The sequence below is a fragment of the Fringilla coelebs genome (assembly GCF_963513975.1).
Source record: "Fringilla coelebs genome assembly, chromosome: 2".
NCBI lineage: Eukaryota > Metazoa > Chordata > Aves > Passeriformes > Fringillidae > Fringilla > Fringilla coelebs.
Genome location: NC_140029.1, coordinates 5,043,519 through 5,104,466, shown reverse-complemented (window position 1 = coordinate 5,104,466; position 60,948 = coordinate 5,043,519). Strand labels below are relative to the sequence as shown.

General features: G+C 43.9%; 1 protein-coding gene across 2 annotated transcripts; it reads right to left on the bottom strand.

Moving 5' to 3' along the window:
• Nucleotides 1-687: 687 nt before the first annotated feature.
• On the bottom strand, nucleotides 688-58,769 carry ABCG1 (ATP binding cassette subfamily G member 1). Of its 2 annotated transcripts, none has more exons than XM_084226837.1 (17): nucleotides 58,676-58,769; nucleotides 55,533-55,776; nucleotides 21,905-22,022; nucleotides 21,029-21,161; nucleotides 19,598-19,648; nucleotides 17,490-17,635; nucleotides 16,730-16,853; nucleotides 15,298-15,412; nucleotides 14,396-14,544; nucleotides 14,136-14,237; nucleotides 12,849-13,017; nucleotides 11,583-11,683; nucleotides 10,605-10,763; nucleotides 9,011-9,129; nucleotides 7,381-7,605; nucleotides 6,830-6,872; nucleotides 688-6,743 (listed from the first exon to the last, which is right to left on the bottom strand). In XM_084226837.1, the coding sequence occupies exons 1-17, from the start codon at nucleotides 58,715-58,717 to the stop codon at nucleotides 6,624-6,626; spliced, it is 2,160 nt and encodes a 719-aa protein (XP_084082963.1). In that variant the 5' UTR covers nucleotides 58,718-58,769; the 3' UTR covers nucleotides 688-6,623. The 2 variants fall into 2 exon arrangements, with proteins under 2 accessions (XP_084082963.1, XP_084082964.1); XM_084226838.1 differs by lacking the exon at nucleotides 58,676-58,769 and adding an exon at nucleotides 58,109-58,282.
• Nucleotides 58,770-60,948: the final 2,179 nt, after the last annotated feature.

Sequence of the window (60,948 nt, the reverse complement as noted above, 5' to 3'; positions counted from 1 at the left end):
AAGAAACGCAAATACTGACTTTCTAAACCAACTCAAGACTTTCCTGGTGCCAGAAATGCCCTGGGGGCTGCAGAACATCACACAGGTGCTGTGGCAGAATGAGGGAGAAGGGTGTTTGCTAAAAAGGGAAATGGACAGGTAAGACTGGCAGGATGAAACTGAGTTTTTGTTCACCTGGGAAGAAGGGAGGAAGAAACCCACCCATTCCAGAGTGCCAAGCAGAAGGCAAACAGGGAATGATCCCTTCCTGCTTCTTGTAATGAAGCAGCACAGGGAACATCTGTCTCTTGCAGGTAGCAAGGGCAAGATGAACAGATAAGGCTGTGGAAGAAAAATTCATCAAAATCAGATGAAAATACAAAGGTAATTAATTCCACTGGTTCAGGAAGTCCTTCAGTTGTGTAGGGTCTCTCAGAGAAGCACCCCCTGATTTGGGAGTGTCAAAACCCTTGTTTGGGTTGGAAGGGACCTTAAATATCATCTAATTTCAACCCCCGGTGTGACTGCAGTTCATGGATGTTTACTGGATATTTCTGTAACCCACCTGTACTGGGGGTTCCCTGAAACCACCACAACTGGAAACAGGCAATTCCATGTCCTTGATGGCTGCCAGGATCAAGGAGCAGGCAGTGAAAATGTGTCACTACCAACACATCTTCCCTCAGAGTGAGAACAGGAACAAAGGCATCTGTCTGAAAATAATAACACTTTATTTGATTTTTTTTTCTGTGTGTGTCTGTGTGTGTGTGTTACATTATCATAAATGTTCTCTAGTCTCAGAAAACAAAGCCCTAAGTCTGGAAAATAATGCACATACAAATCTCTTCTTACAGGTATTAAGTATACAGAAATATACAAAGATTTCTCTATTACTGTAATATATCATCAGAATGCCCCACATCCCACATTTTTACTCAGGTCCACTGTACCAGGAAGCATAAACTACAAAGGTAACAAGCAACCTGAAAAAGACATGGTTTGTATAATATAATTACAATATATGTATATATATATATCTACAACAGTGCAAATATATCACAGCGTGCAGGCAGCAATAGTCTCTAGAGAAGCAGAATAAAATTGATTCATAGTAATGCAAATGCATTACAGAAACAAGAGACAACAATGACATATTAGATATTCAGAATATGCACACTTTAGCACGCTGATTTAAAATCATACCTTGCATTGAATCTTGCTTTGAAAAACAAAAGAACCAAATGTTAAATAATTCAGTAACAGGTTCAAGGGCAGAATCTCACAATAAGGTCAACTGACTCAGAAAAGGTATTTGATAAATCTTTACTGACACAGGTGAAGGCTTGGCCCCACTGCAGGACTTGTTATCTTCTTCTTTTAGGATGTATCAGTGTAATAGTCTCAATTTTAATTTTCCTTTGCCATAATTTAAGAGAATTTTTTCCATATTTTAAAAAAAATGTTCAACCACTAATTCCCATTTGGAAAGGTTGGTATAATTATCCTTGAGGCCAGGAAAGCTTGTTTCTGGAAGTGACAGAAAGGAGTTTGTAAAATGATTACCCTAAATAAGCTACAACAGGGTCAGAAAAAGAGACATCACAGATGCAACTGAAGTAGAAAACCCCGTCAACCTTTAACAGTAGAAGCTTCCATGTTGCCTTGCAATCTGCTGAAAAAGACATTTTTGAATTTTTTTGAGTAAAGCACACCCAGAGATCCAGCACGCTGGGGTTTTGGGTAGCTCAGAGAAGCCTCAGAGTCATCCCTCCACCTGTACCCACCCTGCACTCTTCCCAGGCAGCTCATTTTCACACCCCACCCGGACAGCAGCCAGGAATATCCAGAAAAAAAGGGACACAAGCAATTGATAGGCATGGGCTGAGCTGCATGGAAGCACCCAGGGGGGGAAAAAAAAAAAGAACCAGGAAAAGCTGGATGCGTCCTGAAGGCACAACCAGTGCAGAGAATGCAGGCTGAGCCATGGCCACGTCTTGTGCCACAGGAGACACATCCTGGCTGGTCACCCTTTGTTTTACAGCTCCCAACAGAAACCTAAATCTCTTAAAGAAAGGTTCTACAGCTGCCAACTGCATGAAATGATCATTCTTCGTAAGATTTCGAAATAACAAAAAGACTGCAGCTAAATTTTGTGCTCTACAGTATAATTACTCCTTCAGAAACTCTACGTGAAATATGTACAGAAACAGAAATAAAGCATTAGACAGAATTAAAAAGAAACTTGCTATGTTTGCAGGCTCAAACCTGAAACTTTTAGACATGTAATGTGAAGAGTGCTATGTGGGCTGACAAAAATCACTCAGTGGGATACCCCACACCAACCCCTCTGTGTATGATGGCAACAGGAATGCAAGAGGAGGGCAGCAGGAGTCGACCCCTGAAAATGCCACTGCCCCTGTTCACAAATGGCAGAGCTCCTGATTAACTCCAGCACTTAATTACTGCGCTCACCAGTGCTGTGTGGCACTGCAGTGATCAGCCTGTCACAAGCTGTCACAGAGGACATGACACGGTGTCATTTTCTGCCTACTTCAAGTTCCCAACAGCTTTTCACATGATCATACATTATAAATGGATGTGCACACAGAAATTCCTGAGCAGTTGCACCCTATGGGGCTGTTCTGGTAGGAAATAAAGGATGGCATCCGAGGAAGGATGGAAACTCTCCTTAGTGCTGTATTTACAGAAATATTTTTTATTGTCCTTTGCTCCTTTGCAGCAGCAGCCAGATTAGGTTCTAGTTGGGTTTTGGCCCTTCTAATTTTTCCTTGAATAACCTCACAGTGTCCCTGTGGTCCTGCTGGGCTGCCTGCCCTTTCTTCCAAAGGTCATACACCCTGTTTTGTTCCCTGAGTTCTCTGCTCAGCCAGGCCAGTCCTCCTGCCCCTCTGGCGCATCCTTTGGCACATGGGCACGGATGGCCTGCTCCTGCTGTGCCTTTAGGATTTCCCTCTTCAGGATCCCCAGCCTTCCTGGGCTTCTCATCCCTCCAGGACTGCCTCCCAAGGGACTCTGCCAGCCCAGCTCTCGAGCACAGTCTGCCCTCCACAAGTTCTGCTGCCACCCCTCCCTCCATCTCCCCGAGAACCAAAACCTCTCACTCCACGTTCACTGTGCCCAAGGGGATCCCAAACAGCCCCATCACCCACCAGCCCTTCTCAGCTCACAAACAGGGCCCGTGGGGCATCCCCAGGGCCTGGCCCCCTCCCCAGCTGTGTCAGGAATTACCTCCCACACGCTCCAGCAACCTCCTGGACCGTTCCCTCTCCGCTGTGTTGTATTTCCAGCACGTCAAAGTCTCCCACAGGAAAAGGGGCACCGGTCACAAGACTTCCTATGGAACATTTCACCTGCCTGCTCACCCTGGCTGGGTGGTCTGTAACAGATTCCCACCAGGACATCTGCTTTGCTGGCCTTGCCCAGTTCCTAGAAGCCCAAAATCCACCCAGCGCTGTGTAAATAGGTCAGGCAGGATATCTCCTCTGTGAGGATCACTGGGGGGGCACAGCTCAGGATGTACCACACTTCCTCACAGAAACAAGTGTTTAATGAAACATTCCTTTCTGCTGAGAACACAGAGTTTGACACAGAAGTGTGGACAGAGCTGTCAATCACCTGAGACATCCAGTTCTTGGACTCAGGCTCATTATCTCCCACTTACATAACCAGCTCTCCCTGTTCCCTGTGCACATATTCCTCTCTCTCAATTAAAACAGGTACTTTGTGCTCCAAATTCTAAGAGCTGGAGAGGATTTCAGCACCAGCCTCTTTCCACTCCCTTTCACCAGGTAAAGTTTGGCATTTTCTACATCCAGTCCTTTCAGGATGGCCTCTGATTTTGACCTGTAACAATGGAACCTTCTCAACTTCTTAGGAGTAGAATCTGCTTTCCAAATCTTTTATTTAATTGTAAATAATAATGCTTCAAGTTATTTTTTAAAACCTTCAGGGTTTTTCAGATCATATGCAAGTTTCCACGAAGAAAAACAACAAAAGAAGTGTGAAGGACCTAAAGTCTTAACTAATGCACACAATAACCAAAGCAACAACTCAAAACAAGTCAAAATAGGACAAGGAGGCCAACAGGGCACTGAAGTCTTCCTGCAATCCCAACAAAAATCATACATTCAGTTTTCAAGTGAAACCTTTAGCCCCTTACATAACTTTTAGCCAGGCTGTGACTGGTTCAAATGGTAACTGGTAGTGGCATTGATTTCAGAGATTTTATGGCTCTTTATATATGGCTATAAAACTGAGGATTTGAAAATTGAGCATTTGAAGCCTTCAGAACCTTGCTGGCCTTATTATTCCTCCAAGTGAAGCCTCCAGAGCTTCACAAAGTGCTGCTCAACACAAGAGCACCTGCATGCTCAGCCCATTAACCTGGGAATGTGTTTTACACCATCCTGTTAGAATTCATTTCCAGGTAAAGAGAAAAACAGCCAACCTGAGACTACATTAAAAACCTTTGCAGTAGATGAAGATATAATTGGGATGGATTTTAAATGCTTCTGTCCCAAAGCAGTGACAAAATAGAGATCATCAGTTAATTTGTGAGCTAGGGAGAGAAAAAATTATTATCTCATCTATGTGTATCACTGAGTCTCCAGAGAATTACCTCTTTACTGGGATACTACAGTCTGAAAGCATTCCTAAGAATAGTAACTTACAGCTAAATGCTGCCAGCAAAAGGCTGGAAAAAGCATATCTAACAAAAAAATGAGTGACAAAAAATATTCCCAGAGCAGGAATTCTCTCAGGAACACCCGTGGAGGACCAGATTTTTGGCTACCATAACACAACACAAAGTTACAGTGCAGGAGGACATGCTGGAGGCTAAAACCATGAAATGAGACAGTCTGAAACCAGAGGAACAGACACAGACTACACCACAGTATCCAAGGAATTCATACAGCTAAACTGGTCTGGATGGGAGAGAACAGCATCCTGCAAGATGCCAGGGTGGGAATGGCAGCAAAGTCACCTCCTCTGGAGCACTGCAGGGCATTGCCAGGGTGTACTTGGTAAATACAAAACATCACCCCTGAAGGTCCTCAGTGCCAGGGATGTCACACTCTTTGCCCTCAGCTTGGACCACAAGTCTGCAACCCAAGAGGAATTTGGCAAATGCAGTCCCTTGTCTGCTTGCAGAAAGTGTTTGAACTGCCTGTAATAGTCACAATAAGTTGAGAGTCTTGAAATAATCAAGGCACGTTGTGCTAAAGGGATTTCAGCTTGTGCCTTGTTTAAAAACTGCTCACACCTAGGAGTATTTTTTGGAATAGATCAAATTCCTAATTTCTCAAATCTGACAGCCATATAGGTTTGTGCCTGCTCGTGATTATGCCTGGAAAAGCTGCAGAGCTGTACAAAAGCTTTTTGAGAAAGAACAGCAACAAAAATTATGCAAAGAGGCCGTGCAAGGAATTTGGTTTTTCTTCTACAGTCAAGATTGATTTTGCTTTCACAGGTAACCCTTATTTTCAGGGACAGTTCAGCCAGCCTTCCTAAAATATGTGATGTGATTTAAAGCCTTCCAGACCCCAGGCTTAGTTCAGATGTCCTGAGTTTAACAGATACATGCAGTCTGTGTCTGTATTGGTAAATCAAACAGAGCCTGGGCACGGGCCAGGAAAACTGGGAAACTATTTTCTTGCTAAATGGCAGAGCTGCAGCCCAGCAGAGCCAGAGCTTTTGGAGACAGTGTTTGGGCTGTGTAAAAGTCAGTCCTGCTAACCCCAGCTGTTTGAGGGCTAACAGAGCTGGGCCTGGCACTATTTATTTCACTAGGATGGACACAGCCACAGAGTGTTGGAAAAGTTTGTGAATTTTTGACTGCTGGGGGCCAGAAGATGCACCCTCTTATCCACCCTGCTGCCACGAGCTGCTGGGCTCCTCGAGGGTTTGCTGACATTGAGCTGCCTCCAACCTGCAAGAGTACAGCCTCCTGATGGGAATAATGCATTTACAGAACATTCAGGCCTCACTCAGGGGTCTGGGACACCCAAATAAATTCACAGTTGTGGCAGAAAGCCCTGCAATTTGCACCAAAGCTTGCCAAGGTGTCCAGCGTGAGGAGGGTGGGGTCATTTTGGGCTGAAAATCCAAAGCCATGAAAATTCACATCAGCTTGGAAGCAGAGTTCCCCCTGCCAGATTTACAGAGGTGAGATACCCAAAATAACAGTTCCATTGGTGCTCAGAGCAATTGATTCTCATGTTGTGCATGTAGACTAAGGGATGAGAACTAAACTGCCTGGCATCATTAGAGCTGCAGCGTTTCAAGGTCATTTGTGTGTTTTTGGGAGGGTCCCACACAGAGGGTGTTGCAGATACAATGAACACCTCTGGATCAGGCAGTCACAGGTGTTTTAACACAGCAGCCCAAGCTTTGATCTGTGGACAGCTCTTGCACTCCTTTAACAATCACTTTAGGGACAGATCCTGCTTGCACAAGTTAATTAAAAATAATGATTTTTTTCAGTGGCAGGAGGTAGATCAAACAGATAATGAATAGAGCTAGTATCCCAAAATATCACAAATACTAAGGATTTAAAGACACTGCAAAAGAATATTTTTTTTCATACCATTCAGTGACAGCTTGACCATGTCTAACTGCATGTGCTATCCAGTGCTGCTTCCAAATGGGACCACAGGTTTAGTGCAGATTGAGAATCTGCCTTTTCCTCCTGTCATTACAGTTTTCAGATATGAGACCAGCTCGACAAGTAAAGCACCAGAATTCTAAATTCAGACAGAAACAAAAATAATTACTTGAATCGCTTTAGGTTTCTTTTAAAAAAGTATCCATATTAAAAAGATATCTTTACCTTATTAATACATTTACAGACTTTTAGCCAGAAGGGGGTAATCCTGTGGAAAAGAATTGCAAAATAATACATAGAAAACTGCAAAGATGAAATCTAAAAATATGAGAGCATCCTGTTTTCTTTGCATTCCTCATTTTGCATCTCACTACTTTGTCAACTAGAGATGACATTACACTATTCTGGCCACCAAGACTGGGATCCTGGTGACCTTATCCCAAAATTGTTTTTCATAAGGAAAGCTCCTGCAGCCAGGTTTCTTGTTACAGTTACACTGCCTCGGTATTGATATCCTGTGGTGTGAAATTCCCTTCTACAGTTCTTCTTCCTAGTTAAAGCTAGAAAGTGTAATGAAAACATGACCCAACCCAACTGGACTGATTGGCTTAACACTGGGTGTCCACTATCCCATTGTGGCTCTCCGTGGGCTCGGTCAGGACAGCATCTGGCTGTCCCCACTGGGGACCAGCCTGCCACAGTGAGACAATGTCAAGTGCCCTCTATTTGATGTCTAAAGTTCTCCTACTGCCTTGGTTCAGCTGCTTCTCCTTTACCTCTCCGCTCGGATTTTGTATCTGAGGACAAAATAGGCAATCAGGCGCAGAGAGAAGAAGAAAATCCCAAGAACAATGAAGTCCAGGTAAAGTTTGGCATTTTCTACGTCCAGTTCTTTCAGGATGGCCTCTGATTTTTGGAAGTGGCAGGTGTCATCTTTGTCACAATGCAGATCTTCTCGATCCAGCCCGTAGATGGAGAGGATGACGCCTTCGAACCCGTATCTGGGAAGAGGAAGGAGGGATTACAAGGAAAATCCTGGTGATCTGGTTAGAGGTGCAGCACAATCCCTGAGAGAGCTCTGCTGAAACGCTGAGGGGTTCAATATTGCTCTGACACATCTGTCTTGGGGCAAGTTCTATCCCTGCTGCAGTCAGGCACATCACGTGTCACGGGCACTTTATGTAAGAGGGAGCAAGGGCAGGAGTTTTGCCTTTAATGCTTCCAGTCAGTGCACAGAGCAATTTCTCCAAAAGAAAAATGTTAAATCAGAAAGCAGCACGATTTCAGCTCATATTCAGAAATTCCCCATTTAAAAGTGGCATCATTATTTGCCCTTTTTTTTTTTTTTTTTAAACAAGCAACAGAGATACAATTATGGCTTGAAATCAGAAAAATGTTAAAACCAGCATCAATCTAGAATGTCCTTTCTCCTTCCCTCTGTACATTTGCAGTTCCACTGGTAGTGTTCCCAGTATTTGCTTTTGCAAGGAGATAAACCATCATGGATCTCATGTTTATGAAAGCTCCCTCTGGCTTCAGGAGACCCCACATCAGCCAGGCAATGATTTAAGGACTCACCTTGAATTCTAAGTATTAATTCAGGGGGTGCAGTCTCATTATCTTTGACAGGAATCTCTGTAGGACCTCACTTGGCAAAGAGGATTTTTTTTTTGCCTGGAATTTCTCAGTAATAGTGCAGGGTGGGGAAATGGAGAATGGGAAAATTCCCCTCTCCTAATTTCAGCTAAAACCATTTCAGTGTCTAGGCTAAACTACCCCTCCAGAGGTTTCCTGGTGGGAATTGCCCCATCCTAAGACAGCTGAGTCAGACACAGACAGCATATAAGGTGCCTAAGGACCTTAAAGCAGCAGTTTAAATTAGAGGTGACACAAATCCTATGCCTTTTGTGGCAGTGCTACCGCAAAACTTTATAACAGGACTTTATCCAACAAACCTATCTAGGATACTGTGAATTAGAGAACTATACATTTTCTACATTTAGAGAATTATATATTTTCTACATTTTACATAGTGATATACTGAATTATACATTTTCTTCCAAAATAAGGTGCTGGCATCAATTTCTCAGTTGGTGATGTCTCTGTTATTTCATACATCCACCACTGCAAAATCCAGGAAGATTTTCATGCTGTGCAATCCCACTGAATTCAAAGGGACTGACATGGACTTGTGGCCAGCAACCTCTTCCTATTTATTTCACAACATCAACAATTTAAAATGCAGAGAGACAAGGTGATTCACATCACAGGTATGAGTATGTTTATACTCTAAAAGAACATGCTGTGAACAGCCCCTTTGGCACCCAAAATAACCAACCCCCCAAGCAAGCACAGGCAAACACACAGCATGTCCAGATGGGAGGGTGAAGGCCTCCCCAGCAGTACCTGACATAGGAAATGTAGGACATCCACTGGAGGTATGTTGGGATGGTATCAAAGCTGACAAAAAACCCAGAGAACAGGAGGACTGGGATGGCAGTGACTGGGCCCACAAAAGTTGCCACCTGTGAAGAGAAGGAACAGAGTGTCTCTTGTCAGAGAAAAAGTGAAAATTAACTTGCTCTTCTATGACTCCTAGGAATAATTCTACTGCCCCAAATTATCACCGTTTGAAATACTAGAAAATTGATGATTTTTTTTTTTTTCCTGGTGAGGGGAAGAACAGAAGCACAGGGGTCATGCAGTAAGGCTATGCTGGTCTCCACAGGGTGGCACAGAGAAGGCATCAAGTGTTCTGCTGCAGAAATCTTGACAGCATCAATGCATATTGAGGTCAGAATAATCTGTTCTGCTGTGGAATGGTCACCTCAGCACAACTTCTGCCAAGAGTTACATGGCCAGCTTCCAGTCATGTCAACAGCTGCCACTCTTCCTTCCTTTCTGGAAATTTGGGTTTTGGGCAAGCATTTTCCTACCTTCCTTTCTACAGCTTTTCTGGGCACACATGGAAGAACCTTCTCCTGAGCTACTGTGGAAAATTTCCAGTTTGTGGGGATGCAGAAACACATCAGTCCTGCAGGACCTGCCCAGTCTGGGGTGAACAGCAAGTGACAATCCACCCAAGCAGGGCAGGCACAGCCCCTTCAGGTGGGGCAGGAACTTCAGAGCCTCACACCCAGGGCATGGCTGTGCTCTGGGGTGAGTGGGGAGCAGTAAGAACTCTGCTACTGCAAGAAACTTTCTGCCTGTCACCTCCACAAACATCCTGGGGACACAGCAGCAGCAGTGACAGGGAGCAGAGTTAGAGCAGAGCTGTGAGACACAAAACACCACCAATGCTGTCTTAGGTTGTAAGATGTGGCTGGGGGTGTGTGTTCTATTCCATCTGTCAGAGCTGGGGCAGTTCTCTCTGTTCACTGGGCAGTTTTTTCTTTCTCTCTCCCACAGCCCATCCTCCCTGCAGGAGATCTCTGCTGTCCATGGCCAGTGAGTGTCCCTGCAGGGCTGATCAAATTCCATCATCCCATGGGGAGATGCTGTGCCCAGGGCAGGAGCCAAGCATTCCTACCTGGATACAATCTGCCCTGGAACAGCACAGCAGCCTTTGCCCCCTGCATTCCCAGAGGAGCAGCTTTCTCCTGCCCTGCATTCCCAGAGGGAGAGCAGGCCCATCTCCAGCAGCCCTGGAGCTGCAGAGGAAAACTCCCCCCTTGTGCAGGATCCTGCTGCAGCAGAGCCACAGCTGGCACTGCAGGAGGGCTGAGCCCCCCTGGGATGGGGCTGTGCCCCCACCCTGACACACAGGGGACAGCAACTGCTCTCACTCTGGCAGGGTTGTTTTTGTTTTGTTTGTATTAGTGCATTTGTATTTTTAGTTTTCCCAGTAAAGAACTGTTATTCCTGCTCCCATATCTTTGCCTGAGAGCCCCTTAACTTCAAAATCATAATAATTCATAGGGAGGGGGTTTACATTCTCCATTTCAAGGGAGGCTCCTGCCTCCCTCAGCAGACACCTGCCTGCTCAACCCAAGACAAGTACCTGGAGGGATGTGGAGGCTGCCCCTATGAGCAGGCCCAGGGACTGAGCCACCAGGGATGTCATGGTGCCCAGGGCAGCGAAGAGGACGAAGCGCAGCGCGTCGGAGGGCTGGGAGGTCATCCAGTACACGATGCTGCAGTAGGCCACGGGGAACATGATCTGCAGGGACAAGCACTGGGAGTGAGCCCCTGGCAGCCAGGCACTCACTGCCACTCTGAGGGAGACAGAAACGTGGGGGGGTTCCCACCAATCCACAGCTCTCAGCCCTTCCATTCCGGGACAGGTGGAGGATACCTGTCTTCCTGATGGGCATTTAACAGAGGGCTCCACTCCCAACCCTGCACCCACCCTGCACCCTTCTGTGTCATGGACATATCTTATGAAAAATACTTTTCCATTCTTTTCTATTCTTTGCTAGCCTTCTGATGAAATCCTTTCTTCTATTCTTTTAGTATAATTTTAATATATCATTTTCTTTTACTACAATATATATCATAAAATAATAAATCAGCCTTCTGAAACACGGAGTCAAGATTCTCATTTCTTCCCTCATCCTGGGACCCCTGTGAGCACCACCACACTCCTGAAAATAAGCAAAGCCGGTCATGTGTTTATTAAAAGAATGTTGGGTCAGGTCTCAGCTTTTGTGAAGTCCTGCACTCTCAGGGTGCTTCTGGTCCCAGCACCCAGAAATGGGAGCTGAGATCCCCAGAGCCTGGCTGGGGAGTCAATCCCACACAATCCCAGCTCCACCACTTGCTGAGCTGGTGGGGCTGGGCTGGACTCGATGGTCTTGAAGGTCTCTTCCAACCCAGGGATTCTGTGAATTCTGATTCCTCCCTGAAGCTCCACCAGACACATATGGACATTTTCCCCACTATTCCAATGGATAAAATACCAGAACTAATCTTCTTGGCAAGGGGGCTTGTCATTCAGGAACTGAAATGGTTCTGTTTTATAGAAGAGTAGAGCATGTACCTGAAAAGGAACATCAGCCATGGTCTTGGCCAGGTAATAGGCTTTCAGGCTGTACCAGTAGTTCAGATGCTCTCTGAGAAACACTCCCATCTCAAGGGGAACTGCAGAGAACACAGATTATTCAGTCAGATTGGCAGGGCGCAATACGGCTCCACAAAAAACCAACGTGAATGTTGTTGTTAAACACATTAAATCAAGACTCATCCGTGTCTAATCCTGCACTGCTGCAGTCCCAGGGTGGGACTGGAACTCTCAGGTCTTTGACAGAAAAGTTTCAGTGATTTGTAATGGAATTTTGTAAAAGGTCAGCCCCTAGAGCTGCTCACTGTTGAGACTATGGACCAGTCTACTCAGATGACCTGAACCTCCCTTAAAGAGGATTTTTCAATGAAAAGTGGTGTCAAAACTTAAAGAACTTGGTTATTCTTTGTGGTCCAACAGGGAATCCAAAGTAACAGCACTCCCAGAGCAAGTATGAAGCTGTCCATTCTGCAGGAGTTTGCTTCTGACACCACAGGAATAAGCTGATTTTATGCAGGAATCATAACTTGGAAGCCCCAGAGAAATTATTCCATCCTCCCCAAGTCCAACCACGAGCTCAGGGCATGGCTGATTAATGTCTAATATTAATCAAAATTTAGAAAAAGATTTGGATTCAAAGAAACAACTCCTTGCACTACCTGTAAGATATGATGTAATATGTAAAGATATGAAGATATGATGTCATAATGATGTAAATCCACGATTTGAAACTCTTTCTCACCATGATATAAAAGAACTCTGCCAAGCTTTGAAAGAGAGTGGGTTCTCTTCTCCTTATTTTAATAATGTGTTGAAAAGTTTGTTTAATTCTTGTGTCTTAGTCCCTGCTGATTGTCGAAATGTGGCATCTGTGATTTTAACCAATTCACAATATCTTTTATCAGAATTACAATGGAAACAAAAATCTTAATAAATTGGTTGAAATACCTGAAAATACTCCTTATGAGAATATAGATATGGATCAATAGCAAGTGATCCACCTTTCCATAAGGAGAAATTCCAGTCCAGGACTGTGACACTGAACTGTCTGTGCAGGAAAACACTGGGAAAACTGGGCAGGGAGGAGTGCCACTGGCCAAGCCCGTTTCTGCTGGCACAGCAGCACTTCTGGGGGTGCAGGGTTGATCCCCACAGCTGCCCCAGAGGGAGAATCCCAGGTCAGCTGCTGTCTTACACCAAAGCAGACCCATCCCAGCACTCCAGCACCCCCTGCCCAGCACTCACAGGTGAGCACAGTCGGCATGAGAGCAGCAAACATCAGGAACAGCATGGAGAAAAAGAGGAACCCCGAGTTGCTGAGGACTTTCTTGGCCTCGTTGCCAATGCCCAAGTAGAGCAATCCGATGAGCAGCCCAATGCCAATGTGAGAGGTGATCCTCAGGTGTGTCAGGACCTGCGGGAAGCAAAGGGTGGAATTTATCGGGAATGCTCAAAAACAGTGACAGTGTGGCTGAAATTGGGTAGGTTGCAGGAAAGGAGCACTTATGTCCAGAAGATCTTATATGGAAACCACTGAGTGGTTTGGGTTGGAAGGGGCCCTAAAGATCACCAAGTTCAACGCCCTGCCATGAGAAATGTTAATTTCCCACTGGGTGACAAAAATTATCAGCTTCCCATGAAAATTTCTTCCTGGTAATACAGGCAGGAACTGCAAATGCTGCAAGCTGAAATCTCACTGTCTGACAATACCACGGAGCCCCTGGCTCTTATTCATCAGGGGAAAGAGACTTTCTGACTAAAAGACAAATTTCCCCAGAGCAGAAGAGAAGCAGAAAAGGCATTTCAGGCTTGTGTAGACCCAAGTAACTTCATCAGGAATAAATTAGCTTTCTGTGACTTCTCTGCAACACAGTATTCCCACAAGAGGCTTGGAAGAACAAAAGAAATAATAACATTGGGAACAACTGCAAGCCTTTAGAGTCGAGCAGGAAGAAAATATATTAAAAACAACACTGTCCTTCAATCTATGCATCAGCAAATCAGTTACAGTTTCTCCTGATCTTAATCCATTAACTTAATTAATCCTTGTTGACAAATGCACTTATAAAAATCAGGAAGGGAGAACAAATTACGGCAAAGAAGCAGAAACTTTTTATCTACCAATTTTCTATTTCCAAAAATGAAGCCTTTAAGTAGTAACTTTACATCACACTGAAGCTATTATCTCCTCCATCCTGAATTTTCTGGAAAACCTAATTTTGTGACACAGCACTACGACTTCCCACTCACTTTTCAGTAGGATTACTAACTGTATAAGGGACCTGCCAGCACAGAGGGGATTTAAACTTTGGGTTTTTAGGCCAGGTGCTTCTGAGTGCTGTGTAAAGCTGTCATCGACAATGAAGATGGTAGAGTTAACAGCAAGACTGGAGAGATCAGCCTCTTCCCTTTGGAATTCTGTGATAATTCATGGATGGGCTGCTGGACAGGACCTGTGAGGTGTACTGCAGTGCCTCACACCCAGCTGGACAGACCTTTTGGCCACAAAAGCTGTTCCCAAGCCATTCTTACCGAGTCCCTCATGATGGTGAGGAAAGTTCTCTTGAAGAGGATGCAGAACTGGGTTAGGCAGCTGGCAGAGAAGCTGTGGCAGCCTTCTGTGGAGGAGGAGTCCTGCAGAAACACACACAGAATAAACCCCTTCCCCTGCAGGATCTGCTCTGCTTTCCATTCACAAAAGCCCACTCGCATCAGCTGAGTGTGCCCAGAGACTCCTCCACCGAGGGAGGATTTAACTTCCCTCCCTCCCCCTGCAGAGATGCACAAAGTACCTCCTCAGAGGGCCGGTGCCAGAGGAAGGGGTTCAGCTCGTGCTCCCCAGGCACGTCTCTCTTGTAGTCTGAGTCACAAATCCTCTCCCTGACCGCCCTGACCAGGCGCCCGCTCTGGTCCCCGTACTCGCCCGAGGCCACCTCCATCACTGCAAAAACAGCATGGAGTTACTGCTCTGCAAAGGCTGAACTCACTGCTGACCAGGTGCAAGCCTCCTTGTTAAATCCCCTTGATGCTACAGCGCTGACAAAACCAGATTTTTTAAAATTTTTTCAATTTTTTTAAAATTTATTTTTTAGTACAGGCTTTCAAGCGCCGCGTGCAAATTCATATCTCCACAAAACCAACATTTAAATGCATCTTTCCATAAATGTTCAGAGAGGTCTCTTCATCCTGGAAGTTAAATGAACCAGTTCAGAGGAAAGGCAGGGAATACAGAAAATAGACAAAAGTCTATTTTTGCAGCACTTTCCTTTTTTTTTTTTTTTGTAATTTAAGAAACAGCACTGAAAAAATCCTCAATGCTCTAAGCTGCACAATACCACAGTGGCTGCTCAAGATAAAAAAATAGCAAGCAGAATACTGGAGCCACTTTAAAAAGTCACTAACACAAGTTACTGTGAAATACACTTTATCTTTCATTTCCTGAATCTGGACTTCCAACCGAGAGAAACATTCACTAAATTGCACCACTAGGTGGCATTCAAATTACTTTGGGGGAAAAAAAAAAATCTGATAACTTTTATTTTGAATTTTGGTTCATATATGGACAAAGCACATAAGAATATATGTACAGAAGTATAAATCACACCATGGTTCCCCTTGCCCTGATGGTGATAAAATTCTAAAATACAAAATGATAAAATAAAAAAAGAAATGAAACTATTCAAGCTGTCCTTACCAAAATCTGCTGGGTTGTGGTAGGTTGGACAATTCAGCCCCAGGTCTCTCAGGTAAGGGACAAGGTTTGTTACCTTCCCACGGTAAATGCACTGACCTTGACTTAGAACATAGAGCTGGAAAACAAGAAGGAAAAAAAAAAAGAAAATAGAAGAAAAAGAAATAAGAAAAAATGTGAAATAGTCTCAACCAAGAATAACCAAGTTCTTTAAGTTTTGACTCCACTTTTAATTGAAAAATCCTCTTTAAGGGAGGTTCAAATCATCAGAGTAGACCAGTTCAAAGTCTCAACAGTGAAAAGAAAAAAAGAAGAAAAAGAAAAGAAAATAGAAGAAAAAGAAATAAGAAACAATGTAAAATAGCATCAAAATATTTGAATCTGTTGCCTGATAACATCTCCTTGTCCCTGGGGTAAGAACACCTTGGGGAGATCTGTCACCACTCGAAATTAACTTTGCCTGGAATCACAGCTAATGGAAAATTTAATGTCTGGAATTGGAATTCTGCACACATTGCCTGCAGGACTTCAAACACATTAACACAGAAACACACTCATTCCAGCCTTTGGCACATGCTGAAAATAGGCAAGGAGCTGGAGAGCCAAGCCATCTAATTTCCACACATTATGGATATTTTGGGCTGGGATGGAAGGAGGGCTGGGACAGCACAGCAACAGCAAACAGCTCCATCACTCTCACTTTCAGCCACGACTTTGACTTTAAATAAACCTCCCTGCCAGACTGGCAATCTGCAAGGGTTTGTTCACCTGTGGTGGTGGAGGTTTTCTCTCAGCTCTCACAGGACTAATCTAAACCCTCTAACAGGATTAAAATACATTTTTTATCTAATCTAAACACACGTGGTCCACATGCCGTCGTTGGCTTGGAGAGAACTTCTCCGACGGACTTAATTTCAATTAATTTTCCACACTAAATTCAGTTATTATTATTTCATGTGAAGTAACTCTTCTCAATCTACACCTGTGTTATCTAGGATACACAGATATACTGCAGGCATTGACACTGCAGCTCTCCTGCTTTTAGATGGCTCTGATTTCCTTCAGGGACAGCCCTGTGCTCAGGAGCAGTGCTGGCTGAAGGCATGATAACCACCAGTGCAATAATCTTCATTTCACAAAATTAACAGCAAGATCCAAACATCACACACAAATAAAGGAAACAGGCAGAGAAGAAGGAAAAAACCATAATCAATAAGTGTGTTTTGCTGTTATTTATTTAATTTCTTCATATGATTTGTAGCCATCAACTAGAATTATTCATGTTTTTTGATTAAAGAGGTGGTTATGCCTTTTTGATGGTTTTTTTTTTTGTTTGTTTTTGATGGTTTTTGATGGTTTTTTGATTGGTTTTTTTATTTCCTTGAAAGCATAACTACCCTGAACTGCACATGAAGAGAAAGTCTGAGAGCAATACCTGGTCAAAGAGCTCAAACAGTTTTGCACTGGGCTGGTGAATGGTGCAGATGATGGATCTGCCACCCTGGGCCAAAGCCTTCATCAGAGAGACCACCTGGAAACACGATGCACTGTCCAAGCCACTGAAAAAAAAACCCAAACAAGTTTGTTATCCACAGGCACCACCCAAAACCAGCACAAGAGTTTGCTACCTGGTATCCCATTATTATCATTTTACACATTTTCTCTGCAGCAGTTTCATTTTATCATATGCCAACCTTATGCTTGTACTTCTCCATCAGGCTTTTAATTAAGTTGGAAGCATGCCTGAGAATGAAAAAGAGTATTCTGGAAGCTGCCTTAAGGGACTTCTACATTTTAGGGCTGCAGATTTAAATGCTCCCAGCTTTAATGAATAGATACATATTCATATCTTTGCCAGCCTCCTCCCAGACTGATCACATTCATTACCAAAAGTCACATTTTAAAATGTTTGTATTCAAGCAGTCCTTGCTGGAAAAAGAAAAGCCGTGCCACAATATTTTCCCCTCTCTTTTCCTCCCTCCTGCAGTTTGTGGATGCTTTAAACATTACTTACAGCCCCACAGCCCAGCAGTGACCCAAGGCACCAAGAACCCAAATCAAATTATTTCTTGCCCTAATTCAGTGCTTGCAGACAACACAAAATGAGCTTTTCCAAGGGTTTAGAGGCGAATAGCTTTTCTGTAGCTCTATGCAAAACCACCTTTGCCTGTGTTTGAGTTTTGGCCTGGAAGTACCTGGTGGGTTCATCAAAGAACATGACAGGGGGGTTGTTCACCAGCTCCAGGGCAATGGCCAGGCGTTTCCTCTGGCCCCCAGAGAGGCTCCCAGTCCTGGTGTTGGCACACGTCAGCAAACCCAGGGCTGTCAGGATTTCCTTCACCTGCAGGGAGCAGAACATTCCAGGCTGTTGGAACGTGAAAAACCTCCAGCCCCTCCACTGATTTTCATGGAGGCTGCAGACCAGCTCACAGCTTTGCCCCATCACCCACACACTTAAAGCCTTTTCCATCTAAGGTATTTATTAGCCATTTATTAGACTCAGTGTTAACAGCTTTTTTCTGCCATTTACCGTTTCTGACCCAAATTCTGCTTGTTTGTCCTGCATGACCTCACTGAGTGAAGAGGTGAAAAAGGAGTGGAAATCAGTTCTTCTGCAGCTGTGTGTTTGTGGGTATGGCACTGACATCAAGAGAGGGGCTCTTACAGAAGCTGCTTTCCACAGAACTCTGGGGCTGTCTCTACAAGGGCTCTGTAACAAAACCCAGTGGTTTCTGCAGAGCAGTGACCTGCTTTAGCTCATCTGCTCTCCACAGTCTCCTCTTTCAGGCTCAGCCATTGATTTCAAGTGTTTTCATTCCACTCAGAGTCAATGCACTCCTCACAGGTACTCTCAGATGTTTGGGATTTCCAGGAAGGGCACAGCTTGTCCCAGGGCTTTTGGAGCAAAAGGAGAACAATCCCAGGCACCAGGATTTTTCTGCCTCAGTGACTGTAGATCTGGGCTGGTATTCCTATATAAGGGAAATAACTCTTTGGCTTCAATAAAAGCACAAAAATGAGTGAATCCATGAGCTACACTGCTCATTCAATTGACAAACTCCACCACTTCAAAGGTAGAAAGCAGCCAGGACATATTTAATACTTCACTGAAGTTTGGGAAACAGAGCCCCCATTTTTCAAAGCATCAACTGCTTGGATGGAGAGAGTTTTCCAGAAAGAGTGCCTGACCTGATGAAAATTGGTGAGACCAAGCAGGGCCTGACCCTTTGCTTGTCCTGATTTTGATTTCCAGGAGTTCCCTCTCCCAGTAAAGGGGAGTAAAAACATAACAAAACCCACTAAGTCTTGTTTCTCAGAGAAAAAGCCCAACTCCCTCATTCCCTTTATCTCTGGGAAGGGCAAACAGGACTCAGGCAGCACAAGCAAGGACAACTAGAAACATAAACTGTGGTTCACCTGAGGATTTTCACTTGTCCCTGCTTTAAACAGGAGTCTGCAATCCTGCTAGCACAAGTGTATAAATTCATGACATTTATCTGTGATAAACATTTACACTCCAATTTACAACAATAAAATGAATTATCTTCTCCTGCACAGGCCAGTAACACGAACTAGAAAATTCTTCTAACGTGTTGTTGAATAAACACAGCACAGATTTTAACTCAAAGAGCTGCTTGCAATTACAGTGACAGTGTGAACAAGTGAATTAACTTGCTTGGCCTAACTTCACTAAAGTGTAAATGAACTAAGGCTTCCTAAGTACAATTAAGTTAACAGCTGTTTCTATGTAAATTTACTTTCCAATAAAAAAGCAACTTGTGTTTGTTTTCTTCACCACAATCTGATTCCTCTAAGTTTCCCTTTCTGATTGTCAAGGATTCTTCTGAGTCTGAAGAAATGCCCATTGCTCCAATTTGGAAATAAACACAGAGAAAGGACAGCCACAAAACCAGCTGATCTACCCAGGAAGTTGCCACAGTTGCCACATATTTCAGGAGAAGTTGTGCTTTTCCCCATGGCTGGGTTAGAGGAGCACAGGCTGGGTGATTTATCTCACCCCACATGAGATGCACATTGGAGAACCCAAGGTGCTAAGGAATCCTGCAGAACCTGTGGATTTGTTCCAGTAAACCTTTTACAATTTTCCAGTCTTGTACTGAAAGCAGCTTTCATGGAAGCTGCAGTGAACCTTCCCTCCTAATGACACATGTCAGCCCAGGGAATATGAATTATTCTGTCATTGCCAGTCCAGTGCAGTTCAGTGTTAGATAAAAAATGTCTGCTTTACAGAGCTCACTTCTTGGCATCCCCCAAATTCCAGTCTGATGGGCAGTGTACATACCATTTCTCTCCTCCCTTCATCTTTCTCCTGAAGTTTCAGATGAGCAGATACCTGGAATGCAAAAGAATGGAGTTTGATTTTGAGCTGGCCTGAAGCACAGCCACCACTCAGAGCAGATGTCTCAGGCACAGCACTCCAAGGCACCACTTAAACAACTCCTTTCAACCCAGCCAGAAAATCTGAACTTGAACTGCAGTGTTCCAGTCACAAGCACCACATTTTTCTGTGCAATAAATAACTGAGTTTAATTTGACTTAGGCAAAGCACCTGACAGAAACTGTATTAGAAAAAAAGGCCATTCTACAAGAAGTCAAAGAGCTTTACAGGAGGATGGGAAAGTGACATATTTTGCACACCCAAAACTTCCCAGGTAATGCCAGAAACACAGTTTATTTGTGCTTCATTCTCACTGTAAGGATAACTGAACTCTGCCATTCTCCAGCATGCAAACAAGCGAGCACAGAAATAAATAATCCTGTGAAAGATGTCATCTGCTGTCCTGAAAGGCAGCTCCATGATACATCATGATTAACCTTTATTAAAAGCAATTAAACTGTTAGGTAATTATTTTTTGTCAGAGCCTTGATTGATTAATTTCAGACAGCAACTATAATCTGGGCCAAATTCTGCAAAAGTTGTCCCGTGGGATTCTGATGAAAACACTCAAGTAAACAAAAGAGACAAAAAACTTCTCCACCAAAAAAGAGCCTTTGCAGAAAATCAGCCACATAAAAACTGGAGTGGCCTTAAAATTTGTGAATTGAGCTGGCACAGTGTGAGCAACCTGAGCCTTGTTTTGATAACAATTTCTGAGAAAAACTGGCTCATTTCTCAAGCTGAGCTACAGACACTTCCAGACTAACTGGCCAAGCTGGCAATTCACAAACTTGCTGAAGTGATGCAAAAGAATGAGAAGAATTAACGTTGCCTGTGCATCTTGGACTTATTCTGTTACTGGTTTTTTTCCCCATGAAGAAATGAAAGAGATTTTATAAAATGTCTTTGTTTTTAAAAAAGGCACAAAAGAGTAGAAGCAGCAGGGAGATCACACTGAAGTGTAAATACCAATTTTCAGTCAGGAGACGAAAGATGGGGAGAAAGAGAGAGATGAGGTTACTCATCCACCACCCAAGCAAACAGATGGTCCTACAAAGGCTCAGTTGTGAAGAATTTCAGGTTCTATTCTCTAGATCTAAGGAGCAGACACTCAGATCTCCTTCCAAATCAGAATGCTGGGCACAAACTGGAAATTATAAAAAGGATGAGCCTGAAATGGAACTGAAGGCATCACCAAATTCCAAGAACTCTCACTGAGCAGGACCGGACAGGGATAACATCTGGTGGCACTGCCGGGGTAGGAGCAAGGGCACAACACAAACCATTCTCCATTTCCCCCTGCCCAGATAAACTGGAGCAAGGAGCAGAGCTCACCATCATAGCTTCCTGGACAGTGAGGTGAGGAAGGAGCATGTCATCCTGCATGATGTAGCAGGAGACCTTGCGGAAGGAGCGCAGGTCGCGGGGCTGCCCGTTGATGAGGATTTCTCCTTTCATCCCCGTCTCTCTGAAACCAAACAGCAAAACAACCAGAGGTGAATCTCACCATCACTTGTGCTGCCAGATGGCTGAGCACCTGGAAGTCTTAGGCAGTTGTTGTCTCTGTGAAATAAATTTGGTACACTGGAGAGAAAGGAAATTATTTCCTGATTGCGCTTTCTTTCATATAGAGCTTCATGGCACGATGCTGAAAATTTTGCTCAAAATGTGTGCTGTTGTATATAAGTCTGAAAAACTATCAAGAAATTAAAGTTGGGGTTTTTTAGGTTTCTCTATCCTGTTCCTTATGCCCCAAATGACAAGACAGAGACACTGTGTATGGCCATATGAGAGGGGATTTGGAAAAATGAAGCACAGGCACTGCATTTTGGTGAGGAAGACATCAACATTATGAAGTTGTGACTAAAAAGAGTCGATTTTTCAAGTGTTTATGTGATTTTAAAAAACATCGCAAACATAAGACACTGAGTCAGATTTGTTACGCAGCCAAAAAAAGGAGGTTTTCTGTATATGTGTGTTTTTTGGATTTTAAATTGCTTTTTATTTTTGGATCAGACCTGCTAAGAGATAAATCCCAAGTGACCAAAACAGGACAGAGAGGAAAAAAGATAAGCAAAAGGAATCTAATTCAAAATCTTGGAAGTGCCTGTTTTTGACAAACTCTAGGCCAAAATTTCATCTTCTCTCGTCTCCAAGGAGCCCTCAGCCTCAGTGATCTTATCTTAACTTGGGATTTTCATTGGTACTGACCTGTACCCTGCAAGAATATTCATAAGTGTTGACTTCCCAGCTCCTGAAGGTCCCATAATTGCAACGAGTTCTCCACTGCTGAACTTCCCTGAAATTCCTTTCAAAAGGGTCTTATAACCTGGAAGAAGAAAGAAAAGTTCACTGAACCCTGAAAAACATCTAGGGAGCAATGAAAGCTCATTTCCACTGAATATTGATGACAAACAGGCATTAACAGCCACCTCCTGAGAGGCTGATGCCAACATCAGCATGCTGCAATATCAAAAATAACTATCAAAAACCAAATTGTGAGTGGGAGCAGCAGTTCCTGCCACGACACAAATGGGATTACAGGGTCTCACACTCTTGCCTCACTGCAGGACAGTTTTTAAACAGGGCTACGAAGCCTTGCTGCCATTCTCTAAGTGGCAGCAATACAAAATACTAAAATGCTATAATACTGTAAATACTCTGAGTCCCCTCAGAGTATTTTACCAGGATGCTGTTAAAATATTCAACACACCACAGCTAACAGTCTTGGAGCAGGCTGCCCTCCCATCACTGCAGTTTCAGTGCCAAAATTCTGCCCTCTCACCAAAACAGCAACTCCTTAGAGAGAGCAGCAGCTGAGATCTCAAAGACCTTTGCCTTTTTCCATAAAAGAAATGGAAAAAATGTCTTGTATGACAAGAAACTCAGCAGGATGAGACACACAAACTTCATTCTCTTGACACAAGAACTCTTACCAGAAGAACTCTAAAGGCTTTTCTAGACAGGGAGACTGACCACAGTAACTGTAAAAACATTTTCTGGGGAAAATTTATAGTTAAAAACATGCAGGATGTTTTTCTCATTTAGATTAATCCACTCCAAAACTTCATGCTACCATAATTACATCCTCAGGCAAGGATGTTCTAGAGTGACAACACCACCTCCTTCAAGCATTTCAACTTATTTCTGATTTAATTATCTTTGCCAGTAAAGCTTTATTAGAAGCCTTTACTCCATGTTATTCTAAGTATAAGCAAACTGTGCTCCAGTGAGAATTCCAGATTTGGACCAATTGCACCCACCTTGCCCTGCAGGATTTCCATGTAAAGGCATAAAAACTGTGTAAGGAAGGTGGAGAGAGCCCTGACCAGCATTTAAATTTTTCAGGATCTCTTTCCCTTTTGTCTTTCTTTTTTTTTTTTTTTTTGCTTGCTTACTTAATTTTAATTACCAGTGCTTCCAGCTAAAGCTTTAAATAATAAAAAAATGCTAAGTAAGGTGTCAAAAGCCAATCTCATATGTTGGCAATGTTTATGTGGTTTAATTAAAACTAAAACAGAAGGGTGGAAAATCCATTTAAATGCAGAGTCAGGGTTTGGCAATCCATTTTGCCACCCTGGTGGACAAGCAGGCAGAATGTAAATTCCACATGTAAACTATCCCAGAGTTCTGATGATCAGCACAGGCTGTAGCTGGAACATGGAAATGCTATAAAAAGCCCCACATTGTCTGCAAGCTCCTAGAAAAAAAGAATTGTGGGTTATCTTCTGATTTCTCTTTCTTCCTGACGTCATGATTTGCTTTCATCTCCACTTATTCTCTTTAAATTTTCTTCTTGTCACCATTCTCTATTCACACTCCTCCTATGCCACAAGAGAGCAAACTCTGCACCAAAAACATTGTCATGCTGCAGTGGAGGTCTCCCAAATCCACAGCAAATCCTCTTCCCTACACACCCCAGCGCAGGGGCAAGGCAGTACCCACCAAACCTCTCTAGAAATATCTGATCCTACAGTTTGCATGGCAGATGGCCTAGAAAATGTAACTGACTAAATGGATCAAAACAACCATTTCTTTGAGTGGTTTTTTTTTTAAACAGGCCAGTAATTTTTCACTATAAATCTCACCCTGGACCTAGAGGAAACAACTTGTTTGGGAGCCACGAGTGCCACAGGTACAAAAATAGCAGAGTATCCACACAGGCTGTTTGTGGCACCAGTCCTGAAAAGGAAAGCAAGGACAATCTGTCAAAAGGAACAGCAGCTCTGAAGAGAGAAACCCATGGCAGCCCCACAAGGTCAAGCAGCTCGTCCTTCACACCAGGGCCCCCATCCACAGCAGCATCCGAAGGCAAAGGAACAATCAGGCCTTTCAGGCATGGCAATATTTAATAAACTGGATCTGCAGGAACAAAGTCCTTCATTCTCCTCTTCAGTGTAATGAGAACCTGCTCCCTCCCTACCCTGTTAAACCTGTAAGAGACTTAAATATTAGAATGCATCGCCGATTATTTGCATTATGCACCAGGCAGGAAATCTTGCACAAACTTGTGAGGGAGGATAAAAAAGGTACACTGCCATCAGTGAGGGGCATGCAACCTAAAATGCAGGTTCAGCAATTGCAAACATGTGGTAACACAGATATCACTGCCTAAAACTGAAACCTCTCCTTGGAAAAGTGACTTTAATATGTGTAATGTTAAAACTCCTGCGAGATTTAACATTACACACATTAAAGTCACTTTTCCAGAGTTTCACAAGTGATGATTGGTATATCTTTAGCTGCAGTATCTTCCCCCTCATGACCTTCACGTGTTCCTGTCCCTCTGATAGAGTTTTCCATTTTAAGTATCCTGCACACGACGTTAAAGCAGAGCAGGACTCACCACAGAGACACAGAATCAGCTTGAAAAAGATCTCCAAGATCATCAGGTCCAAGCTTTGACTGATCATCACCCTGTCAACTAGCACAGAGCACTGAGAGCCACATCCAGCCATTCCCTGGACACCTCCAGGGGTGGGGGTTCCAGCCCCTTCCCATGCCTGACCACCCTTTCCATGGAGAAACCCTTCCTGAAATTCTCAGCAAGTCATTTGCAGTACAGTAGAGAAATATGCTTTAAGGAGAAATAAAAGCCCTAAAACTATGAATATTAGATTAGGATCCTAATCACTGGCATTTTAAGTTGCTACAAGCCCAAACTCTCCTCCTTTGGCTGGAAGTGCATAATAAGCTTTTCCATTACAAAGGTTAATTTAGCAAACCCACAAAAAGATTTGACACTGTGGCAGCAGCGTGGTGCCCCAGTATAATCCTTTGTGAGGAATTAAAGTCCCCTAAGCAACCACAGTCTCCCCTTTCAGAATATTGAGGCTAATCTTCAACTGAACCAGTTGACCTAAAACTTCTATACGGGGCCACATGTGTTTCACGAGAAACAGATTATGCATTTGAGGGGATTGTGTTCTCACTGGGAGGGCCTGTTCCACATCCATCTGCCATACATCAGGAATTTCTCACTGCCTTCAACCCCAGCCCTGTCACCCTCTTCTTCTAAAGTTCTTCTAAGCCTTCTGATGTGTACATTTTTGTAAGGGAGTTTCTCACGCACTTTTCATGTAAATAATGACTGTTTTGTATTCCTTTCTGGAGGAGGAGAGAACTGATGGACTGTTAGCTTGACCAGTGTGGGTGTAGAGGTGGCAATTTCATCCTCCAATCCATGGTCACTTTTGCAATTCTGTAAATATCGAGGTCCAGAAATAAGCGTGCCTTTTTTTGCCTCGAACATCTCAGCGTGTGAGTGTGGTTCATTTTGTGCCACATAGTGACACAGCCACCTCGTTTTCCTCAGTCCCTGCAGCAAGGAGCTTGGATATGGCAGAGTTTGGACATGGCAGAGCTTGGATATGGCAGAGTTTGGAAATGGCAGAGCTTGGATATGGCAGAGTTGGGATATGGCAGAGTTTGGAAATGGCAGAGATTGGATGTGGTGGAGTATGGATGTGGCAGAGCTTGGATGTGGCAGATTTTGGATATGGCAGAGCTTGGATAGGGCACAGTTTGGATATGGCAGAGTTTGGAAATGGCAGATTTTGGATGTGGCAGATTTTGGATATGGCAGAGTCTGGATGTGGCAGAGTTTGAATATGGCAGATTTTGTATATGGCAAATTTTGGATATGGCAGAGCTTGGATAGGGTAGAGTTTGGATATGGCAGAGTTTGGATATGGCAGAGTTTAGAAATGGCAGAGCCTGGATATAGTAGAGTTTGGATACGGCAGATTTTGGATGTGGCAGAGTTTGGACGTGGCAGAGATTGGATATGGCAGATTTTGGATATGGCAAAGTTTGGATAAGGCAGAGCTTGGATGTGGCAGAGCTTGGATATGGCAGATTTTAGATGCGGCAGAGTTTGGAAATAGCAGAGTTTGGATATGGCAGAGATTGGATATGGCAGATTTTGGAAATGGCAGAGTTTGGAAGTGGCAGATTTTGGAAATGGCAGATTTTGGAAATGGCAGAGTTTGGAAATGGCAGAGTTTGGAAAGGGCAGAGTTTGGAAGTGGCAGATTTTGGATGTGGCAGATTTTGGATACGGCAGATTTTGGATACGGCAGAGTTTGGATGTAGCAGATTTTGGATGTGGCAGAGTTTAATGGGAGGCTGTGCCTCAAAGCCAGCTCACTCCAGGGTGGATGCACAATTTGGGCTGTTCAGTTCCAGTTCTCTCCCTGTGAAAAGTGCATATTATATGGCTCTAGGCAGATATTTACTATATGTATTTTGTTGTATTGATTAGTAGTGCTGTATTAACATTTAAATGGTATGGTAAATGTAGTCTTGCAGATAAAAGGTAACTTTTGTAGTCAAAATAGGTACTATGTAAGTGGGATATTTTTTTAAGAAAGAACTGAATTACTTGCACCAGACAGCAGCCACAAGACATCTAAATCTTTCAGAGAAATTGAATTTATTGCTCTCTTAGCAGAAGAAATGAACTTCTTCCTGCCTCAGCCCTGAAGATGCCATCAGGATTAAGAGGAAGAAGCTGACACTGCCCAGACAGAATTCTGTGTTTGAATGGAATTTATGCATCATGGATGAGATATATGAATTTGCAGCAGGCTGTTGCTTTTAAGGGTTAATCCTCTGTTAACGTGGAGCCTTTTTCGGGCTTATGTTGCCCAGAAAGAGGTACCCAGACTGTCTTTGTTTTTATTGTCCCATACTGTCCTAATCCTAATTATCCAAATTATTATTACTCTAATTGTATTACTATTTTATAACCATTTTTATTACTATTAAACTTTTAAAATCTTAAAAAGAAGTGATTGGTGTTTTTCACACTCCCTTTGGACTCAACTTATACAATGAGCAAGTGCAGAATTGTGACTTTCTCCTTTTTCACTTCTCCTAAAATTGTTTCAATTTCCAATGGAAATCAGCCTGGATCTTTCCATTTTCCTGTGTCCCCTCCTGAAGTTACTGTGACACGACCTCACAGACTTCTACTGAGATTTACAGGATTATTACCAATATATATTTAAAAATACATATTTAGGGGCTGAAACCCATGGGGATTTTATTATGTTTTCAAGAACTACTTAAAATACAGATTTGACATTAACACACCATCACGAACCAGAACAACCCCTCAGCAACTTCTCAGCCCAGCCCCCTAAAAATAGAGCAGAGCAGAAACAAATCAAAGCTGAAACAGAAAATTCTGGTGACACAAAACTTTTTCCTCTTAATTTCACCTCACATTACATTCTGGAGCTCAAATGCCTCTCCAGAGAAGCAGAATGTGCTTTGTTTTCCCCTGTTAGGATTTCCCATGAAATCAAACGTGAGGCACTGTGAGATTTGAGCAGATTCACAGCTGAACCACCTGCCTGGCCTGAGCAGACCTCCCTTCCAGAGGTGGGATTCCCTCCCTGCCTGGCAGCAGCACAGAGCCCACAAAAGTCCCTTTTTCCAATGAAAGGACAGAGGTGACCTCCTGTCTCTGACCAAGACACCAAGGGAGCTCTCCTTGCTCAAGCCAACAAAATTTTTTTTACGCCTGGAATCATCAAGGGAGAAACGTGTTGATAGCTTTATCTGCTTCCTCGTGGATTTTACAGAGATTTATGGGGAGATCTGGTTTTACCATTCCCATAGAAATTATGATTAATCTGGAAAGAAGCAAGCCATCCCCTCCTCATCCTCAGGGCAGGAATAATGCTTCAGGATGTGTCTGAGTCAGCACCAATTAAAACATAACCAAAACCCACTCCCACCTCACAGTGAATTTCCTCAGGTAAACACCACCTCTAGGTTTTTGACTGAAACGCTTCATTCATTTGCATTTCATTGTCAGTAATCCTCATTTGTTACTCAGAGAAATGTCAAACAGACTCATGGAAGTTTCCAGGTGCTGTACCCTATTTCTGCCTCCATCAGTGGGCATCCAGCCCCCGTCTCAGGTCCCGGGTCAGCACAGCAGGCTTTCCCTGCCCGCTGCAATTAGAGCAGGATTCGCCCTTCCCAATGGATTTGGGCTGCTTCTCTTTCATCACCAGCTCTTCTGGAGGCAGGAAATCACTGCTGGTGCCCTGCAAGTGCCACTGGCCTGAAACTGCTCAAAGGTTTCTCAGAGCACTGACTGAAATAAAAGGCAACAGGGGAAATCTCAGCTCCAGCAGCACGAGCTGGGCAAAGCCACAAACGACTGGAAACTGAGCCACAAAGAAATCAGCATTTGGCACTTCAAAATCAAAACCAGAGATATCATAACCTGCCCTTTCCACACTCCCTGCCAGGCAGAAATGAAGCATTTCTTTATTAAAAATTAAATAATTGTACAAGGACTCTATTTCTGCATCTTGTTGTGGTGCTTTTTTTGGACAGGATGTATTCCTGCTGAGAAATATCCAGCTGGAAATACTGAAGACATCTCTGGAAACTACTGTATTACTTACCTGCCTTCCTTTAATGCTTTCCACAAGAAACATGCTTTTTAAACAGCAGTTTAAATTTCAATCCACAAATATCTTACTGTACTATCAGCCAAATTGTTTCTTAAATCATGACAAGATACCACAGCAATTTCTTGGCACTGTATATTGACCCATTAAAGAATCCCCATTGTATTTTCCTATTCTAAAGCTTGTCAGCTCAGCCCTCACTTCCTTTTACATCAATTAAAAAATCCCCAAACTTATGTAGAGGTCCAGGGAATTTCTTGGCACTGTATATTGACCCATTAAAGAATCCCCATTGTATTTTCCTATTCTAAAGTTTGTCAGCTCAGCCCTCGCTTCCTCTCACATCAATTAAAAAAATCCCCAAACTTGTGCAGAAGTCCAGGGAATTCTCCAGCACAAAACTGAAATAAGGGGACATGGGACCAAGCTGTCACTTGAGGCAGGAGCAAGGAATCCTCCCATTAAGGAAAAACATTCCTGGAAAATGCATGACTTCGCTGCTGCCCCTGAGATCCAGCAGAGCCCCACCTCGATGGCCAAAGGCCATTCCCTGGATTATGAACTGGACAGCAACTGCACAAGTGGGGGAAAAGCAGGATAACTGGGTCCCATGTCACACTGAAGGTGGAGTTAGTGACTCATGGCTGAGACAGGGACCTTGCAGAAGTCCACCCGGACTCTGGAAACATCCTCAGGTGACCTGGCAGGAATTTCATTTGTAGACTCTTCAGATTTCCATCAGAAAACTGAACAGCTGGGAAATACTGGCAGAAACTCTATGGAGAAGCACGAGATGAGAACCACACACAGAGACAACAGCTCAAAGCCAGATTTACCCTTGGAGATTTAATGAAACATTAGTTAGGAAACATTTTTTGCTCACCATTTTTACATCATCCTTTTCAAGGTGTGAATATGCCAGAAAGAAATTCCCTTGCCTGCTCCTTCTCAATCTATTACTCACATTCTGCATGTCAGCCCTTTCCTCGCTCCTGAGAAGCCACCCTCACAGAAAACATCTTTGTGTTTACTAGAAGGGACCACACCAATCTGCTTCATCCAGTGATTTTCCACCTAAACCAACACTAGATCAAAGGCAGGGTGTTTCCCTAAGCTGGAATATAGTTTTGCCATGTATTTCCAATTCTGTTTTAACCAGCCAGGGCACTGTGTTCCCCACCCACCCACTACTTGAGTACAGAGCACTTTCCTCTCCCTGCTATCAACAGGGTTTGTAGATGTTTCAGTTTGTAAATTCTCACTTGAAAGGGATTATCTGTATCAGTTGATGATTATTTAAATAATTTGGATTTTAAAAACCCTCTTGATGAGGATTATTTAAATGGAGGTTCCTTTCCCAAGCTCCACGCTGAGTTCAAACAAGCTTAAGTTAAAGTGAATTACAGCTACAAATACTTGGGAAGAAAAAAAGCATCTTTTAATTCCCAGAAAATCTGGGAGACAGAAACAGCTTCCTTGACAAACAGAGTGAAAAAATATATTGCTTTAATAAAAGGCACCTTCCTAATTTTATACTGCTTTGAACTGTACCTCTACAAAGCCTGGAGGGGCAAGCTCACACTAGAAATAATAAACATGTTTAATCCTACCAAATAAAGCCCATATGTCATTGGTTCATCATTTTTGTTCATCCAAAGTGAGCAAACCTTTTCCACTAATCATTTTCTCACTCTAAACCTTTAGAATCGACCAATCCACACATTTATTTCTGCTCTGTTCACACAGTCTCTCAGGACACTGAACAATAGGATTCTCCATTGTCTAAGCCCTGAGCCCTGCTTTAGGACAATTAGGGGAATTTGCAATTGTAATGTATTCCTGTACCTTGCCTCAGAGAAACGACCTTGGTTATGTAAATGTCTATAAAACAGCAAGCCAGGCACCAAAACACCAGGACAGAAAGGGCAGAGAAGCCAAATGAGTGCCTGAAGTAACCAAATCAAGTTCCTCTGCCTCACAGCTCCTCACAGCTCCTTCCAGCTCAGAAATGAGGAATCTGTTCCGCGCAACCTAAACGAAGAAGTCTTTCGAGCTTTAAAAAATAAAAAGAAAAGAAAAGAAATCCCCCTGTGGGCAGCAAAGCTCTTTCTCTGTAGTGGACTAAACTGCATTTCTTAATATAGCCCACAGCCAGGCCTTGTCAAACATATTGCTCTTGATCCGCAGCCGATCTCCCACTTAGTGGTCATGAGGAGGATTAGTCCTGACTCAGATGCAGGGCTTAGCCCCAGCTCACAGCCAGGCTTGGGGTGCTCAATCTGCCTGATCTGACACATCAAAATGTTTGGTGCTTGACTCAAATTCATTTCTAGGGCCCATAAATTATCAGTGCATAGGAACAGGCACACCAGACTGGCGATTAATTCTGCTTGTTTTGCATTCCTGCTCTGGGAAGGGATAAATAACCCTGTGGAAGTGCCCCTCTCTCCACTACAGTGGGAGTTTAGGACAATTAGCTCAGGTGAGCCTCTGGATGCTGTGAGAAATCCCATCCACTGCCAAGAAAATGATGGCTGACTTCAGCACCTTTTTTGTGGGTTGAAATGCCAGCTGGATTGTGGTCCCTCATTTGCTTGCACCATCACAGCAATTCAGCAATTGCACACCCCCAGACTCCAGGCTGGACTGGGGCACCCTCAGATGCTCCCTGGGCACTCATCAAGAAGAGCAGCCTGGCCATGTTCAGGATGCACAAAGGTACCAGATGCTGTTTTCACTCTGATAACTGGGGGCAGTTCACACATTTTTTTCTTCAAGCTATCCCCTAGCTCCAGCACACAGCCCTGTGCTGGTAGCACTGGGTTTAAACTTCACCAGAACACCTCAGAGCCTGAAAAACCCCAAATGAGCTTTGGAAGATGTCAATCAAAAGCTAAACATTTAAGGACAAACTAAAAAGCAGTTCATGGATTTGGTTTGTGTGAATGCCTAACGTTAGACACCACTTCCTCTGTGCTGAACAGTAACTCCCTTCTGAGGCAAGTCAGAGAAACACACAATAAACTGGAGCCTAAAAAGTGACTGTGAGCCCCCAAGCCAAGATTTGCAGCACAAAATCCCCAGTAACTGTAGGTCGTGTTGTATAATAAAAGAGAATGATGAGAAGAAGGCCAATCAGGCAAGAAACCAAGTTCCAGCAGAGGGAGAATCTTAAACCAAGCTGTAGATTATAAAGAATCTGCAAAGTCCTTTAATTTCATTGTTCTCTCAGATCCATGGACTAGATATTGAACTTATGCAAGACACTGGATGTGCCAGTTCACATTGTGCAGTCAAACAAAAAAAGCCTTGACTAAGTAAAGATTCCACTCCTTTGAAACTCTGAAATAGGAGTTATGAGCACCAGGCTCTTTCTCTGTTACCCTGGCTGCTCATCACATTATTTTAGAATCTGAATGCTGATAATTAGTTATGACACTCTGCTGGGCTTGCAAGCCCCCTAATTTGGAGTTTGAAGGATTAACAGACTCCACAACCCCTCTCCCCTTATTTGGAGAACCCACACCTCCAAGGGACAAAAACCAGAGCTGTTTGCAGGTGGACACAGAATTCTGGTTTTCTTAACAAATGTTCCAGGAACAGAAGAGAGGAACAGAGTGTCACCAATATTGTGGCAAACCTCCTTGCCCCTGCTACTACTGCTTACACCTCCCCACTGCGCTGGGAAATGGATGGGTTTGTGCCAGCCCCCTTTAATTCCATGTTTTTTATGGTTATGACCAGAGCAGAAGCATCTAAGCAACCTGTATCTCCTTGCATTCATCTTTTTTGCCTCCTTTTTATTTGGTTCTGCAGCCTTCTAGTGAGGTTTACAGGAGGATTACCATTACATGTGACTCCAGGGGTCATATTCTTATTTATTTTTATTTATTCTTATTCTTATTCTTATTCTTATTCTTATTTATTCTTATTCATTCTTATTCTTATTCTTATTTATTCTTATTCTTACTCTTATTCTTATTCATTCTTATTCTTATTCTTATTCTTATTCTTATTCTTATTACTCTTATTTATTCTTATTCTTATTCTTTTATTATTACTCATTCTTATTCTTACTCTTATTCTTATTTATTCTTATTCTTATTATTACTCATACTTTTATTCTTATTCTTCTTTTATTCTTATTCTTACTCTTATTCTTATTTATTCTTATTCTTATTCTTTTATTATTATTCATTCTTATTCTTACTCTTATTCTTATTCTTTTATACTTATTCATATATTGCTATTATTGTTACTATTGCTATTATTTTTATGATCGTTATTATTTTTATTATTACCATGTTACATCCATGTTAAGATTCAGTTCTTGGGTTTTTTTCCCTGTGGAATGTTTCTGCCTGAGAGAGTTAAAGCTGCTCCTCCTCCCTCCACAGGCACATGGAGCCATATGCCTGCAGCCAGGGATAGAGAATGACAATTAAATAGGTCAATGAACCAAAGTAACCCTCAAACATGAATGCAAATAAATCTCTACTTGCAGCAGGACCTGATGGCTCCAGCAGCAGTTATTTACATGTTGAAGCATTTTGGAGATCTGGGGCATAGCTTGTACTTTGCCTGTACAGAAAATAGCTACCCTAATTTATCTTCAACCCTTAGGAAATATGAAAGGAGAAAAAAATAAAGTATGAATGACGCACAGCTTCATCTTTCCTCTGAATCCCGTAGAATTGTCTTTCCCAAGCAATACCCACAGCCTAATCTTTGTCTGATAATTGCTTTTTGCTGCCTTTTCCTTTCTTTCTTTTTTAATTGCCTTTGTTTCTATTACTTCAGCACACAGGAAAGGTCTTTCCTGACAAAAGAAAAGCCAAGCCAGTTTGAAATGAAAGGCTGACACATTCCCTGGAATGACAAACTGGAGTCACGAGCCTGATGCACTGTGAGATGAAAGCTGTTTATGTGTGACAATCAGGCAGAAAGCAATTTCTCATAATTGCAGTACCTTCATACATCAAGGTGCAAACAGTGTTATTCACAGTCTTACAAACAAATAAAACCAGAATCCTTCACGACAGCCCCTTCCTTTTGGGGAAAAAAAATTAAAAATCTTCAAGTGGGATATATTGTGAAATATCCCAGCAGCTGTTCTGAACTGAGCTGCCCCATCTGCCTTCCCTGCCAAGTGTGGATGCAGCTGGGTCACCCTGCAGGCAGAAAGCCTTCCTCCCCCAGAGGACACCGCTCTGGCTCTCCTGTGCTGCTGCTCAGAGCCCCTTTCACTGGGAACCTCTCCCTTCCTCAGCAAGAAGGAGGGAAGGGGGAAAAGCAAAAGTAAAACTTTGGCTCTTTCCTCCTGTCCAGCTGTGTAAGGGTTGGAGGGGAGCCCTGGGACTTTCCAGAGTTACAGCAGAGGCAGCTGAAGGTATTGAGCATCTCCTTCCTCCACACTCAGCCCCATGGCAGTATCTGGTCCAAAGAGCTTGGAGCACAAAGGAAAAGCTTCTGTGATCTGCATCACACACTCTAGGTTAAACTGGGATGTCATGAGATGTCTCCTGTAAACTACAGAGGAGAAAAAAACATTTTCTCAGACTATTAGAAACAGAGTTTTGTCTAAAACAGACTTCTGCCATGGTTCACACCCTCACAAGACAACACTTTGTCCCCAGCCTTCAGACACGAGGAGAGTCATTTCTTGGATTTTGAAAAATGTTTGCAGCCCTAGTCACTGCAATTTAAAAGCTGACAGAGAGTCTGATATCAGGAAAAAAAATCACAGATCATTAGTCAGCTTTGGAAGAGCAAAATGTTACATTTGACTCAAAACAAATTCCATTTTTTCACATCAGTCTAGCTCAGCTGCACTAGTGATGACAGGAGCAGTCTCTGAAGTACAGGTGATCCCTGCCCTGCCTCTCCCACCCTCCCCAACCAATTCTGCACTGCCAACTGCAAGGTGCACTTCCATCCCCTCACATGCCCACTGCTCCTGCCCCATCCTCTCCCACAAGAAGGTGAGGAGCACTCAGAGCCAGCAGGACCCTCTGGAACACACTCAGAGCTGTTTTAAAAAGTAAATTTTAAGCTCATGCACCGAGTCTTTAACCCTACTGTGAAAAACGCGTGTTTTATGATTGGCTTTTCACAAATATTAAAATGAATATTATGTGTGTTATGTTAGAAAGTTATGCTGTATTAATTTTCTTAAGTAGTGTGCTAAATATAGTTTTAGGTTGTAAAAAAAATGTTAAAATAGAAACTATGCTATGTAGGATACTTTTTTTTAAAGAAAGGACTTGCAGGGAGACAGCAGCCACAGGACACCTAAATCTTTCAGAGAAAGAGAATTTATTGCCCCAATATCAGAAGAAATGAACTTCTTCCTGCCTCACTCAGCCCTGAAGACGCTGTCAGGATTCAGAGGAAGAAGCTGACACTGCCCAGACAGAATCCTGTGTTTGAATGGAATTTATGCATCATGGATGAGGTGTATGAATATGCAACAGGCTGTTGTTTTTAAGGGTTAATTCTCTGTTAATGTGGGGCCTTTTTCGAGCTTATTTTCCCCAGAAAGAGGTACCCAGACTGTCTGTAAGTCTTTGTTTTTATTGTCTCATATTGTCCTAAATCCAAATTGTCCAATTTTTTATTACTGTAATTATATTGCTATTTTTATAACCATTTTATAGCTGCTAAACTTTTAAAATTTTAAAAACAAGTGGCTGGCCTTTTTCACACTACAATCCACAGCCAGGAGCAGAGCCATGGACAGGAACCTCCTGATGGGCCTCCAGACCTGGGAAAGCTCTGTCAGAGGGAGCAGGAGTCGTGTTGGGAGAGCAGCCCCGATGGCAGCAGGACATCCCTGCTCCCTGCCATGGGGACAGCTGCAGCTCGTGTCCTGGGAGGCTTCTGCTTCCAGAAACACACTGGTTCTCATCACTGCTCCTCCAAACACTCAGGACTTTATTGAAACAGAAGCACGGGATGTATTTTTGTTTTATTGTTGTTTTATTATTTTTTATTGTTTTATTTTATTTTTTATTATGTTTATTTTATTTATTTTATTTTATTTATTTATAAAAATATTTTATTATTTTTTATTGTTTTGTTTTATTATTGTTTTATTTCCCCTCTAATCTAGTAAAAGATACAACCTATGATCCTGAATGCAAAAACAAAGGAAAACCTGAATGTGTGCAGAAATAAACCCTGGATGACTTCCACTTCTCACAGCTTACTTAGAACAACTGTGTTTTTACCTCTCTCTTCTAGAATATTTACACTCATGAAGTTGCCCAAATTAAAATACTTTTTGTTGTCAACAAAGTAAATATAATAACCTTTAAACACCTCAGAATTAATTATCATTATCATCTTCTGTAGCATGTCAGTGCTGAATATGTTACAAACAAAAGCCACTGCACGGGGCATTGCTGGTTCTGGAATGGAAATGAGGTAGAATGAGCACCTTTCAGCACTCTGATTTCTGCTCTTTTTTTTGCATTTGGAGAAGTTGGCAGCCTCACAGAGACATACATCCATTGCACTACCATAAACTCCTGAATTTCCATCTGTTTTTAAAAGCTCCAGCTGACCTACATTCTATGTTATGGATTAGTTGAAGCTTATAGAATAGCATGAGGAAAGCAGGAGTCTTGCTGCTAACTACATATCATAAGCAATTAAATGTTTCATCAATAAATGTAAATCAATAATATGTCCCATGGAAAAATCAAGAGTTTCTAAGAGAAAAACTCTTCACACACAAAACAGAAATGAAAAAACTATATATGCACCTTAATTGGTGTATAAATACCATTAATTTGATTAATTTTGATTTCACTGACTGGAAAAAAAAAACCAAATGTGCACATTAAAATTATTTGAAGTTTAAAAAAAAATGGATGAGCTTCTATTCACATTTTCAGGACATACTAAAATAAGGCATCAGAGTCATTCAGCACTTTGGGAATCCTGTCTTTTTGGAATCATCTACAGAATTATTATTGAGGCGAGGTGGGAAGCAGTAACTCATATCACAAAAGCAGGACTTTCCACCTGATTCTGAGGCAGAGAGAAAACTCAACCCTGAGTTTTGGAGGTGGATTTTTTTTATTTGGTTTTTTTGCCTGGTTATGTTCTTGGCAAACCAGCAAGAAGTCACTCCAGAGGCCAGTGGGACTCACTGAGGTGAGGATGATCCGAGCCCAAGTCCTTGAGTCGGATCAAGAGCTTCAACTTGGGTCTCACAGGGTTTCAATGCCCTGGTCACCACTCAGCTGGGCTTTCCCTCTTCCTGACGATAAAAGTCCTCCACCTAACAAATCTCCTGCATGAAAACGTAGCCAGAGGAAAATTCAGTGCACAAACAACAAGTTTCTACTCTGCTGCACTGTCATTTTCCAACAAAGAGAGGATATTGAGAATTTCCAGAGGGATTTTTCATTACAGGCTCATCAGGAGGCCCTCTGTGTTAACAGCCTTTTTCCCCTTGTATTTTTTACTCTGCACTGGTTCATTTCCCAGTAACAACTGTAACTTCTTTTGACATTTTCTGTCCTTCTTTACAATTAGGTTATTCAGCTCTTCAGTGAAGAGGCAAAGGGTAAGCTATGGGCTGATTTAAGCTGCCTGACTCAACTGGTCTAATTAGACAGGAGAAATTTGGTAGTAAAAGCAGCTGCTTCCTCCACAAACTGGAAGTCCATCAAAAGAAATGAGCTGTTTTAATGGCCTGAAGACTCATGTATATCATTAGTAAGAGACACTTTAAAAGTGCTGGTCTTCTCAAGTCCTTCTAATTAGATGTCTCTGTAAACCACATTCCAGTGCATGTCTTTCCTCCCAAAGTCAAGGCAACATGTTTCCATTTTTTCATGACCACCAACTAAAGTGACAAGGACATTTCAGAAAAGTGTTGGCTGGATGCATTACCTGAAAATTCAACTTGTCACTCGAGGTTTCTTTATTCCCTTATTATAACTTTGTATCACTGGCCCACCTATACTTTATTCCTTCTGTAAGTTGTTTATTTCTCCTACCTATTAACACACCACCACACACAGGAAATAAAGAGGAGATAAAGATTCCAGGGTGTTTACACAGTTTTCCCCACAAGTACTGTCATTTCAAATGAAACAATGAAGAGACACAGCCAGAAGAATATCCGTGTCACCTCAAAACATGCTTTGAACCTAAAAATCACAGGCACTCTCCACACCCAGCTCCTGCCAAACAACACAGCACCACTAAGATCAATACAGTGGCACAGAGTTGTGCTGGTTCAGAAGCTGCCACAGGCTCAGGGATCAAAAGCAGGGACTCATGACAGCCTAGAGAAAAGGCAGTACTGCCCCACTCCAAAGGGTGGAAGATGGAAACCTGCCATGTGGTAACACTGGTGTATCAGGAACTCAGAATATCAATGTGGGGTTTATTTCAACCAGCTGCAAAGAGCTTTGATGTAAACATTAAAAGTGAGCTGTTCTGCAGGGTCTGGCTGGGACAGAGTGAATTTCCTGCAGAGCAGCCCCCAGGGAGCAGTTCTGGAGCAGAACTGGTCACACACTGAGATTTGGCTGTGGCTGGGCAGGGCTTGCACCAAGGCAAGGCTTTCTTTTCTTACAGTGGCCTGGGGTGTGCCAGAAGCTGGGAGGGGACAGTGGCAGCTCAGCTTCACTCATTAAACTGCCCTGATGTTCACCTTCATCATTTTCAGCTTTTCCTCTCCCCTGTTCTTGGAGCTTGGAGGAGACACTGAGGGAGAGGCTGGGAGGATGCTCAGCCACGGGCCACCCCACCACAGCTATTTCCCCTAGGAAATGTGGAGACTCCCTTGCCTTTCATCTTTTGGATGAAATTCATGGTACCTCACAGCCTGCTGACCATCAATGAAACCTTTTGCCAATTAAAGGAGCCCAGGCTGTTGTTTAATTTGTCCCCCTGCTCTTACACAGCAGGAACCTGCATGGATTCAAAGGAGTGGCACCTCTGCTGTGAGGAAAGGTCTGGAGAACTGGGCTGATCCAGCCTGGAAAGGAGAAGCTTTTGGCCACCTGACTGTGGCCTTCCAGTGCCTGAAGGGAGCCAACAAGAAGGATGGAGAGGGTTTATTAAAAGGGATGGAGTGACAGGACAAGGAGGAAATTGGCTTCAAATTAAAACAGAGCAGATTGAGATGAGATATTGGAAAGAAATTCTGCCCTGGCACAGGGTGGCCAGAGAAGCTGTGGCTGTCTCATTCCTGGAAGTGTCCAAGGCCAGCTTGGACACTGGGGCTTGGAGCAGCCTGGGACAGTGGAAGGTGTCCCTGCCCATGGCAGGGGATTGGAACAAGATGATCTCTCAGCTTCCTTCCAACCCAATCCATTCTGTGATTCCAGGAGTGTGTCCAGCCCTGTTTCTCACTGCTGTGAGACACCTGAGGAAAAATTTGCTCTACTGCTTATAGATACAACAGCTCATGCAATCCATGTCTTTTTGAAATACCTTAAAAATAAATAAGACCTTAAAATAATTTCAAATCTCATTGCCACACGAATTACACACAGTGGTAAAGCAATCATGGTCTGCCAGGCTACAGACAGTTCTCAGGGCAGCATGCTCAGTGCCATATGGGCAATGCACAAGTTCAGAGTTTTGAAGCCATTTTTTCCTAAGTGTATGTGACAGAACAAGGCACAGCAATAACAGCTGCAGCCTGCGTGCAAATGGAAAAATAAGCAGCTCTAATATTGTTGGTTTTCATCTCAGTGCTGGCTAAATGCTTTTGATCATTGTGTGCAAGTGATGAATGCACCACCTGGGTCTTTTTTTGTCCTTGTGCCAACAGGTGAGATTACCTTATTCTGACAGGGGCTGCAGCAATCTGGGAAATGGCACAAGTACAGAACACTGCTCTGTTACCAGATCACAACATTTTCAAAATATTGCCACGTTTTTAAATTCCTGTGTGTATGTGTTAAAACTGAGTCACTGCTCCACTTCCAATGAAGACCAGAGTGGAACCCAACACTCTGCTTTTAAGCTCTGCTATCTGCCCCCAACAGATGAGCTTCTACCTCTGCACTTGTGATATCTGTAACAGTTCCTGTGCATTTCCAGCTGATATTGCTGTTAGCACAGCAGCCTCCACATGCCCTGGTCCCACATTCTTAGGCTACTGACACCAAATATTAAGCTCAAGATCTTGGAGCAGGGACAGGATATCTTACCTGCTCAATTCCTGTCTCCCACACTCTCCATTTATTTGTTGATGATAAATTGTCCTTATACAACTGAAGGGTTTGCTGCAGTTCCCACAGCGCTGCTCTTCAGTCCCTCACATGTCACCATGGCATTTTCTGAAAAATCCTCTTTGCTCAGGATTTTCTCCTGGGAAGCTGAGAAGCCTCAGAGAGGAATGAAAACAATAATTATCTGACTGCTGCTCCTGTGTTTGCTGCTTTGGAATGTGGCTTGGACATTGTTTACCAACAGGTGAAGGTTTGATTGGGTCCATGTGAATTGTTTTTAATTAATGACCAATCACCATCAGCTGTGTCGGACTCTGAGGAGTCAGTCACAGGTTTTTATTATCATTCTTGTTAAGCCTTCTGATGTATCCTTCTCTTTCTTTAGCATAATATAATATAATATAATATCATATCATATCGTATCATAATAAATCATCATTCTGAGAACATGGAGTCAAATTCTCATCTCTCACCTCATCCTGGGGACCCTCACAAACACCACACTCATATGTCAGCAAGGCAAAGGTTACATAGAGTGGTTTATTCTGCACAGAATAAGAATTAAAATTTGGCTCTGCCCACAAAAATCCCATCATCTGTTATGTTAAAATAATGCCTGGGGAAGCTGCACAAGGCATGCTTTGTGGAGGGGTGTTTGCTGAACTTAAACCAGAAAACACTTTCAGAACTGATGCAGAAGCAAGGGCAGAGAACAGGGTTTAGTCCCAAAGTACACAAACCCCAAGAGTGGGACCTGGTCTGGTGGAAACAGCATGGATGGCCCAAAACCAGACCTTGTCCCCATGAATTCCAACAGAGCTGTTCTGTTTCTGTCCCAGCAGAGCAGGGACAGCAGAGCCTGGGGTCACCCCTGGAGATCACCCACGGTGGTGCAGGGGGGGTAAAGGGTCTGGAGGCAATGCACATGAGGAGAACATGCCTTTGGGGAGGTTTACAGCTGTCACTTTTTCCATCTTGCAAAGCTGCAAAGAAAATGGTGTAGGAGGATGGCTCAGGATTGCTCTTCTCAAAGGCTCCCTCCTGAAATGGGTGCCTACGCTCTAATACTGACTAAGCTGCTGGGCTTTGCTCCTGATCTCATTAGATAATGATACTGCAATACAAAAGGAGAGGTTAATCTTGACTATATCCCCAATCTCCTTTCCTTGTGGACAGCTGTAAACACCCTGGGAGCATTTGGAGCCACCTCTTTCTCTGTGGTTTTAGGGTCAGCACTTGCGCAGAATGGCTGCTACTGTGGCAGCTGGAGGAGGGACAGGTGGGACCACCTTCCAAATGGGCAATTCCCACCAGTCCCCAGGTGTAGAAGTGCCAGTGTGGCCAGCAAAAATGCCCTTACAGCTCTGGTCATCCCTATCCTACCCTGCTCCTGCAGTGATGAAGTGACCCCACAGCACCCCTGCTCACAGCTCTGAGATGTGGCAGGGGCACAGAGGGTGGATCCGCTCCAGGCTGACCACAAACACACAATTCCCTCCCTAGCCCATTCCCCATTCCCTTTCCCACATCAGAGGTGCTCAGGGAAGGCAGAAGCAGCCACAGGGGAATGTGGACACCCACCCTGTGCACAGAGCTCTTCCTGGGAAGTGCCCTCCAGCTGGGAATCTGCAGGGCTGTTATTGGCCTTCCTGGTGCAGTTAAGGAATGCTTCTAGTCCCCAGAAAAATCAGCCAGAAGAACATCTCCACCATTTCCCTGCTCTCTGCACCACTCTCTTGGTGGCTCTTGCAAATCAAAACACATTATTCTACTTAAAACCTCAGTGTTTTCCTTCTGAAATCCAAGACACACAACTCCCCCCAGTTTTCACCAGCAAACCACTGTTGAAACAAACAGAAGTAGCAGCCATTTATCTGGCACATAAACATACTCTCCTTTACACCCAGCAGGAAAGCAAGCTCCAAAGATGCTCAGCTAATGAGGAAAATCAGACAATGATGCTGGCAGCTATAAGCAGGCAAAATAACCCCAAGAGGTCTGAATTGGACCCACCACTGCTGCACATGAGCGCTCCAACCAGTTCCTACAACTTCTAAAGGAAACAAGAACAAAGCACAAACAATCTGATTACCAGAGAAACAACTGGGAGCAGAAAATTACTCAACTTATGTAATGTAATAAGTCCCTATTGAAAAGCATCTGCAAAGTGCTGCCATTTCTTCATGCCATTCTTTTCACCACTGACACTCAGATAAAACAGCTTCCATTTTGCATTCATTTTTCCTGCTATTTTAGCCTGCTATGCTGTTAATCCAACAGACCTGAACCACTTCTAAGCAACTGCTACTCTCTTGTTTTTCATTAAAAAAAAAAAAAATCAGGTTGCTGCTGCTTTTCCATAATTACATCATCTTGTCACTACAAAGGAGGAGGAGGAATATACACCTCGATTAAAATGTTATCTTCAAAGTGTTTGTTGCAGTGATATGCAGCCAGTTTTAGTTCATAAATAAATATACCTGAGTGTATGTGCATACATACATTTAAATATGGAAGCAGAGATAATCTATAAATATCTATAGATAACCCATATATATACTCACTCATATTCACAGGTAAATGAAATGTACATATATTGAAGATATTTATACCTAGAAAGACAATGCACATACAATATACTTGTGATATATTACTTTTAGTGCTCTGAAAGGTGGTTTCAGACACATCTATATGGGATGGCTTCTGCTGACACATTCCACCACTACATAAACATGCCTTGAATGTTGGTGACATTCAACACTGACATTTAAAATGAATTTCATTGGCTTCTGTACTTTTTAGAATGTAGTTTTAGCAGTGAAACACAAATAAGCAAAAAAGTCCCTTCTGGGTATTAGGCCATATCCTTCCTTCATCCATTTTTATTAATTTCTGTTGATTTGGTCCAAAATGTTCTATCCTAAGACAACAGCCCTGGCAGAATGCTGATACCTGTTCCTTGGCTAAACTCTGCCCAATGTGTCATTGCAGTGATTCCAACATTCCTTTGGGCCTGTACTTTTAGAGCAGCACAGTTTGAGCATCCAAGAAGAATTGTAGGTTGGCTTTGAAGTTATTTTTATTTACTGTAAAGCATGTGCCTCCCTTTGTCCCAATTCATTTTGCTGGAGGAGCTTATTTTTACTGCCTGCCAATAAAAATCAAAAGATGAGTGCTAAAATGTCACAGCCATGCCCCATATGGGAAGGCCTGCTTTATTTTCATTTGTTTGCTTGATTTTATAACGCAAAAAGGATGCATGGGATTCAGGGGACTGATGCCCATATTTCTGCTAGGACACTAAAGAGTAAATCTGTTAAGTATTATCATGTACATCCAGAAATTTCATCTTTCTTTTGGTGTCCCCAGATGTCAGACCACTGCACAAGGCACAATCATCCTCCATGAACACCAAGTCTGACAGTGATCCCAGGGTTCAGGGACTGGTGAACACTTCAGGTTATGCATTTCTCCTTCAGGTTATGCATTTCTCCTTCAGGTTTAATGCATTTCTCCTTCAGGTTATGCATTTCTCCTTCAGGTTTAATGCATTTCTCCTTCAGGCTTACATCATCGTTCTCCCAGGCAAGAAATCAAGCATCAAATCCTCCTTCAGTGCTGTCTGTCAAGCTCCTCTGACTGTTTGTGATATAGCAGCTCACACATATTGTCATAACTCAGCCTGTAAGACAGCAGGACCTGATTTATTATAATCACAAGTGCAGCAGCTCCATTCCCTATTTGCAGTCCCTGACAACTTTCCTGAAACTTTCACATGAGAGGGTAAAAATGTGCCTGATGTGAGCTCCACTTCAGTGATGATTTACACCACAGGTAAACTTTCCATGGGCTTAAACAAACGACTGGCCAGCCATATGATTTCACTGCTTTTGAAATTCAAAGCTTTGAAAAATCCAATCAGCCCAGAAGGTCTAACCATGGTCTTTGCTCAGTTATGTGATAAAAGGCCAGGCAGGGTGAGCACAGAGGCTGAGTTGAGGCTCAGAGGACACAGCCCACTGAATCAGGCACTCTGAAGATGCTAAAATAGAAAGGACAGGAGTGCTGCTCCTGGAGGAAAGGCCACCAAGATGTGTCCCCAGGGAAAGTGTCTCAGTGGAATGCTGAACCTTACCATGCCATGCAGGGGGAACAGGAGTTTGGGATGGTGTAAAACCAGCCATGGGGTGGCCATGGGAATTACAGAGGGACAAACATCCATCACAGGTAAACTCAGGGGACTTGCCAAAGGCAGGGAAAGGGATGGAACAAGGACTGAGGAGGAACAGGCCTGAGAAAGCAGATGGAAATGGGGATGAAAGGGGCCAGAGGTATGTCAGGAGGCAGCTACCCCTGTCTGACAGAGCTCCTCATCCCTGCAGTCCAGCCTGCACTCCTGCTAAACACTGCTCCCAAATTTCTCATGTGGGAATGTGCAGCCACATTTCTCTTCACAGAGAAAAGCAAGGCACAATTCTTCACAAGAATATTTCTGAGATTCACATTCTCTGAACCTCAGAGAAAGGAAAAACAATTCTTATCCCATTTACTGCTCCTGTGTTGTTCACAAGTGGAATGCATCATGGAAGGTTGTTTACCTGAAGGGAACTGATAATTGGATTCTGTTGTGAGTGTTTTGATTCAGTGACCAATTGAATCCAGGTGTGTGTGTGTGTGTGTGTGGGGGGGGACTGTGGGCTGACAGCCACGAGATTCTGGGCAGTGGAGTGCTTGGTAGATTCAGCTTAGATGTAATGTAATATAGTGTAACATAATATAGAATAATATAGTATAATAAAGTCATTAATTAGCCTTCTGATAAGATGGAGTTCTCCTCATCATTCCTCCTCTTCATCAGGGGCAAAAATCCCTATGATAGGAATGCCCTCACCTCTGTGAGTTCTTGTGCAGGAGACACCACCGTGGACCCAGTGGTCAGTAGCAGAAATTTTTCCACACCAGCTGCTGGAGAATGAGGTTGCAAATCTGAGGGGTTACTGTAGGTCCAGGTGCCAATGACTGAAGCAGACCAAAGTCAGAGGGACTGATGGGATGGACAGCATGTCCAAAACCCATGGAGAGATCTTCTCTGTGTGTTTGTGTGTGCAACCCACAGCCAGCCAGAGAGGAGGGATGCCAGCGAGGCACAGGGGCTGCCCAGGTTTGCCCAGGTGTTATCTGTGCTCAGGAGGGTGCTGGAGCAGCCCTCTGTCCTCCTGCTGGCCCATACAGCTGCCTGGGTGCCCTCTCCCACCACCAGCTGGACTTGCAATTCCACAACCAAGGCTGCCACACACCAGGGCAGGAGGAATCTCCTCACGTCTCAAAGCCCCACCAGCTCCAGCTGCTCCTAACAATTTAATTTTTATTACTTTCTAATAGTTGCCATTATCATTGGACACTCCTTGTGAAGAATTCAGCAGTTCTGGTTACAAAATAGACTGACCCCACTCGCTGTTCAAAAGCTCTCCCATCAGTCATCTCTGTATTTATGTACTGTCAATTTGTTCCTCTGGGGAAAATTCTTCTTGAAGAAATTCTGCAAGACTCAGGGTCAAAATTAAAACCCAGGGGAGTGACTTTTCACGGCCAGCTGTGCACAGATGTGCCCCCCTGCACTGTCCTTGGCTTTCTGGCTCACATTTCTCTGGTGGCAGCATCAGAGCTTCACTTCTCCAAGTGGAGGAGGAAATGGAACTCCATCCCAGACAGCCACCCACAGGCTTCAGCTTTATGAGCCTCAAATGGCATTTCAGACATCAGCCCTGGATATTCATATGCAATAAGCTGGCTCCAGTTTGTGGCTTTTTGACCCAGAAAAAGAAAATGCTCTTCCCCTAATAGCAAATATTTAGCTCCAATCCCCTTTCTTTTAATTGGGTGCTCATTTACCCATTCCAGCCCTGCCATGCTGGTGTTATTAGAGTGCTTAATTTTCAAAGCACTTGAGGTAATAACTGCATCATGACTAAAAAAAAATTATACTGGCCAGGCTCTGCTGGTGCAGCCCCATCCACTTGAGTGCTTCAAAAGCACAAAACAGATGCAACAGGGCAGAATTTAGCTCCATTGCTTAACAAGAGTATTAAAAGCTTCAGTTTGTGGTGGGTTTTCTTCCTTTAAATTTCACATTAACCAGGTGCATGGCTTCATTTGAAACTTCTTTCCTCTGTCTGGCATAAAAGCCTACCCTCTAAAGCTCAGCAGGAGACAGAGCACAGGTCCACTCTCTTTCACCCAGGAACCTGACCACTACATATTCAATCTTCTCCTCTCTTTTGTAGCAGATGCTCTGCAATTATAAACAACATTTGTCATTACTCTAAACATGTGAAGCCGGAAGAAATATGATTCTTACACAAAAGATGCAGGCTGTACATACTAGATGAGAGGCAGATGGTAAATTAGCTTGTAAAGCCAAGGTCTCTGCCATTTACTTTTATTTGGAACAGATACATAACAAAAAAAATGAAACCTGAACAAACAAGCGATTATCTCTACGGCTATTATGTAATTCCATGTAGTTCTGCCTGGTAAGAATCTGGATGGATTTATCCCTGTACCTTCTGAAGAAAATTAAGTCTGCAGAGTGCATCTGTTTCCCCCACAAATCAGCAGAGCCTAAATGAGCTGTAAATGGGAACAGAAGCCCAGCAGTGGCAAGAGGGTCCAATGAGGACCTGCAGGGTGATTCCAGCCACATTGCAGCACACTTCTCCAGCCACATCATTTCCTAGACAGAACTTTGCTTTGTCCTCCTTTCAGAGACACTTACACTGCACTGGTCCTGCTGTATTTTATGCCACCACTCACATTCAGATCAAATATTCTCTCTGAAATCTTCTTTTCTAAGCGACAAAGTGTCCACAGGCCAAATTAAACTCAAACATCTGCACCAGAGCACAGAATTCACAAGGGAGCAGCTTTCAAAATAATCATTAATGGGATATTTCAGCAGGCCTCCTTGCAGTTACTTGTAGGAAGTTACTGAGCTTCAGAGTTACTGAAAACAACCAAAACTGTCTGGCCTCCTCTGTCTGTCCTGTTACCCTTCTCCATCATACCTGGGGATGAACAACTTAAAGAATTGGTTGAAAAGGGCAGTAATTCTTCCATACATAGTGTATTATGTATTCCTCTGGTGAAGCTGGTGAAAAAGTGAGTACATTTGGACAATCTGGGAACCCTCAGTTTTTTCATTTCCTAACAGACTTTGATATTAAGAAGAGGATGTGTGTTAAAGCTTGGTCCTGGGCTTGATAAAGAACAGTCTGCCAGCACTAGGGACTAAAGTTCTGAATGTAAACTACTTTCACAGAAGAAAACTAAATTTTCCACATGGTAAGTAAGAGCTTGTGGATTTGTTGCTCCTTCTGTAGCAGTGGTGCTAACCAAAAATTGCTGGGTTCAAAGTTGGCACAGTGGGCAGGCAATCTGAACCACCAACACCTCAGCTTCTTGCTGTCCCAAGGCTTTTTGATAAGAGATAAAAGGCCTCAGGCAGAAGTTTCTGATACAAGATTTAGCAATATTAATTGCATGTGATTTCCTTTAGAAGGAATACCTTAAAAAAGGGGGGGCATTTTGTCATCTGACATGGATGACATGTATCAAGAAGGTATTTTATTAAAGCTCTTAAATAAACTAATCCCACAAGAAGGTGGGTGGTCAGTTCTCTCAGATGCCTGCAGCAAAGGAAGGGACTCTGGGCATGATGACCCAAACTCCCAATTTATTTTTGACAAACCCTCAGTCTTATGTAAGATACATGTCCTTCTGCACCTCTCCAGATGCAAGTCACAGAGGTTATGGGGTTAAAGCATCACTGGCTGATTTAGGTTTTGCTTCAAGGACTTTCATTTTGAGAATGAACACCCACCTTTCACTTTGCAACACTTTAATTATAAATCCAAATCAGTTCATTCCCACGTGCCAATCATGTAAATTTTGCTGGGGATCTCCTTGCATGTTGCTTCTTGTAAGTCTTGACTTGTTATTTTAATAATAAGAGCAAACACTGCTTTTTAATGGAAGACAAAGTTATCCATCCAAAGTTTAAAGGGTGCAGGTGTGAATTATAAAGCAGCTGAGCTGAGTGAGGGCCTGCCACATTCTGAGTAGCATCATGTTCTGACTGTCCCCACAGTTTACCTACAAGAAAACTGCTACAGGGAAGTGAGAGAGGCAAATAATTTCTCAGAGGATACAGAGCTGAACTCTGAGAAATTAAATCCCCATAGAACAAAAATCTGCCCTAGAGAACTGGTAAGCTCAGACCCCAAGACTTCCAGAAGGCACTTTCCAAAATGGCATGAAAGTGCAGAACAAAAAATGAACTTTAACAGCATTTTTACTCAAGTTAGCTTCTGCTTTTGTCTGCTCTTGTGATTTCTCTTTTCTTTTAGCGAGGTTGTGGAAAACCCTGATCAACCATGTGATGTCTGAAGTCTCCAATTGCAAAATGCCTCTTGCTTCATCTTTCCTCAGCCTTCAGATGGATCTCCAGATGTCAGAAACCAAAGTCTACTGTGAAATGTGACAAAAGTACACCCAGATGCTGGTGCTTGTTGCCTCTACCTCCTCAGCACCTCGAGCAGGGCATGACCACCTATGGGCAGAGGATAAATCAGTTCATCAAATCCCACTCAGCATACAGCAATTTGTAGTGGAAGGGTGTCAGGGTGAGTTACAGCCAGCCCCCAACACTTTCTGTGAGAGATGGAAACAGCAAAGACCAGAGCTCAGACTCCCAACAACTCACTGTGACCACTTCCTGCCATATGAATTCCAGAATGCTTTAATTGGTAACTCTCTAAAACCTCCTTCCTCAGCCACAAGTTTTCACAGCAGCAATTAATAAAATTTATTCTATCAAAACATTAGCTAGAATGAAAAAGAGTGAGGTCATTGTAATGTTTAGGTTTAACAAACAATCCAGCAAAGAGGAAGAAGACGTTCTGCTTTAAGACTCAGTGACCAAAACACACTGAGTCAAACTCAAGGCACATTTCTAAAAAAGCCCCACAAGCAAAAAAACTCCAAACAAACAAAAAAAAACCCAAACCCCAACAAAAACAAACCCACAATAACAATGGATTCTGCTAGAAGGAAAACAAGTAATGCTGAAGTAAGGGCATACTCAGCTGGGAAACAGTAGAAGGATCAGACAAAGGGGCTGACCAAGATTTGTTCCCAATAACCTCTGTTTTGCAGAACACATGCAAGAGGACACTGGGAAGAGTTATTTATCACTTAATAAAACACTGTGAACCATTCCAGTAACAGCAACTACTCAGTGTATTTTTACCATCTTGACACAGCTTAAGTGTTAAAAGAAAAACTCCACAGATTTTATCAAGGTTAAAACATGTGCTTAGAAACCCTCTGCTAAAAAATCACGCCTAGTTTTAATCAATTTTGCCAACACTTTAAGCCACTGAAAAGGAATCTACACAATATTTGCCTGAAAACAGCCTTTAACCAGTATTGCAGTTGGTTTCAACCGGCCGAACTTGTTTATTCTTCCTAACATATGGATCTTAATTTGCACAAGAGAAGAAAACAACTCTGAGACAAAGCAGGCAAAAAAATGGTGGAGAACAATACAACCCATCTGGCAGAGAGAGGAGAGGGGAAAAATATAAGGAAAAGAGGGAGGGAGGGAGGGAGGGAGGGAGGGAGGGAGGAAGGAAGGAAGGAAGGAAGGAAGGAAGGAAGGAAGGAAGGAAGGAAGGAAGGAAGGAAGGAAGGAAGGGAAGGAAGGGAAGGAAGGGAAGGAAGGGAGGAAGGAAAAGAGGGAGAGAAGGAAAAGAGGGAGAGAGAGAAAGAAAGAGAGAAAGAAAGAGAGAAAGAAAGGGAGGAAGGAGGAAAGAAAAAAAGAGAGAGAGAAAAATAAAGAAAGAAAAAGAAAAATCTCTCTCGGAAAGTGGGTTTTTGCTCGTTCCTGCTCTGCATCTTTCCCTCCCTCCTTCCCCTCTTAGCAACAGCGGCAGGAGCAGCCCGGCAGGCAGGCAGGCAGGCGCATCCCGGGTTACTGCAGTGCATTGCCCGGCAGTAACCGCGCCGGGCGCGCCCGGGCGGGCATGCGGCACCTCCACCGCACTGCACCTGCCCCAGCAACGCCGGCTTTTTCCGACTCCCCCAGCACGGATTAGCACATCATTTAGGCCAAATCCTCCCCTGCCGGCCCCCCCTCCTCTCCCGTGTTTCGTTTGGGTATCTCCGGAGGGGATGGGAGAGGGGGGTGTGTGAGATCTTTTCGGTGAAGTCATAGAGAGGATGCTGCAAAAAAAATAAAGAAAGCTCCCAGCTAAATAAAAAGAAAGGGGTCTGTCGGGGTGTGTGTATCAGAGCTAATTCCTAAGACAGAACCGAAGCAAATCAGCAAAGCCCAGCCTGTTTAAATCTCTGCTGATGGTTTGACAGCGGTGAAGTTTCCATCTTATGCAGAGGACGGTATTAACATCACACACAGCGCTCGGAGCCGGCAGGCAGGGATCGCGCTGTTCTGAGGACACTATCTCGGGCTGTGACGGCCACTTCTGGCCTTCCATGAATACCAAACAACCTGCCAAGGGCTCCGTGTTCCCCCCTCGGAGCCATCCGGAACGAGCCCGCTGCTTCTTTCCCCTCCCGCCGCCCAAAGCTGCGGAACAACAACCTTGACAGCAAAGAGGGCAGCAGCACCTCTCCGCTTTGCTTCCACGGCGTTTGAGCCATCTGAACAAACCCGAAATCACAAGAAATGGGGCGTTTTCTGCTGAGCATGAATCTCTGTAGCGAAAATCCCCGGCTGCATCGTGCCCGGCCAGAGCCCGTTCTCTCAGAGGTTACTCCAGACCAAATCCTACCAGAGCTCGCACTCGAACGCAGCACAAGTGACTCATTACAGTCCTAAAAATAACAACGGAGAAATTTCCAACTAAAACGTTGCCTAATTAACCATGAATACTGAGAAGTGTGAGAGGGGAGGGGAAAAAAAGAAAAAAGAAAAGCAATCCCTGAGTTGTTGTGGTGTTTTGCAAGCAAATTTATTACTATTTTCTTGCTGGGTGCACTCAATTATATAGGCAGAGTATTTCCATCTCCATTCCATATTATAGTAAACCCACCTAGAAACAATAGAAAAAATGTCCTTTCATGGCTCTATAGAAAGTAGTATCTTTTTCAAGTGAAGCTGAATGACTTTAACCCAGACAGAAAGCTCCAAGTACTTTTCATGCCCCCTTTGTATAGGAGACTATACATAAGTCATCCCCAAACCACAATTCAGATTATTTCATGGTGCTTTTAACAAAAAGGACAGAAACCCCAGGCACTGACTTTTCTACCAAATCCTCTTGCAAACAGTTTTCAGGAGTCCTAGTATGAAAACCTACATGTCTGTAATTTTTCTATGAGCTGGTAAAACCAATCTCTGTGTTCCTGGGATTCACATTTCAAACTGCACTTTAAACATACAGCTCAGAAGTCAACACCCACTTCCATCTCTTTCTCAGCACTTAGATAAATGGCTTTGTGACAAGACAATGAAACTTTGGCCATGTTTTGCTCCAAAACTCTGCAGATCTTGCTTTTCACATTTAAGGATCCACACTGGATCTAACACAGGACTCTTTCTTTTCCCCTCCAAGCCAGCTGAGTCCCTCATCCTATAAGGAAGGAGAAGTATCCTGACTAAGCAACCCTATTATTTCTACCAAATGTGCTGAAGTTCCCTTTTTCTGGTTTTGCCAGCAGTTCCTCCAGGAGCCCTGGGGCTTTCTGAAACCATGAACCTCACTGACCCACAGGAAACCACCAGGACACACTTGAACATAGCTTGGATTCAAAGACTGAGACACATTTTCAGTTCTGGAATATCCTTAACCTCACAAGTCACTCAAAAATCCCTTGCCTTCAAACCTGAAGGAATAGCTGTTTCTACCTGTGGACCAATTCCCTAAAAACTTCATGGGGAAAATGCCAAAGTCAACTGAGACTTCTGAAACTTTGACCTCTTTAACCTCTCACAAATTCCCATACTGGCAACAGCTCCTACTGAATGGAATGGGTCAGATTCAGCAGCTTTGATCAAGGACTGACCTGCCCTATTCCTTCCCTGTTAATCCCACTGACCTCAGGGGAAATTACAGCAGGAATTAATCAGCTCCAGAGTCACACCAATCTCTGCCATGAGTCTGATAAAACCTCATAAGGAGAGCAGCATTTATCATATAAACCTTAGAATCAAAATGCCCCTCCTTATATTTAAAGAGAAAATGATACTTAATAGTTTAATTAAGCAATTTAAGGCTGAGACAGAAATAAATGAAAAATTCCAATTTCAAGTCTAATATGGCTTATTTAGCTTCTTTGTTGTTGACAAGCAATGCAAATTCACCTTTCTTTGGGCTTTTAATGAAAAGTAAAAGATATGACATACCATGAGTTGCATTGTCTGAACAATCAAGCTAAGTACAGAACACAATGGCAGCACTACTAATTATTCCTCCTTCTGCTAATTTAGAGCCTAACCTTAACATTATTACTTTGCAATGCCATTTTTACTGAAGGGAATTGCTCTTCAGTTGAATTCCTGTCCAACATGCTGGCACAAATTGTCTTTGCAAGGAAACTGTACTTCTGCCTTTGTGATCCAACACTCTTGAAAGGTTTTAACTAATTCATTACAGTCATAAAGAGTGATGTAGAAATAGTAGATTTTCTTTTTCAAGCTCCATTTAAGAATAGAAACACCATTAATTTAAAGACATTTTTGAAACAGCATTCCTTATCTCTTCTTACCACAACCAGCACCCAAGAACAATGAAGAACAATGTGAACTGAGAGACATCTACTTTCTTTTTTTTCCCCAGCATGTTTTCTGCTACTCTTCTCATAAAAAGTGAATTTAAATATTCCACATTACAGCAATAAGAGAGACTTTTAGCAGAGGGAACCCACAAGGAGTGCTGAACTGAAGCAACCACCAGTGTTTGGAGGCACAATATTGCCCTTCTCTTGGGCACTGCAAAGTCCCAGTTTCCCACTGGGACAGGAACCAGTATAAGGTATTCAGAATAGTTTTATATGTAATGCACTCAGCTACAAATCCACCAGGTTTGAACAGAGATATCCCAAATTACACACAAAAAATCTTCTACTTGCAGAACCACTAAAACAATTCAGAGAATCTGAACTGTTTGGCTCCTACCTTCACTGGGGACTATTTAGGCAACTTGGCTTTCTATTTCTCTAATGGAAAATCTTTTCTCTTAAAGCCAATATACTGAGCCATTCCCTGGAGGAGGGAACATGGCTGGGAGGAAAGTTTGGTTCTGGAAGGTTTCTATAATCTGACCAGCAAGTCACTGAAACACTGGAGGAAGAGACCTTTGGAGGTCACCTGGCCCAACCTTCCATCAAAGCAAGCCAACCACCAGCTCCAGATCAGATCAGCAGCTCAGCCACACGTCCCCACATGTCCCCCACTGTCCATGGGTGACAAATCCCAGCGCTGCAGCTGGGGAACAGGAATTTTTTTCCAGGTGTCCACCCTGAACCACCCAAACTGCAATATGTGGCCACGAGCTCTTGTAATATATAATCTGGTACTATTGGCAGGAGCAGCCCAGACTCCTCAGCTGCTCTTTGTAGGTTCCCTGAACCATTTTTTAACCCCTTTGACAGACCCTTTCCAGCTTCATATCTCTGTTGATATGAAGCACCCACACTGGTAGAATATTCCAGCTGTGCTCTCGGTGATGAGGAAGGAGAAGGGTAAGGGCTTGCCTCCAGCTGGGAATGGCCTCAGCCACACAATGTGGCTCACCTCCCTGGCTGTGAGAGCACTCTGGCTCACTTGGCACTGGGTGCAGACCTCCCAAGTTTGTGTCAGCTCCTTGGCAAGCAGAGGAGAGCCAAGCCCTGCTGGCAGAGAGCAGCTCAGCCACTCTCAGCCTGTCCTTGGTGGTCCCAGGGGTGACACAAGGTGTGAGACCAGCTGAGGAGGACCTGAACTCCTCCACACAGACAGCCAGGAAAGTTCAATCTCCTCTTTCAAATCCAAATGTGGTGACACAGTCATAACCATAGCCCAGAGCTAAATACCTCCACAGGTCACTTTCAGCAGCAGGATGTTTTGCCAAGACATTGTTTTGTCCAAGCCAAGTCACCCAGGCATGTCAGAAAATCTGAACAGAGGTTTTGGGTATAGAATCCCTCAATCAATTCTGGCCAGTGAGAAAGAGATTCGGTTAGAAATCTCAAGCTTTTAAATCTTAAATGAGACATTTTGGCATAGCTCCATTTCTTGGAGGACAAAAAACCTTCAGTGTTTTGTGTTCATTCTGATAAGATAAAGAATAATTTTGAATGTACCAAAGTTGCTGCCAAACCAAGCTGTTCTCCTATGGACAATGTGGCTCCATGCAATTTTAGCAAGTAATTAAAAGAAGGCCAGTGGGTCTACATACAGTTTTGATGTTGAAAAACCCATTAAAGCATGAAATCTGCAGATCTTTCAACAAATGAATAATTGTATGCACAGCCTGTCCGCATACAGTAGCACTTTCATGGCAACAGCTCCAGAGCTTTTCATACCACACATTTTTAGACTATTGAAGCCTTGGTGTTGTGATAATGATACAATTTACAGACAGCAGCCAAGTACTTGGTGAAACAATTTCAAGTGGAACCTTTAAGCCAGTGGATTTGTAGTTTCAGGGCCAGTGCAGGTCTCAGGTATGGCTCAGGTGAGGGCTGCACTGGCAGGGCCTTATCTCTAAAAAGAACTAAAGCACACAACCATGCCAATTTACATTACAGAGAGTTCCTCAAGGAAGGGCAACTATGTCATTTAGTACACAAAATTCTCCTGAAGATTTCGATTATTTTTCTCTTGGGCATACTTCTTTTTGCTGGCAGGAATTTACTTCATGACCTAGTTTTCCTTTCAGAGAAGACCAGTCACACACACCAAAAAAAAAAACCCAAAAACCCAAAAACTCTCTAGGAAACACATGGTTACACAAAGCAAATGAAGGCATGAAAGGAATTGATGCCAAGCAGAGGAGAAAAGACAGAATCACCTTTTAGAACTGGAATCAACCAAGAACCTATAGAGAAGAGAGCTGAGTAATTTCTTCCTCCAGACTTCTCTTCTTTGAGAAGTGCCCAATATCTATCATTTTGGTGCCCTGTGAACTCTTTGCAGCATGTATCAGCAAAGGAGATACCCAAAGAGCATCCTAGTCCTTGACTGAACCTCAGGATTCAGTGCCAGCAAGAGCCAGTGATTTCATCACAGAAATTATAAGCTTTGAGAGACCCATCTAGGGAAACCTAGAGCTCACAGCATTTCTTTCCAAACAAAGCCCTTAAAGAAAACAGTTTTTTTCCTGGTTTATAATGCCTTCTGAAATTCTGAAATACTCACTGTTCTGAAAGAGTACTGAAAAAAACAACCATTTCACAAAACAGCCAATTGCAGGAGTAAAAAAACAAAGCCTCCTCACTTCCCCCACCCCCATCTTTAAACTCCTGCATGCTCTACCCACCCTCAACAATAAATTGTAGACAGGCAAGATCACAGGACAGATATTTGGCAGCACAGCAATACTATATTTACTTCAGATCCTTAAGAATTGGGAGGCAGAAACAAGCAGTTGTATGAACTGCTGCCTCTACAGCCTCTTGGGGATGAAACCTCATTTTCCTCACCTTTCTTTCTCCACCATGGCCCTTCCTGGATAGAGTAGGACAGTTCTTTAAACTCAATATTCACAGCTGGCCTGCGGGGCAGGTAGGAGAACCTGTGAGCTTCTGTCAGAGCATTGTCCACTTTTTTTAAGTGTCCATTGATGAGATGGATGTCCTGGGTGTCTGTGCCATTGGAGACCACCTCGTCCACTGAAACGCACACAGACTTGGGCTCGGCCATGGTGCAACCAGAACTGCTGCCACCCTGCAAGGGAAGTGGAGAAAGTTCACAGACTTTTGTTTAGGAGCATGTTTCAAAACCTTCTGCACCAGAATTGTTCTTTAAATAGCACAAAAATCCAGCTGTAAAGTGCTGCAAGGTGAAAGAGGAGTAAAATAAAGCAATCTTTTGTTGGTTCTTTTGCCTGAGCCTGGACAGAAGAGGTGAAAGAGCTCTTACAGCATATACAGTTCCTATAGCATTAGTTTTTCTTTCAGATCTTGCACCAGATTAATACATTTATAAGTTCAGTCCCCATTGTATTTGGTTTCTCATGCACTCAAGGAATTTGGTTCTAGTTACTCTCATTCCAGGGCTTGGGACAGAGCTGAAGGGGGAAGGGAGCTGGTGAACAATTATTTGTGCAGACATTTCAAAAGACAGCCACTCAAAATGTCTAAGAGCTCTTGCTCCTCTGGATCAGCCTATGCTTCTGTCAAGGTGAAATTATATTTCTGAGAATTTTCAAACGTACTATTTCGTGCCTTATTTTCTCCTGCACTGCTAGTTCTGGAGACTTTGCAACCTGGGACGACAATACAAGTTCTTTTCTGGAGGTCTTTTAGGAAAGCACAGGGCTTTGCACCCAAAATCCTTGAGTGCTTTCCATGCTTGATAGCGATAATTAATGGAAATCTTATCAGCTACATGAGCACACAAACCCTGCTCCAGTTCTTGCACTACTGACACTGTAAGGTCAATGGCCTGTGCTCACAGCCATCCCTCTTGCTACACTTTGCCCGTCACAGCACTCTGTGCAATTCCACTTGGCACTTTTTGGACTAAACCTCCTTCCCTTCCCCTCCTAGGCATGACAATGGCCTTCCACCCTTCTTTTTTTTTTTTTTTTTTTTTTTTTTTTTAATTATGCGTACAAAATTTAGGGTTTTTTCCATTCCTTTTACCACCACATGAGCAGGATGTGTGTAAGCTCAAAAGAAAAACAGTCATGAATTTTCTACAGCTAAACAGAATTTTGAACAGTTCTGTTTAAAGGCTGTTCGCTGTCATCTGTTGTTTAGTGGATGTCATAAGCAGAGCCAAACATCTGCACAGTTGTCTATTAGGAAATTTAGTATTTTTGATGCAGATTTGTATTGGAAAGGACTTCTGTAGATGGCTGATGTGTCAGGCTTTCCATGCTGACACATAATACAAAGTTATCTCCTGGAAAGCAGATGTGCTGCACTACTTTTCAATGCATGAACACAAACAGAGCTGCAGATCTTGCCACTGTTTCCCTCTATTTGTCTAATTCAGCTAAGAAGTGACACTGCCTCCTCTTGCCTGCACCATGTCCATTTCCCTCTCGTGGTTCCTGGTCTTCCCATCTTTGCTGTAAGAGCAGCCCAGCTCACATCAGTCACTTGTCATGAATGCTGACAAAAACATTTTAAAAACCTCCAGTGCTACATAATCACTGATGAAAAAAAAGTACTCCTGCTTAACCACTCCATAGCTGGCATCTTCACATTCTTCATGCACAAGCCCCAAGTTCTGGATGAAAATAATCAGCTCTGCTCACCACACTTTCTCAAAAAAGAGATTTTAGTCATGCTCTCAGCTTACTTAGAGGTCAGGTATCAACTAACACTTACTGTCAAATTCTTAAATAGTTCACTGCCACGGTATGTAATTTGAACATAACAAGAGTAATGTGAAACATCTTAGAGCTCAACAATTAAAGCAGGGGAACTTCCCTAGAAACTAAGAGAAGGCGAGTTAACAATGTTCTTCCCTCAATGTTTTCAAGGCTGACTCTGGCGCTCATAATCTCTTTTGTTCTGAGGAACCACTGGGCACCTTCACACAATCGGAGGGAATATCCAAAAATGAACTCTGAATGAGCAGGTCACCTTGATTATCTAGGTGACAGTCAGAGCTTCTCCAGTTTAGATTGATTCAAAAAGAAATATGCTTTGGACAAGACCCTTGCCTCTGACTACTCAATCATGCAAGAGTACGATGCCAAAGATTTTTGTTACTGGGACATTAAACAATTTCAGTCACTCTGTGGACCGAACTGCCTGTTCACACACCTTCCTCCTCCAGGGACCACCCGCTATGGGTGAGGATCCCCCCGAGCAACTGGGATGATCCAAACGCCTCCGAGTGTCGGGATCACCTTCGCTTGGAAAAAGCGGAGCAGTCCCAGCTTAGCCAAGCCGTGTGTAAGGCACAGACACACCTGAACCCCCTCTGTACTCCCCAACACCTGCAGCGCGCTCCTCTCCGCAGCCACCCCCCAGCGATGCTCCAGCCCCGCATCCCGAGCCCTGCGCTCGCAGGACCGGCCGCTCCGCAGCACCGCGCTCACCTCTCGGCTGCTTTTGGACACTTTGGGCTATTTCCCATGTAGTTTGATGGAGCCGGTGAGGAGCCGGGCCGCTCCCGGCGCCCGGCGGGGACGGCAGCGCCCGCCCGGTGGCAGCGGCAGGACGGTCCCGCGGGCTCTGCCCGCCCGTCCCCCGCCGGCCCCGGGTGTTATGCAAAGGTTACGGTCCCTCCGCAAATCCGCTGGGAAGCCGGCGGGGCGCAGCGGCGCAGGGAGCATGCTCGGCGATAATCCCCCCGCCTTAGCTACAGACAGAGGTAACTAGCGGTCAAGTCCCGCCGTGCGCCGCCAGCCGCTCGCACACTCGCATCCTTCATCCCGCATCCTTCATCCCGCATCTCTCACCTTGCACCCTGCATCTCGCATCCCTCAGCCCCCATCCTGCACCCCGCAGCTCCGGGCGCACCCTCCGACCCTGTTTTTCCCTCGGGAAGCGTCTCGGGAGCTCCCCGCGGAGCCCTGGCTCCATCCCCGTCCCCCAGCCCCGCACCTCGCCCCCCGCCCGGCGCTGGCCGCGGCCCCGAGGAGGGGAGGCAGGGCTCGCATTACCAAAGCGCTGCCCAGGGAGAAAGCCGCCATCAGACATGCCATGTGCACCGCTGCCCGCCCGGCTGCTGGCGGAGGAGCCCTCCAGTGCCGCCTCTCCGCCCCGACTGGCTGCGGGAGGCGGGCGGGCCGGGATGGAGCTGGGGCCGCCCCCGCCCCGGCCCGCCCCCACCGGGGATGGGGAGAGCGGCGGTGTCGGGGCACCCCTCGGCACTGGGGAAGGTGGGCAGCGTGTCCCCAAGCCGCTGGTGGCCGTGGCTGTCGCTCTGCCCAAACACAAGGCAGACGCTTGTCCTGAGGACTGGGGCACCGAAGGTCGCTCGCCGGGACAAAATAAGGAGAGCAGCCAGCATTGTCCCCACGCTCCAGGCAGCGACAGCTTCCTAGGGAGCTCCCTGAGGCTTTCCCTGAGGAAACGGGGAGTAGAAGCACCATCCAATATTGCCTTGTGCCTCCCATCTTCATGAGGACGAGGCAGTTCTTCTGGCCCTGGGACTCCTACCCACTAATTTGTGAGCAAGCCATTGTAGTTCAGGAATGGAGAAGAAGGAAAGTTGTCACTGAGTTACATTCTCCATTAATTTACTGCTCACACCAAAGACCTGCATTTCAGCAAGGTCACACAATCACTAAATCACAGAATGGTCAGGCTGGAAGGGACCACAGTGGGTCACCATGTCCAGCCCCCCTGCTCCAGCAGGGTCATCCCAAAGCACACAGCACAGGATTGTGTCCAGATGGTTCTGGAATATCTCCAGGGAAGGACATTCCACACCCTCTCTGGACAATCTGTCCAGGGCTCAGTCACTGCTGAGGAAAGTTCTTCCTCATGTTCAGGAGGAGCTCAGGAGAGCATTGGCTCTTGCCCATTCCTCTTGTTCCCACTGCTGGGCACCCCTGAGCAGAGCCTGGCCCATCCTCTGACACCTCCCTTTGGACACTGAGGTCCTGCACATGAAGGGCAGTGAGTGGGGTTCACATGGCACTAGGGCTGTTCTGGCTCTGCTGCCTTGGATCTGGATCCATAACTAGGCCTGGAGATGGATTCATTGGCTCTGCCACCTGGGGACAAAAAGCTCTGCCCAAGAAGCCAGATGCTGAAAACCCCACCAGCCATTTGAGTGTTCCCATTCCTGCTGGGACAGTTTTAGGTGTGTGCTGAGGCTCCCTCTCAATTCCTCTGGAAGCAGCAAAAAATGGGGACAAAATACAGCAGCAGTCTGAGAACTGGTTTCAGAGCAACTACCAAACATGACATGCAGGCATTCATAATCTGAGAGCAATCTTCTCATCAGGGAGCTTCCCAGAGTGGTTGGAACTCATGTAGCACTGTACAGACATGGGATAAGCCTCACAAAGCCCTGGGAGGCAGGTAAGTATTTTATTCCTGTGTTTACCACAGGCAGCACGGTGCTGCAGGGAGGGAACTGCTGCCCAGAACATCTGTGCCAGGTCAGATGTGGTCCCTGCCCTGCAGTGTCCTCCCTCCTGACAGTGGCTGTGAGGTGGATGCACAAAAATTGCTTCAGTACAGGGTTGGCTTCTGTCAAATGTCTCCCTGATGCTCTCCCAGCCCACAGCTGTTCTTGGCTCAAGGATTTCCTGATGTGATTGTCCCTCCAGAATGGGCTAATAAGCCTCAGTGGGAATCTCTTCCATGAGGGAAGATTCTTCCTTGGAAACATGCAAAATTCACCATCCACTGCAACCCTTGGCAAGGAATAGTGTGGAGACTCTAAGCTCAACCTTGGATTCAGTCTTTTGGTGTTGCAGAATACTCATTTATTGGGAAAGAAATATCTACCTGCTCTGGAATGCCACTCAGACATGGATGGACCCATCCAGAGGTCCTCACTGAAGGCTTAAACTGTGCTTGAGTAGACATTTTAAAGACAATTATCACCTAATATTAGGAATAAAGAGAATTTATGATGCATTCTTCCAGTGAGGATCCTAGGGTTTTAGTTAACTTGATTTGGAGAATGTGTTTGTAGCACCCACAATTTATTCAAGCTTGTGTCTTGTAGTTTCCCTTAGAACATTGGAAAAGCTGCATTATCTCCATACATGAGCTGAAAAGGGCTATGAAATACTGTTGTGTGTGTTTAAGGCATTTGCAGGGTAAAAAAAAAAAAAATAATACTAAAGATATCATTATTTTAACTTTGAGGTGGAACTAGAGAGAGAGGAAGCCATACCCTGATCCTAGTGAATGTGTGATGCAGACCCAGCACAATGTTTGCTATCCCGTTTTAACTTCCTAAAGGCTGAGAGAG

Bases quoted from the DNA above. Each gene is read 5' to 3' on its own strand.
- ABCG1 (XM_084226837.1), bottom strand. From the start codon at position 58,717: ATGGCATGTCTGATGGCGGCTTTCTCCCTGGGCAGCGCTTTG. The intron at 21,162-21,904 runs GTCAGTACCAAT...GTTTGGTTTCAG, and splicing joins AATATTCTTGCAGGGTACAG to AGAGACGGGGATGAAAGGAG. The intron at 7,606-9,010 runs GTACTGCTGGGG...TCCTCTTCCCAG, and splicing joins TCCTACATTTCCTATGTCAG to ATACGGGTTCGAAGGCGTCA.